The sequence below is a fragment of the Gymnoscopelus microlampas genome, assembly GCF_963454915.1.
Source record: "Gymnoscopelus microlampas genome assembly, chromosome: 15".
Lineage (NCBI taxonomy): Eukaryota > Metazoa > Chordata > Actinopteri > Myctophiformes > Myctophidae > Gymnoscopelus > Gymnoscopelus microlampas.
The window spans coordinates 14563571-14635425 of record NC_139952.1 but is presented as its reverse complement, the minus strand read 5'-3'; the positions used below and the strand labels follow the sequence as shown (position 1 = coordinate 14635425).

The 71855-nt window shown below is 40.8% G+C and overlaps 5 protein-coding genes across 8 annotated transcripts; 3 read left to right on the top strand and 2 right to left on the bottom strand.

Annotated features, from left to right (window-relative positions):
- Positions 1–27218: 27218 nt before the first annotated feature.
- Positions 27219–35082, top strand: LOC311062176 (serine/threonine-protein kinase Sgk1). The gene is made up of 13 exons (XM_084081023.1): positions 27219–27427; positions 28028–28103; positions 29565–29640; positions 29752–29792; positions 29997–30054; positions 30166–30249; positions 30878–31009; positions 31113–31225; positions 31401–31524; positions 31636–31731; positions 32101–32256; positions 32458–32547; positions 32652–35082. The coding sequence occupies exons 1-13, from the start codon at positions 27358–27360 to the stop codon at positions 32817–32819; spliced, it is 1284 nt and encodes a 427-aa protein (XP_083937149.1). The 5' UTR covers positions 27219–27357; the 3' UTR covers positions 32820–35082.
- Positions 35083–36017: 935 nt separating this feature from the next.
- Positions 36018–49309, top strand: eya3 (EYA transcriptional coactivator and phosphatase 3). Of its 4 annotated transcripts, XM_084081019.1 has the most exons (20): positions 36018–36152; positions 40050–40154; positions 40501–40550; positions 41947–42038; positions 42132–42212; positions 42306–42375; positions 42553–42662; positions 43033–43170; positions 43406–43491; positions 43610–43790; positions 43994–44163; positions 45390–45410; positions 45618–45701; positions 45818–45907; positions 46306–46364; positions 46638–46798; positions 47069–47183; positions 47573–47694; positions 47894–47994; positions 48594–49309. In XM_084081019.1, the coding sequence occupies exons 2-20, from the start codon at positions 40122–40124 to the stop codon at positions 48672–48674; spliced, it is 1845 nt and encodes a 614-aa protein (XP_083937145.1). In that variant the 5' UTR covers positions 36018–36152; positions 40050–40121; the 3' UTR covers positions 48675–49309. The 4 variants fall into 4 exon arrangements, with proteins under 4 accessions (XP_083937145.1, XP_083937147.1, XP_083937146.1 ...); XM_084081021.1 differs by lacking the exon at positions 43033–43170; XM_084081020.1 differs by lacking the exon at positions 45390–45410.
- Positions 49310–49435: 126 nt separating this feature from the next.
- Positions 49436–56263, bottom strand: LOC311062177 (XK-related protein 8-like). Its single transcript, XM_084081024.1, has 3 exons — positions 55261–56263; positions 54523–54719; positions 49436–53609 (listed from the first exon to the last, which is right to left on the bottom strand). Exons 1-3 carry the CDS (start codon positions 55563–55565, stop codon positions 52831–52833), a joined length of 1281 nt encoding a protein of 426 aa, XP_083937150.1. The 5' UTR covers positions 55566–56263; the 3' UTR covers positions 49436–52830.
- A 909-nt stretch (positions 56264–57172) lies between these two features.
- xkr8.3 (XK related 8, tandem duplicate 3) lies at positions 57173–60814 on the bottom strand. Its single transcript, XM_084080809.1, has 3 exons — positions 60131–60814; positions 58962–59149; positions 57173–58116 (listed from the first exon to the last, which is right to left on the bottom strand). Exons 1-3 carry the CDS (start codon positions 60514–60516, stop codon positions 57353–57355), a joined length of 1338 nt encoding a protein of 445 aa, XP_083936935.1. The 5' UTR covers positions 60517–60814; the 3' UTR covers positions 57173–57352.
- Positions 60815–62009: 1195 nt separating this feature from the next.
- On the top strand, positions 62010–68002 carry srsf4 (serine and arginine rich splicing factor 4). The gene is made up of 6 exons (XM_084079910.1): positions 62010–62196; positions 63682–63887; positions 65764–65870; positions 66118–66335; positions 66623–66700; positions 67023–68002. Exons 1-6 carry the CDS (start codon positions 62090–62092, stop codon positions 67528–67530), a joined length of 1224 nt encoding a protein of 407 aa, XP_083936036.1. The 5' UTR covers positions 62010–62089; the 3' UTR covers positions 67531–68002.
- The last annotated feature ends 3853 nt before the right edge of the window (positions 68003–71855 follow it).

Genomic DNA, 71855 nt, shown 5'->3' with positions numbered 1-71855 from the left:
AGGCCACACTGTTGATATCACCACTCAAGTACATCTTGTCCATTGCGGCCCTCATAATGTAAAAAGTACTGTATGGTCAAGTAAAGGCTAATAGTATACTTTGTCCTCTAATAGTGACGTTTTATAATTGAAAATCATCTGTTGTTTTTGGTGAGTATAAATTTGTCATTAATCAGAGAGGATAAATAATACAGTATGTATGCATATTAGAGAGAACAGACATGGTGAAAGAGAAGAGCGTTTACCTTTTGGATCTAGTCAGTCAAGAATCGACACATGTTCCAGCCGCACATTGGAACACAGACTGCAGTACAGGAGGCTTAACCAGCTCTCATGTCTGATTTGACTGTTGTGGTCTTTAACACTCCACCAGACATGCGCTAATTGTGACATAGATGTGATGAGGCAAGCTGAGGCGGGGGGGGGGGGGGGGGGGGGTATGCGAGGTGGGCAAGCACAGAACGTACTGCTCTCATGCTCTGGAAGATGATTGCAGTACCTGTGGGTGATGTTCAAACTGAAGGCAGGGCATGAAGGTCTTGGAGGAAACAAGCCATTCAGACACCCATATGAGTGAACATGAAACTTCTTTTTTTTTTTTTTAATCTACAGTACATAGGGGAGCAAACACAAAATAAATTAAGCATGGCTAATGGAAACAGGGATTTCTTTCCTGTGGTGGGTTTTAATCCTTTTAGATGCAATTTAAGGACATGGCGTGGAATGATGGAGGGAGGCTTATGGATTAGGGTTTTCATTACCACCTATATTTCCATTAAATATAACTGAATCCTACAGGTTCCTTTTGTTTTGTTTGTTTTTTCAGTCTTTACTGTATGGACATCTTTCTCCTTTTTTTATCTCAATCTTTTAATAATCTTTCATTAATCGTAATCAAGGCAAAAGTTTGAAGTAATCTTGATATTGATTTGAAGTCATAGCCCTACCAGGTTATATTGTTCTTGACCTGCTGTGCCATCAAAGAGTGAAGGAGATTCAGGTTAAGTGGGCATCTGATTGCTTAGCGCTCTGTCCTCAACCAGTAAGTCACAGCTAAGGCCAGGTGAGTGGGCCGTAACCATGGGAACTTTGAATTTCCATTCTGTGACCACCAGAGCTCCTTCCCAACACACACACACACACACACACACACACACACACACACACACACACACACACACACACACACACGTTGCAACACACACACACACACACACACACACACACACACACACACACACACACACACACACACACACACACACACACACACACACACACACACACACACACACCTTCCAGTAAGAGACAATTTGATTATAGTAGGCCTTTAGACACAGCTGGGCATCAGTTTGTGAGAAACTGTGATTTTATTATGATAATCACAATGATGTTTATTTCTCATTATGATTCAAAGCCTTCAAATGAAATTTAGTCAAGAACATTGGGTGGGAGGCTAGACATAGACAAGACAGTACTGTACAGATCTGGTTGTGCTCCAATTGGGAACATTAGGTTATTTTGCATGCTGGCCAAAGGATATGATTCATGTCATTGCTGAGTTTAACTTTAAGGTACTATTGCTGTATAGCCATGAAGATATGGTTGAGTCTATCAAAAGTTCCCTCTTTTTTATATATTTTTTAAGCTTGGAATTTTCCAACCTGAACTAAACAGCTAATCAGTGAATCAATACTACATTCCTCTTTAGTTAATCTGACACAGTGATCCTTGGGCAAGTTTCCACATTAGTGATCCCACTCTCATTGAGAAAAAGTGGTTCTGTTGTGCAGGGTCAGTTGGATCTGTATTCTATTATCTCTATCCTAAATCATGTGGTAAGGTAGTATAATACTGTAAAACACATTATTCCCTAGCCCCCTCCACTCATGGCTGGCATATCAGCTTTCACTCCTGGTGAAAGCTGAAGGTAGCAACACATTGTTGTAGTTTGAAAACGCCATAATTTGAGGTTTAATTATTTCTGTATATAAAGGTTTTTGGGTGAATTTTATGACCCCGGAGCCCTTTTTTCACCCCAATTTAGAAAAGAATGCAGATTCAAAAACAAGTGTTGTTTCAGAGTGAACTTTGATCAGTGTGGGCTTGTCAGGGGGGAGGCCAAACAAAAGCACATAACACCAGACATCTGGAGACATGTCAGTTGGTGAGCTGCTATTATTAGCCAGACACAGTTGAGCCTGAGCCTAGGAAGTATATCAGCAGGAGGTAAAGTCCAAGTCGATCACACACGACACTGCTGGGAACTGTGCGGCAGACGTTTGAAGTGCCTGATGGGGCCACTCTTACCGTAACACAAAAACATCCAGTAAAACCCACCGTGTTAATTTAACTCAGAGATTGTACAAATGTAACCGAAAAAGGATCCATTTGGTAACATTTGTACAATCTCAGAGTTACTAATATACATTAGTATATGAACACTAATGAACTAATGAATAAATGAACACTGAGGATTTACTGTCGTCTTCCCAGGAAAGCCACACGCACGCACGCACGCACGCACGCACGCACGCACGCACGCACGCACGCACGCACGCATGCACGCACGCACACACACACACACACACACACACACACACACTAAAAGGCAATTTAGAAGGCCTGTACTCAGTAGTACAGGCAGTGCTAAAAGTGGTTAGATCTATCAAACTGTGAGTTTTGTGTATCTGTCCAACCCTGCTTCTACAGCTGTTGCTGCAGGGGGCAGGCAGGCTGGTGACAAGCTGTACTTTTTGGGAGTCTCTAAGTATAGATTTTATGGTTGTGTGTGTTTTATTTATGTATTAATTTGTTGTGCTTTCAAGGTTCAAGGGTTCTTGGGTGTTTATTGTCACATACACAGACAATACTACAGCTGGTAGCTGCATGGCAGGCAGTGAAATTCTTTGTCTGTGTGTGCGCGTGCGTGTGCGATTTTTTTTTTAATGTTACATACGTTTAGAGATCTTTACTCAGCCTTTAACCATAGCTTGTTGAAATGTATATTGTAATTTGATACATGAAGTTCACTATTCATACATGGAAACGGAGATCCGATTATGGGTGTGTGAACTGGCCTGGTTACAATTCTTTTTATATAGGAGGATGTTGATGTTGTGTGATGATTGTGAGTGTGCATGTGTGCATGTGTGTGTGTGTGTGTGTGTGTGTGTGTGTGTGTGTGTGTGTGTGTGTGTGTGTGTGTGTGTGTGTGTGTGTGTGTGTGTGTGTGTGTGTGTGTGTGTGTGTGTGTGTGTGTGTGTGTGTGTGTGTGTGTGTGTGTGTGTGTGTGTGTGTGTGTGTGTGTGTGTGTGTGTGTGTGTGTGTGTGTGTGTGTGTGTGTGTGTGTGTGTGTGTGTGTGTGTGTGTGTGTGTGTGTGTGTGTGTGTGTGTGAGAGAGATTGTGAAGTCAATGTTGCTGTAATTCCATACGTGTGCTACTGAACTATATTATCAGACTCCAGGAGATAATGTGACCTATTTAATGCACACAATGGAGATTGTTGGCTCACGTTGATGTTGCATATAGCGGCTGATAATGACGTGGCTGTTTCATCATGTCGAGCGGAAGTGTCCCATCCAGTAAACGTGTCGTGCAGCAGTCGTCCAGCTCACAACGTGTCACACTGCAACGTGTGGTGAGCTTCTAGATCTTCTATTTTCGGTGCACGACACCTAAATACCTAATTCGAACCCGAAACTGATCCTATATCTTTTCCTAATTGTAAGGCTAACTCCCCAAATGAAAAATTTTGCTTGTGAGGACCAGGAAAATTGTTCTCACAATATCTTTCTCAAATTCTAACCCTAACCCTGTACTGGTGGGGAAATGTGGCCCTCACAAGTATAGTAACTATCCTGCTGGCTCATCTTCTCGACATTCATTCATCTACCTCCCCACTCATTCACAATCTCAGATTAAGCACACGTCACCTCTCAATACATTCCATAATCCATTCACCTTGTAAGCCTTGTTGTCAAGTGTTTTCGTGAATGATGTCCCCCCCCCCCCTTCAGATTATGCTATGGGACCATGCATAGAGGTTACGCTGATGTAATATACCCAGAAGAATTCAAATCCAACAAAAGCCCACTCCCAGCTGTTGAAAGATATTCACAGCTGCAATGTTGAAGAATATACAGTAAGCCTTTACACGTATATCATCATATATTTGTATTTACATTTCAGGATAATTAGATCATTTAACCACTTTCAACTTGGCGTCCCTATTTTGGACATGTCATTATAGGCAAACATTTTCAAATATTTTCAAAAATTGTGAAAAGAGATGTTATTGAATAAAAATATAAAATAAAATAATGAAATAAATAAAAATACATTAGCATGTCCGATTTGCGATGAGGGAGATTAAGAGGGATGGAGCAGTGATGTAATATGTCCTGTTAACCCATGGTTCAACCAACAGATTATGCTGGTCACTGTCTACCACACACACGACAGGGGCCAAGCTATCTATAGGGCTAGTGGAAAGTCTCTGCGTGCCAGTGTCACCTACGAATATAGCCAATCTAGCGTTGTGGTCTTGTAGATCTGCTATTTTCGCACACGACACTGAAGTGCAATAAAGTACAAATCAGGCATTTACGCACATACAGTACGTTGTTTACCTATTTAATAATACAGCTTCAGTTTCACTATGTCACACATTTTATTTAAAGCGGCACTTTTTTTTTAATGAATACAATTACATTTTGTCCAATCTGTATGGTAGAGTATGTTAACAATATAACTTATACAATTGGGGTGGTTGTATTTTGTCTCCCTGCTCTTCTATTGAGACATTTAGATTGTGTCAAAGGTCATGTCTCACCTAGACACAGGATCTGACACGAATTTTGACCTGATGGTCAAGATAAAATGTATCCCCTGAGCAAGCAGGCAGGCTCTATTAGCTCAATGGTAAAAATGTCAGGACTTGCGCAGGAAACCGGGTCCAAATCCAGGGTAGAAGAGGAAAGTTGCATAGTGCAGCTTTAACAGACGTGGGTACAGTACATTGCTCAATGTTGGCAGAAAAAGGCTCATTACATAACCCTTGAATGGCATGTTAGCGTAATCCCGTTCATGTGGTTCTACAGTATATGGCTAAGAATATAAAGAATTTACTCACTAAGTAGTTCTCATTAGCAGAGTGTGTGTGTGTGTGTGTGTGAGAGAGAGAGAGAGAGAGAGAGAGAGAGAGAGAGAGAGAGAGAGAGAGAGAGAGAGAGAGAGAGAGAGAGAGAGAGAGAGAGAGAGAGGTTTGTGACCTGTGTCTGTGGTCTGCACCATTGATCAGTCTCTTGTTCTCATGGTACAGCTCAGTGGTTCCTCGTCTCATGACCAACTTTGAATGCCTTGTTACATCATTCGCCCCACACCGCAGACCACACCACACTGCATTGCACAGACAGGCAGACAGACAGACAGACAGACAGACAGAATCAATAATGATAGAGGAGGCATTCATCCTGCAAAAGAGAAGAAGCAGTACACTTAATAGCACTACAAGATTCATGAATGTGTCGATGATAATCAATATCTTGTGATTTGTTTGTGGAGAATCCTAATAGGCACATTACACGATGTCACAGGCCTTGCAGTAAATCAATATGTTCACACTTGGCAGATGAGTATGTCTGTATCATTGTACAGTATGGCTGGTTGTGACATTCTAGCACTGGGACCAGCCATCACAAAGGGTTGGGATATGTTATCGTCTCTGTAAGCCGAGCTATGTTTGGAGTCTCCCTGGATCTAGGGCAGTTACATGAGCCTGTCAGTGCATCCTCGCCACTCACACATGACTCTATCCCTTCCAAGGTGTCAGGTTGAAGCCAGTTTGAGGAGACTACACTTATTGGCAGAGGAACATCCATCCACAGGCACTGCTTTGGGCTTCTAAACTTTGTACTGTAGGTAGAAGGCGCTGGTTAGGAAGAAGACATGTTCAATGACCCTGGTGAAGATAGCAGCTTCTCCAGCCTTTTTATTCCTCACTGTGGCTGTATAAAACAAACTTCAAAGAGTCCAGAACACCAGCCAGGCAAAAGCAGAAGCCTGTGCTGTACTGTACCTTTTGATCTGTAATCTGTGATCTGGTTAAATGAGCCAGCTGCTGTCCATGGAACCACAAGAAAAACATCCACTTAGAGCCACTTCCTACTCTAGCTGAAGTGCTGCTTTTATCAGGGGTGGACATGGGAGGAAAGTAGGGAGGATGGTGTATATGTTTAGATGGTAATTCTAAAATATATCAAAGTAAATGAAAGCCACAGAGGGAGAGTGCATGTGCCGGTTCGGTTGTGATAAGCCGAGAGGCTGGATTGTCATTTTATATTAATTAAAGAGATGTGCAGTAAGTTTAGTGCACAGGCTGTTCTGTTATCAGAACAACCTGTTCTGCTCATGTATACTTATATTTTGTTCTTTATGTGGATGACTATGAAAGAACACATCCACAGTCACTGGTTTGTTTTTTCATCTCTGAGTGAGTAAAGGTGCAGAATCTGCAGACAGGATGAACATTTGTATCTCCACCAGGCTGGAACGGCCGGAAAATGGAGATTATGTTTTCGCCCATGTCTGTCTGTCTGTCTGTGTGTCTGTTTGTGTGAAGAGCTCATCTTGGGCACTGCTGGGTTGATCGGTGTGAATTGTCACACACACTCCCAGTAAGCCAAGGAAGAACCTCCACCCCTATAATAATTGGGGTTTTGTACTATATACAGTATATATCCTGTTTTTTGTAGCATGAAACAATCATCAATTATTAATCTGTTTTGACAGTTTCTTTTACCATTGTTCCATTGGCAAACTTTAAAACAAACCTATACATGGAATCACAGTAACATTTACTCAGCCTGTGATGAATGCACACAGTGACGCACAGGCGCGCGTGCATGCGTGCGTGCGTGTGTGAGAATTGAGCTCCCATTGAAGCCCACGGGCACACAGGGCTTGTCACGGTTTGAACCGGAAGTCGTTAAAAGGTTATTTTTCTTCTTATTTTGTGGTATATTGGAGTTTATAAACTGATTTTTATATGGTTTTACTGTTCTAAATCTTGGCCTCCATTTTAGTTCAATTCATAAAGTGTTTTCTTATTTTTTGGATTCTTCATTCAGCGTAAAAGAATGTTAAAAAAGATTATTTATTTTTATTTTGGGGTGAACTAATTATTTAAGAACGTCTGTTTATACATTATGTGCCTTTTTGTGACAGGCCACATGCACTGCCATTCCTGCCGCCCTTTTGGCTAATCAGTGTGAAAAGTTCATCAGTTCTTCCTCAGACCAGGATCAACCTTTCCACCAGGTTTTGGGCAAATCGTTCATAAGATAGGGGCAAGCAACAGGCAAACAAATTATCCACTTGAATGCAATCTGGTTCCCTGCCCTGTGTGTGCAGTTTAATGGAAAGTGAAACATTTGTAAGAAGTGAAAATAACCTCAGTACTTCCCCCTGTACACAGGCCAGGTGGGGTGAGGCAGATGATCAACTTAGATGCTGTCCATTACATCAAAACCATGACGGTGTTATTTTTAACTGGGGTGTTGTTGCTGAGAGTGTTGTTAAATTAAGCATGACATTTGAATCCCAGCATGGAATTTCTAACCTACAGTACAGAGTACAATATGGAACCTCTGCTTTGTGTTAGAACCGGTCTGCTCATAGCACACCTCTTGAACAATACCATTGCAATTATGTCAATGCCAGAAGCTGTTGACACACATTAGCTGTGTCTGTAAACCGGTGTATCATCTCATTGTCCTGTGGCCATCTTTTCTAGGTCAAGCATTATTGAAACTATTATAATATAATGAATCGACAATGCATTATGATGAAAAGAAAATTATTCCAAGCAATTGTATCAATGTTTGTCATTCAAAACACTGTCACATGCACTGCAGTGACCCACTTCCACCTGTGTCTATAAAACAAGATAAGGAGCAAAGCTGTTCTCACCAGGGAAGGCACGAAGTGGAAAATTCCTTCTGCAGTGGTCAAACAAACAGCGTGGGGCCAAGAAGATGCCTGGACAAACTCAGCATTGTTCTGAAGAATAACTGCTTTATCTGTGGAGTCCCTGGACCATGGAGAAATGGTGGGAGTTGCAAAGCATTTCTCTGCATCAAAAAACATTGACATTCCACAGAGCAGAAGCAGAACAGCTGACAAATAGGCAAGGTGTATACTATTGATCATCATGTGGCTGTAAACATTACCTAGAGCAGTGAGTCCGGGGACCCTAAGGGTCCTTGATTGTATTTTCAGAGGTCCCCGGCCAGTTTCAATCAACTATAATCCAGTGTCCTTAAAATAATGACAATACAAAGAATATCAGACTTTCCTAACAATGTTTAAATATTACCACCACTATGAATCTATTTCACATATAGAAACTAGGACACTTAGACATTTCATTATATACTTAAATTATATAATTTAAACCCACATTTATTTTCATATCAGGGTCCCTAGGGCAGAATAATTTGACATGAGGGTCTATGGCTTAATGAAAGTCAATGCAGGCGTTTGTGACATTAAACATTTTGAAAATGCCTGACCTAGAGCACTCTCTAAACAATAAACAAAGGTGATGGATAAAGTTCATATAGTTTGATTATATTGTTTGTTGAGTTTTGATTATGACAACAAAACTTTAGGGAAAACATTTGTTGAACACTCAAGTGACACACCACAAGCACTAATCAGCACTACATCAATAAGTGTCTTCAGGAGAATATCAGAGAAAGCAGACCTGACGCGTATCCGGCTGTTAGCGCCAGAGTCACATCAGTTCATTTGTCCCAAGATGTCTCACAGTCCACTGATGATTTCATTACACTGATGGAACTGTTACATAAGGGGGTGTATGCAACAAGGGCGAATGTGATAGGATGCCAAAGAAGCCCCCCCCCCCAAGTGAATTTCCAACATTAGGTTATGATGAATTACAGCCAAATTGGTCAAGTGCGTGTTTACTTTTTTTGCAGCACATGCACCTCGCGTGGCTTTGCAGAGTGTACAATCCAGACATCATGCATAATATTACACAAAGGAGTGTTTGTAAAAGCATGGTAACTAAGTGATTACAAGAAGAACCATATGAATAAATAAAAGTGATCCTGACAATGTAGATATGGGGGGGGATTCCCTTTTGGCTGATCAGTAGATGTTGGGTTCCCCATGTGGAAATGTTGAGGTCTCATCCACATGACATGCGTTTGCGTACTCCTCATTGTTTCTCCGTGACAGTGAGGAGATTAAAAGCTTTAGAGAACTCAGCCAGGGTGCGGCGTTTCTTGGGCTGGCATGTGGTTGGCAGGATGAGAGGACAGGTCACAAAGGTATAGAGATGGCATGGTGCCCAGGCACATAAGGGTGTGAGGTGGCATGGTGCCGAGCCACAGAATGCCAGGGCATAATGTAGCTGCCTTTGCAGCAGATGTTCGCTCTTTCATAACAGGTCGCTGTGTTCTTAATCCCGCATCAAGCTTTGCCTTTCATTTCTGACCCATGCTAGGCTTTAACCCCCCACCCCCAAGCCCCCCCCCAAGGCACATGCGCACATACACTCATCTATCTGTCTGTGTCTGTGACCTCTGTGTCCCCTATGCCCTCTATTGGTCTTCGTCATTGTCTTTGCATTATCACATAGCAGAATGATTAAGCCTTTATTTGCTACGGAAGCATGTCTTGCCTTTTGTGCAGTGCTGGTGCTTTGGTGTTAAATCTCTTCCTGTTTTGGCCTCATCGTGGGCTCTAGTCAACGTGGCATCATTCTCAACCGGCATCGACCTAGTATCTATACATCCACAAATCTATCTATCTGTCTGTGTGTCCCTTTAATGCCCATAGGACACCCCTGATGTCATCAATATGACGTCATAGTACAGATGTCATAGACTGGCCTCCAAATACTATAATCTGTACTGCAGTAAAGGATATTGTATAACTGGAGGGCACGCGAGGGCACGCGTTCCCAACAGGCATTGCCCTCTGACGACAGGTAATCTCCAGAGGTGCATATGTTCCCAACAGACATGGCCCTAATTTGACAAGATATAAGCATAATGACCTACTGGCAGCGTACACAAGACAATTGCCACTGCTCGGTCCAGCCGTTTGCGAGATTAGCCTTGTACAGACTCACAGACTTTTTACACAGGATTTTGCTGTGCACCTGTGTGTCTGTTTTGTGTCTGCATTATTTGAATGACCTTGGATTCACCCAGTGAGAAAGATAATCCGAGCCCTTTCAAATCCACTGGTAAACGGAGCCGTTATGTCACTTTTTTCACCAAATCTCACTGTAATCATGTTTATATCCAGTTAATACCCACTTATTCAAATAAAGCTGTTCTTGCCTCTTTTACCATACAGTTGGAGTGAGGGCTTTTCCTCTCTAAAATATATCCAGTTACCCAATCAGGGAGTTTAAATACTCAGAGTTTAATTACTCAGATCATAATTCAATGATTATGTTATATAACTATTATTCCAAAAATAATTATGTAATTTGTAATGTCAGTCTTCACCCCCCCTTCTGGAGCACATGCACACATGTACTGTATTGCCAGTTAGTTTCTTTTTGGATGATTTTGTTCAATTCAATTCTATTATAGTGTTGAATCACAACAAGTTGCCTCAAGACACTTTATAGATAGATGATGATATAAGTAAGGTTCGGTTCGGTTCAAATGAAAGAACGTTTTCTCTCTCCCCGTCAGCGACCCAGCTGTGCCTACTCTGATGAGATATTGTACTCGCGGGCTGCAGCAGCATTAACCCAGATACAGGACAGTCATTTGGTAAGAAAAGAAGCTAGCTATTTATGCAACGTATCCTGAATAGGCCAGCATCACCAGCAGTCTGATCCTAGGAGCCCAGAGTGAGAGCGAGAGAAAGGAATGAAAAACTAGAGCATCATAAAGAGGTAAAGTAAAGAAGGAGTGGATGGAATGTCGATCGAAAGTAAATACATTCATTGGCTCTACCAACAGACACACATCTGTATGTGAGGCTCTGAGATGTCAGCCATGCATCAACACAATTCAAAGAGCCTAAAGGGCTGTCCATGTTTTGTGTTTCACTGTCCTGGACTGAGGGTTTATGCAAGAGCAAGAACTGGAATAAGGCTACATGACGTCAGTAGTCTCCAAAGGATCAGGAGAGATTTAAACAAGAGAGAAAGAGACAGGCTAATTAAGACTATTCATCAGAAGAATCCAGAGAAAATGATCTGATCATTGTAGTTTAGCATTTATGGTCAATTGCACTATGGAAAATTTCCCCCAACAGCAGCAGCATCAGGAGGACACCTATAAGTGGCTAAGCAATTGAAGAACAACATTGATTAGCCCTTCTCTAACATAATTAACATAATTAATCATAAGTTATAATTAAATGATGAACACATACAGTACATCAACCAGTTGTCAATTGCATTATTGGCATGTTATTACAGGAGCAGATTTTTTTATATAAGGAGAGTGTAGAGAGAACATGGGAGCTAGAAATGATGAGTGTCAGATTCAAACTCATGACTCACAAGGAGCATGGGGTCTGTGCACTGGCTGGCTCCTCCACTAGGCACTAATTCATAAATGGAATAGATTAACTAGGTCCAGGAATTAGCAAAAGCTCCTCCATTATTGCAGCTTTACCAAGTTCAGCCTCTCTTCCGACTGCTCCCTTCCATCTCACATCAGTACAGTAGGGACACATGTGGACCAGAAATATGCTCAGTGGATGCTAATACATTACACACGCTGCTGTTGTGAGCATGTGGAACAGATATGGTACTAATGCCAATTTTCCGGTTCTAGATGGATTTTCTGACTTTCAGGCCATTCCAAGATGGAGAGACAGAAGTGATAACAGTTTAGCCATGTTCACCTCTCCTCATTTAGCTGTGGTCTGGATGCCAGCTACTGGTGCTGCACTATTAATCTCTAGGCTACATATTTCGGTGTTACATTTCTGTCTGCTTATGCTACAGAGTACAGACTCCCTTGGCAGAATCCCCCCTCCCCCCTTCCGCCGGTTACATAATCACGGTCCCACTCTGGGACTGACATTGGCAAAATGACAGCGAAGAATGTTGTGGTCTGCGTTCTGTTCTGTTCTGCAGGAAATGCAGTAAATGAACTGATTCTGATCCATCATGCAATTTTAAGTTTAAGTGTTGCTTTTTCCAGTTGACAGATATTGCATTTTGGAACAGAAGCCGTCACAACTTTATTCAAATTACTCTTACCTGTCAATTTACCATGACTAGTTCCATGCTTATTTTCCTTCGCATGCAGTGACATGCTCTATTTGTTTCTGACCAAAGGTTTTGCATTCTGTGACTGGTTAATGTGGGCTGTTGACACAAAAGAAGGAAGGGAAGTCTGCACACTGCACAGCTCCCAGCAGAAAGAATTATTTAGAGCATGACAACGTTTTGACCCATGTGGGACTTCATCAGGTCTGAAGACACAAAGCCACGTCCAACACCCTGTTGTCAAGACTCACAAGCCTCGAGTGAACTGAGCCTCAGGTTATCTTATCCAGTTATATAACTTATATCACTACTGTGAACTGAAATTTCCCAAATGACCAGAAATCCTAATACCATCTTCCAAGTATTTCTTGAAAATCTCTTGGTTTTCCCTTTGGGCAACACGCACTTACTTTACATCTAGTCTTTTAACCAAAGACATTTGTGTCTGACAACAAGGCTCCAGCCAGGTTGACTTCAGCCTGTGGCTTCCAACGTCCTGTCATGGGACTGTATTATAATATAAAGGAAACAAAAGGCCTATTCTCTAGTCTCTCTCCCGGAGGGCACATAGTGAGCATGTGCTCGTAGGAATTGAGCTTGTGCGTTACAACTAAATTCTCAATACAGGTTTCAACACTTCAGTAGTAGCCACGTGAAAGTGCAACGGAGACATCACGGGCACTCTGAGGGAAATTGACATCTAAGATAAACAGAGGGTGTTTGTTAATGTGAAAGGGAGCAAGGAATTCAGGGGAGGTTAGACGTGGTGATACGATCACTAGCAGTTTCTCGTGTCACCGTACAGTTTTCCCTCGTTAATAATGAATTGCCACCTTTATTTATCTCTTCTTGCGGGCTTGTTGTCACACTGGTAGCTTTCATTCAAAAGCTTAAGGTCCAATATGTTTTGTCAGGCCTATAAAATAAGAAAACATAATGCAGGTGCATCCACAGTGATCAGAGGCCCATAATGTTTTTAATTGTTTAACCTGGCAGATTGTGAAATATCAAGTGACCCCGTTGATCATATACCCTTTATGGGAAGTAGGCCAATTCCTCTATCTTGTGTAGAGTAATAGACATGCCCAGGCCAAAGCATGTCCAGTTTCAGTGCAGCTGAACCACATTCAGGGATTCAAGTAAACAGAAATATATTCTAGATCTAGTTTAGTAGTTTCCTGTTTGCTCCTTTTCCTTATACCACAGCAAAGTGTTGATGTTTTCAGTGGCAAAAGGTTAAAGTGGTGTCCAGACTGGCACTCAAAAACAGCCTTGTCATTCTCTGACAAGGGAGGCTCCTTCATTCTCTGACAAGGGAAGCTCCTTCATTCTTTGGAGCCTCTTGCCCTAGTACTACAGTAGATGAGAGAATTGAAGGGCAAGTCACAACACAGGGGGGTGTCCAGACAGCCGCCTGTGGTTGCTTCACATGGGTAATCATTGAATGATAACATCAGGACTCATTACACAGCCAGCACACGAAATAGAATGCCAGAATAAGAATGCCCTTGAAAATCTTTAAAATATATTTTGTAGGCACATCAGCAAACTGATTTTTAGAGTCTCTTTCATGCAAGGCTCTCTTATGATGTAACATTCTTCTCTTTTCATCCCAATACCACCTTTAATTATTTCTTGCCTTATCCAGCACTGTACAAAGCATTAGGGGGCTGGGATTTAGAATTATCCTTTTTATTCTGAGTCAGACCATTCTGTGCCAACGGCTTTGAAGCGGGCTGGGTTGGAGCAGCAGGACAAAGATGAAATGTGAAAAGGGAAGTAGATGAAAGAGGATGTCCCTATAACCACATTTACTCAAAGAACTACTGCAGATATAGAGGAGAGTAGGTACCCCCCTCACAACACAAGTAATTAGCTGGACTAATTTTAATAGCAAAGGAGACTCCATTATTGTTGTCCTTATTCTGTTTCTGGGCAGGCACACGCACGCACGCACGCACGCACGCACGCACGCACGCACGCACGCACGCACGCACGCACGCACGCACGCACGCACGCACGCACACACACACACACACACACACACACACACACACACACGCACTCATATTATGTAAATGTTCCACTCACATGCACGTACATGGGGATCTGTGAAGTGATTTGTCATCATCAGTGGGCATACACCTGCTTCTTCTATCCATTCTCCCCCACATAGATAGCAATGCTTTTTCACTCAAATACTGATATTTGAACACATAGACTCATCAACAGGATAGAGAGACATACTCTTCTTTTCTATCCCCCAAGAACTTGCATATAGGCATTCTGGGTATTCTGGCATAGACGATGTCATGTAATCTAATTCCTGCCTGGTGGAAATGTACAGCATATCAGGATTAGAACACTGTGATGCTTCACCTTTTTAGTTTTCTTATTTCTTCTTTTCCCTGTGGGGGATGGGTGCGGGGGTCCTTCAGGTGGTCCAGGATCCTATAGCAAGGACACTGGTGCATGGCAGTGTCACAGCACAGTGCCTACTTCCTCCAGGCTATCAAGTGCAGGGGAACAAGCATCCATTCAGTGCTGTTACATAAAAACCTTGTCTGCCTGCAGTGGACCATCACGCTCTATCTGGACCAATGACCAAGTTCAATTTAATGTAAAGACATTATATGTACGGTACTATGTGTGTGTGTGTGTGTGTGTGTGTGTGTGTGTGTGTGTGTGTGTGTGTGTGTGTGTGTACACTATATATATATATTTTATATACACACACGCACGCACGCACGTGCGCGCACACACACACACACACACACACACACACACACACACACACACACACACACACACACACACACACACACACACACACACACACTATATTTTGTGTGCGTGTGTACACTGTGTATATGTATATGACTATATATATATATATATATATATATATATATATATATATATATATATATATATATATATATATATATATATATATATATATATATATATATATATATATATATATATGACATTCCCTAGGAGAAATGACTGACTGGCCAACGATCTGTGCCACAACTACCCCTTAAGAAAAAGCATTTAAGATATATATATTTGACATATGTATGTCTATTGAAGACAATAGATTTGTATGCGCCATTCGTGAGCTCATTCATCCCTGTATAGAAATATTCATAATTTTTTCAAATAGCCTTCTGTGGAGATTACTTTGACAGGCTACTTTAATTCTATTGCCACTATTCAACTATTGATTGTTCATGGCAGTTTGGAGCAGGTGCCCATTCCGAACGGGCCAATTGCTTGGCTCCCTGTATTGCAGCTTGCAGGTTTGTCAGGATAGGCAAGAACTACTGGCAAAGGTATCTGTCTAACTGGAAGTACAGGAAGTACCCAATTCCTAGCAGTTTTAAACAGCATGGCTCCCATGAGAACTATCAGGATTAAAGCCCGCTCGGAGCCATGGATGAATTTGGACATACTGACTGCTATGAAAGTCAGACAAAAAAAATACTCTGAAGTTCAAAAATGTAACAATGATCTCAAAACCCACCATGTGAAACTCCAAAAACAGAGCATTAAGCTAAAAAGTAAGGTAACCTGCCATGACCAGATCTGCCAAAAAAAACTACCTCAATGATAAAGTTGATGAAAACATAAACAAACCATGTGAGCTTTGGAAGTTACTTAACAACCAACTAGCCTGCAGTCAGAAACTGAAAAACAGGTTTACAAACATCAACATTATTTCGGACGACACTCTCATTACAGACAAGCTGGATGTGGCTAATCACTTAAACATCTTCTTTACAACCATAGCCACAACAAACTGCCCTCTCACTCTGGGCTTTATGGTGCAAAGCACATCCAAGCATTCTACCAAATTCTAGGTGTATGCAAACGTTTATGAACAGGTTGAAAAGTATCTTGCTGAAAAAAAACGAATGTACGAATTACAATCTGGCTTCAGACTATCCCATTCCACTGACACATGCCTTCTCTATTTGAACAACCACATCAACCATGAGGTGGACATGGGCAAATACTGCGGCATGGTCATGCTGGACCTCCAAAAGGCACTCTATATTAATTGATAAGCTAAAAGCAATCGGTGAACTGGATGAAATCCTATCTGGAGGGGAGAGAACAGGTGGTGGAGATGAACGTAACCCTACCCCCCCTCTCCCAGTGAGCTGTGGCGTTCCACAAGGAAGCATACTAGGGCCTTTACTGTTCCTATTATATAAACATCAGCGACATCAGCTTGTGACTGCAATTTGTTCTTGTTCGCGGATGACTCAGCTCTCCTCTCGGACAAAGACAAATTGCAGGTTGAAAAAGCCCTTAGCTCTGAACTCGGTAAACTCTGCACCTGGCTCGCTGATAACAAACTATCATTACACCTGGGTAAAACTGAATCCATTCTCTTTAGGCCCAAAATAAACCTCTGCAAGGCCTACGGCTTCACAGTAAAAGTGTCTGACAATGTGATCACAAGAAAAGAGGAAATTACCTACCTAGGTTGCATTTTAGAGGCAAACCCTTTCAGTGAAAACATTGCAACAAAAGTAATCAAAAAAGTCAACCAAAGAACAACATTTTAGCGCCACAAAGGCCTTAAAAACAAGGCTCCAGACATCCCAAAATAAACTGGTCAGGCTACTGCTTGGTCTTACATCTACAACTCATTTAACCCCTGCTCACTTTGCTAGGGTGGGATGGCTCGGGGTAAAGGACAGAGTACAGCAACTTGCCTGTTCTACAAGACACCACAAAGACACCCATGTGCCTGTCAAACTACTTAAAAACGTCAATGACGTCCACAATCACAACACCAGAGGGAGCTCCACAAATCACGTTCAAGACAGATTTGGCTCTAACAAGTAACTAAATTCGTTCTACTGGTATGCCACAAAAATGTGGAATGCCCTACCAACAGTTATAAAATCATGTGAATCCTTACTCTTCTTCAAAACCGCATAGTAGTGTGTATTTGTCTGTCATTAAATGTTTGCGGTGAATTGAGTACAAAGGACCCCAAAGGAAACAAGCCATAGTGTTTTCTTGGGTTTAAAATCTTCTTAACAGACCTTGTATTGAACTACACTTCCCTGTGCTTGTCTTTGCAAAATGTTAATAAAGTATTCAATAAATCAAAAATCACAGGACGATACAGTAGACTGGACAACATGCAGACCTTAGATACTTTCAGCACTGTTTTCCAGGCTTTACCTACTCATGACATGGGGATAAACCTGGGAACTAAGTTAATTATCGGGGGGCCTGCCTGATTAGCCATTGAGAATGTGTGGCCATTCAGGACGGGCCAATTGCTTGGCCCCCGGGAGTGCTGCTCGCAATGTTCCCCAGAACCGCGATATGGCTGATGCAGTATTGTCAAGAACCGCGGTATGGCTACTTGCAGCATTCTAAATCAGCTTCACATTTGGCACGGCACTGGTCCTAAGCAATAGGCTACATCCCACCAAGTGTGAAGATGATCAGATGAACGGTTCTCGATATAGCCTATACAAAGGACAGACAGACATAGATACCTCTTCCCTCCGAACATACACCATTCAAATAAATTACATACCCACACACCCACAAGTTCACCGGACACACACACACACAAGCCACCCACTCATCAAAACACCCTCATGTCATATCCAACACTTCTCACTTCTATACAACCTTTATCTCTATAATCTTCTCAGAGTTAAACTCACACTCAGGCGTTTGCTGTGTATGGGAGGTGTTGTGTAACCTTGCCTTCACACAGTCACTGCAATAGACATTTCTACTCATGCTGCTCACTGGTGTGGATCAGTGGACATAGTGGACGTACACGCGCACACACGCACGCACGCACGCACGCACGCACGCACGCACGCACTCACGCACGCACGCACGCACGCACACACACACACACACACTTTGTGAGCCAAACATTTTGGCTCACATTGATATACACACTAAAAAATGGTGGTTCTTCAGTGTTTCTTTGGGGTGGTCGAAGTGCTATTAAAGCCATACAAAGAACCCTGTATGGTCATTTGGCTTAGTTTATGTAGCTGTTCTATATAGCTATAGTTTGCTAGCACCATTAACTCTGGCGTCCCTGTTTTGGGCATGGCATTATAGGCAAAAATGATGCCTGAATGCTTAATTTATACTCCGGTGTCGCCATCTCCCCATCACATGACAAAATATGATGTCATACAGTATGATGGTATCCATCGTGAGTTTACTCAAGGGGTTTAGAGATTTGTGTCTAAGCCTCAAGTCAAACCACTAAGGCAACTACTGAACCAACAGAAAAGAACGGTGGCAAAAAAGAAAGGGTACAATTCTAAATAGGTGGTTTATTTACATATTTTAATTTACTTATTTAGTTTTACTTATTTATTTAGTTTATTTACATATTGTATTTACATATTGTGTTGCATTGGGTCATAATCATTAGCAAATGTCTAATGTATCTGTTTTCATAGTAAATAGAATAAAGCAACAAATGGGTGCTATGATTCACAATTCACCTTCAGGATCACACGGTTCTTAAGGCAGCTAAGAATAAACAGGCAGTGATAAGCTCTTATGTTTAGGGTGCATCTCTTTAAATACATTCTAAATATGTGACCTGTGGGCCACCGGCCACCCAGCATAAGACCTACTGTTACCTTGTTCAGGTTATGCTTTGAACTCCTTGAAATGCTAGAAGATATTGAATTGATTTCAGATTAAACAAATACACTGTCCAATAAAGTATAAACTCCTCTCATATTATAGCTGTCCAGACAGGTTCATTCAAAACATGTGTTATGGTAGTCTAGACAGGCTCATCATTCAAAAGTTTGTTCCGTTTTAGTTGACTGTACACATGCAGATATAATCTTGGTTTAGTCTGAGACCTTGCAGGTCTCTCCACAGTCAACCCTGTTCCCAGATCCTAACAGATAGATCGATGACAACACTGGTGTCTGATGACTTACATGGCTCTTGTGGTGGTGGCTATCACATTGCGTCATATGTACTGTACAGTATGCCATGCAAAGTCAACATCTGAATCTTTTTCAAATGAAGAAGATGAGACGACCCATAGATTTTCTGGAACCAAGCTAGTTTGTTCGCGTGAGATAAATTACGCATATGATGTTATGCTATTTATGCTTAATTTATACTCCATCGTCGTAGGTTGTTGTGAGATTGTAGATCTGCTATTTTCAGCGAGTGTCACTGTTGTACAACAGTACAAGATTTATACTGATTTTACACTATAAATCAGGCAGTATGGTGTCTTGTGCAATAGACAGCAGATCCTGCTCCTGATCATATGACCAGCTAATCAGGCTAAAGATAGCAACAGGTGAGTGCATGGGTTCAGGTTATCTTCAGACGGAGAGAGCTCAATCGGTCATCTCATCTGACCTCCTAAGAACTGATTACTTCTTATCTGATTAAAATGAACCACTGTGTGGCCAAGTGAAATTTCAATAGAAAATAAAGAGCAAGTCAAATCTCAATCTTGGAAGACTCTCGTCATTTGTCATCCTTTTTTGTTAGTGAGAATATACATCTGCATGAGCAATATCCTCATAACAGTAATCACATCTGATTGAATATCTGGGTCCCCATTTCTTCAGCATTACATCACAACTCACTCATGTCCCCCAGCAAGAGCCTTCAATTAGCTGGCTCGCACTCGACTTATTATGTACACAGAGTCAGAGTGGCTTGACACAGATATTCCTTGTGCCTTATAGTCACATCATTCCTACTAATAGTAGTATTCCTACTTCCCACAAAAAAAAGGATAGACTTTCATTGACTTCTCAAGGTTCTAATGAATATGAATTTTAACAACTTGTAGTTGCTTGAGGCTTTGGTGCAACACTTTCAATATCAATAGAGGCAGACCCAATGAGCCGTTGAATGCGTCAAGGCATATACATGCAAGTAGCCTTGGTCAGAAGCTTTTGATAATGATTGTATAACAACAAAGTCAGTTCATTGTAATAGCCACTGGGTCACTAAGCACGCACAAGCAGCAATGATTTTACTGCACACACAGACCCATCACACTCCATTTCCTGACTGCGAGATGATGGTAGTGTGTTCATCTATACATTTGCACACAGTATTAAAAATAAAGGCTTTGCCTGAGGCAGCATTTCAACAGTCATCATTGGCAGGCATTATTCTCATTTGCAAAATGCAGAGTGAGATGAAATTAGGACACCACATAAGGAATACTGAGTGAGACCACAGCAAGAAACCAGTCATTATTTTGTTGTTTTCAATGCCTGTCAATATATATACTCTAGTCTAGCGTCAACACAGACATAACTCCAATTACATTAGTGCATGACCAATCTCAGAACCCATTCATTAAAAAGAAAAAAGACCCCCCCCCCCTTGTTTTTGCAGAATCTGTCTTGAGAAATTACAGCATGACAAATCCATTAGTTAGGGAACTGCATATTGATGAAAGTTTTTCTTATCCAGCATCTAAAGACATGCACCATAATTTATCACATTGTGTGATTCACCAAATAGTGACTTGACTTATCAATGATGCTCTTGTCTATGGTTGATTTGCACACTGAGCGAGCCTATCTTTATTAATGACTAGCCTTACAGACCAAGTTCTTCTGTCAGATAATGCTGAGTGTAACCTGGCCTAGAGCCCAAGGCTGTCAGCTAACAAAGCAATCAGGCCTGTCAGTATGGCTTACCAGATCATACAGTATACTCCAGCCTCTTCAGAGCATAGTTATTATAGTACCGTAATTTTCTGTTCAATTCAGTTTAGTTTCAGTATTGTTTTTATCATTTAAATATATATATATATATATATATATATATATATATATATATATATATATATATATATATATATATATATATATATATATATATATATATATATATATATATATATATATGGATATTTTGAATTAGTTTTAGTTAACTACAATAACCTTACTTCAGATATGGAAAATAAAGAAGCTATGGGGGTTGACAACCAGCACGCACATCATTAGAGCAACATCAGCCGAGTCACCTGAGGAATACAGGGAACAGGCAGCACGTTTTTAAAAGATCTACCTTTAAGCTCGATCTTTTAAAAACGTGCTGCCTGTTCCCTGTATTCCTCAGGTGACTTCTGTATCATAGGAACCGGCTTTCCCCGGGTGGGACACCCGTACTCACGGGAGCTTGAAACAAGACACCTGCTTTTGTTGTGTCCGTGGCTCCCAGGTAGATGAAAGAACAGATGGGGGGAGGGAGGGGGGAGCAGGTGCGTCACAGCTCTTTGGTTTCAGTTATTTGGTGTCATTGTTTCAGCACTGCCTGTGGAAGGGGAGAGAAATAACCTGAGAGGCAGAGGAAAAAGGGAGCAGGAGGAACTGCGATGAGGAAAGTCGTTTGATGGTGAATAGACTTTAATTCAGCCAGTGCTGCAGTGTGTGAGAGAGAGAGAAACAGAGAGAGAGAGAGAGAAAGAGAGGGAGAGGAGAGCTAAGGGAAAGGTAGACTCACAGCAGAAGGACTATAGTCAGAGGCGTCTTTCTTGTGCACTCAGCCACCTGGGAATTCTGCATCTGACACACATACCTACATTCATCGGAAACGCCGTCTCAGATCATAACACGTTGCATGTAATCACGGAAATACGCAGGCTGCACAGCACGAGAGGACATGAAGACCGGCAAGAAATCTTTCATAGGTGGGAGCTCCTTTCATTATCTTTGTGATGTGTACAGTAGCAAGCTGATGTTGACAGCCATGGATCTCAGTGGTACAGCAGCAGTAAAAGAATAACATGCAATTTAACCCTGCTTCATTGCAGGTTTAAGTTTTCTGATACAAGGTCATCATTTTTATTTAATTTACACTTATCTCTTATCTCACTGTGCCCATTATAACGTATTCCCATTGTGTGACTTTGAATACTTATTTACATGCATGTCTTCCAATCTGTCTGTCTATTTGCCCGGTTCTCTCTGTGTGCCTCTCTCTCTCTCTCTCTCTCTCTCTCTCTCTCTCTCTCTCTCTCTGTGTGTGACTGTTTTATTGATTGTATTATTAAATTCCCTCCACCATTTTAATCTTCTCACCTCTCTTCTCTCACTGGTCTGTTAAGAGGTGCAACAAATATTTGGATCACAGATCATATTTGGATTATCTATCACACTTCCATCTGTCCCTGCTGACATAGTCTAAATGCATTCATTCATAATTTCAAGGACCCCGGTTTTGGTTTGGGTCCAGTCATGCATTAGGTCACGGACCCCCATTTTATATGACCCCAATCTACTCTGTAAAATCCTCAGTTATTTTACAGACCTGTAAGGTTTCGTTCCTAGTGGCCTTGTGGTTATAGAGTGTGAGCCCTGAGACTGGGAGGTCGATGTTCGATTCCCCGGCCGGGTCATACCATAGACTGTAAAAATGGGACCCAATGCCTACCTGCTTGGCACTGAGCATCAAGCACAATTGGATTGGGGTAAGTCCCTGCGACACACTAGCGTCATGTCCAGGGGGTGAACTTGTACATCAAGCTGCCTCACGCTACATAAACAGGAGATAGGCTCCTGCCCTGTGGGTCACATGGCTCGGCAAGCCTGGGCCTGGATAGCCCACTCTCCTATTTATTTCATTTCTCGTCTGTGCTGAAAGTCCTGACAACCGGGGCGAAGGAGATCCATCAAATCCATCCACAGCAACACTTCAAACCTGTGGTTTCTAGCATGAAAGTGCACGAGTAGGTCCCATGCACATAGGTTCCTAATCTAAACAATATTATAAAGATGTTGTAAAGCTTCTATTTTATATACAGTATGTTTTCAGTCAGTTATGACGTTAACTGAACTCTGCTGTCATTTGATTGCAAAATGGTAAGAATTAATAGCAAGGAAATTAAGTTAAACTCATAGCACTGCAAGATAGTTTGTGTGCTGCAAGTATCCATAGAAGGCTATGGTAATGTTCAACGAGCATTCCCTCAAAAATTGGTATATTTAAGCAGTCCAGTCGATCGTCGGCTCATACACATTTCACGTTCTTATAACTCCATGTTTGGAGTCACAGGGAAGAGATCTCTAGGCATCGCATGAAATAACTGGAGTCACAACAGGCCGCTCGTTGATCCAGTGACGCTTGTTGGCGGTCAGTCAGCGTAGTATTCTGAATGAATGAGAGAGCTTGTTCTGTCTGCAGCCACTTTGCTGTGCACCATTCACTGAGCTGTGGCGTTTCTGTAATGGTAGGGAACCTGCTGAGGCATGAATGTCCTTTTACAGTCTTATCTGCAGTGCTGAGGCTGCACCTAGAAAAGCAGACCCTCCAGATGTTATATTTCAGCTATTAAAAAGGGCGTGTCATTAACATCATATTGTAGCAATTGTGGTAATGATTGCTGTTTTTTTTTGTGTATATATAGCATTTCTGGATTAATTTCACTCATGGCTTTCCTGAATATAATGCCACTGATTTGACAGCAGTGTGTGAGTCATCACATAAGAATTGTTTATGTCTGACAGTGCCGATTCATGAACAGCAGCTAATGCCCTGTGGCGATGTGAAAGGCAGTCATCTCCTGACAGGGAAAGAATCCAAAACGACTTCTACTGTGCCTGTTTGAGACAAATCTACAACCACTCACTGGGGCCAGGGAGCAATAGGACCACAAACCTCCAGCCGTGTGCGTTTATGGCTCTGTGCCGAGGGTGTGAACAAGGCTGGCTCAGAAAAAGGCACTGGTACATGCATATATAGACATCAGTAAAGGCAGCTTGGATGATGGACAGATTAATTTATTAGGTCAAACAAGTGAAAGACTCTTGGGACTTTACTGCAGAGCTATTACCTAACACCACAGACATAGCTGAATAAAGCTACCATGACTGTGTCGGAGGGAAATTAAGGCTAACCCAGTCAATATAAGAAAAACATGCACACTTTAGATAGTTCCAATTTAAAAAATCTAGCCAGACTCATTCCATATATAGCACCTCCCAAAGGTACAGTAGGTGGTCACCCAAAACCTGTTGGGCTGTGTGACTCATCTATTGACCCTCTGGCACCGGGATCTAGGCACAGCCTCTGAGCCTCACCTTTTATGCAAATATCAACCTCCATCTCCCAGTCCCTACACCAGCCAGACGACAGCCCTACTTGTAGCCAAGGCAACACACTGTAGTAACCGTGATAGTAGATGGCTCACTGTCAAATTCAGAGGCTTTTATTGGCTTTGCTGACATGGTTCCCGGTGACACACATGGGCAGTCTTTACAAACGGAAGGGCCGCCTGTACCACCTGCCCACTTGGCATCACTAACACAATTTCACAGAGTGACAGAAAGTGGGGAATCTTTTGAGGAGGCGTTAAATAAAACCTGCCACATCTGTTACATGCCATTGAAGTGTCTTTTAGATGGGGGGGGGGGGGGGGCATCTGTCACTGTGTTAGTTTCAGTTTGTTTCCAAAGTGGGTTCGCTCATTTCAGTTTTGTTTTTATCATTTAAAATTTCAGGATATATTCAGAAATGAGCTGGTACTGACTTACAATAACACAGAAGATACAGACTATGATTGGCAAAAAGAAAAGCATAGCAGAGAATGCATACATATTAACCAGACAGGAGGATGCTGGTCGTATTTGTATGACTGATGTCAAAAACACACATACAGTCAATCCCATTGCAGACTGCAAGCACAAAGCTTCTGTCATTCATTACTGCTGGGCAGAGTATGTTATTGATGATACTTACTGAGAAGAAAATCATCATAACATATTACTAATACATTATTAATAATATTAGAATAATAGTTCAAATTATTAATATGATAGCATATAATAATATTAATATTTTAGGGAAGTACCACTGAAGCATGGCAGTAACTGACTTTCTGTTTCACACTCAAACATACAAGGCATACAAACAAATTGCAACCTAGGTGGAAGTGAAACAGAAATTATACTGTTCCATGGAAGGTCCCTAATCATGTCCAGTATTGTTAAAGGGTATACGATACATGACTCATGAGACACATGAGACGTAAGGCTTTTAATGCAACTGGGGTTGGAGAATAAGCCACGCCAGAGTCTATGAGGAGTCAGTGTCGTTGAACTGGATGTGGTATCTGTGTAAATAATTCTGGACTAGGATTGTATGTCCAGGTATCACACCAATTTTCGACATTGTGAGCCACTGGCTCCATATCAGTGAGCTCACTCTGTTTACAATAGAATACTTCAGTTCCTCTTTGCCAAAACAAGAACTACCGGTCAAAATAAGTCTTGAGTTGCTTCCTTTAAAATATGCATGACTGTCATGCATATTGACACATGCCACATGACATGAGAGCAGGATTTCCCTTTACAGTAAGTCGCTTTTCAGGTGTTGCTGGTCAAACACAGCAAAAGTGACACTTCAGAATGCAGTATAAGAATGTACAGTAGGAAAGGTTCCTTAGTGTCTCTCTTGTACAACACTGAACACAGTAAAATCCCCAGTGTTTTTTTTATAAATCTGAGAGTTTACAAATGGAGGATCCATTTGGTTACATTTGTACACCCTCAGAGTTAAATTAACACTGAGGATGCTTTACTGTGAATGCTGTATAGGCTGTGTTACTATAGCACAGTTATATAACTTATCGGTGTCAGTGGGACACATCTGCGGCAACTGGTCAGATAATTCCATGGGCTTAAAGGAACATGATGTCATATATAGGCTATGATTTCATTGCATTTATATAATTTACCATGCTACTTCTATGACCTTGACTTCTTATGGCCCTCTCTTAAGCCATGCGAGCAGATAGAACTCTTTGTGAGTTACATCATGCAATGCAGAGGACAAAGAGGGATTTTCTTTATTATTATTTAATTGCATGGGAAAATGCACAAATCGCATGGAGTTGAAGTGCTTGTACATGTTTTATTTGAACTATAATCATAGTTTGGACTTTTTCGAACAGGTATGCCTATAAAATAACATGCCCAAAAGGTGGGACACTGCGTTAGTCATAAAACATATTTGTCCTTCTTCATCAAATAGGCAGGTAGGAATGGGTAAAGATTAAAGATGCAGTCTATTTGCACATTGATCATCTAGGGCAGTGGTTCTCAACCAGTGGTGCGGGGACCACCAGTGGTCCTTGAGGGTTCCAGGGGGTCCCCAGCCAAATAAAAGTTAGGAACCAAATTGATCCTTATGTGTCTGTAACTCTGAGAGTGTACAAATGGAACCACTAACAGGTGCATTTGGTTCCATTTGTACACTCTCAGAGTTAAATGAGCACTAAATGCTGATGATACAGTGTAGATTGGGACCCCCAAGAAATCATAATGGTTGAGTCCCTGGCATATCTTTTCAAATGGGGGTCCGTGGGCTAATATGTGTCAATTTGGGGGTCCTTGACACGAAAAGGGTTGAAAACCACTGATCCATGGCAGTGGTTCTCAAAGTGGGGTCTAGGAACTATCTGGGTTCCTTGAGGGGGTTCCAAATGGACCCTTACAGGTCTGTGAATCTGAGAGTGTACAAATGGAACCAAATGGACCCGCAAGGGTACACTCTTAGAGTTATGGGGGTCTTTGAAATTAAAAGGTTTGAGAACCACGGGGTACCTGCCATTTTGTCCCTTTTCATAATTAATAAATGTAAACAGTAGTGATTCTGAGAAGATTATTACAGCAGGTTATTGTAAGTTTCCATGGACGGCATGGAGAGAAAGGGGAGGAGGCGGAGGGGCAACCTATGCGGTGAGCGCCTCCTCGTCATCCCCGCCTCCTGCAGTCAGAGTCAAACCAGAGAGCTGTGGAATCCCGTGACATCACTTCCAAGGCAGTTGCCTTGGTTACGCGAGTGATGTCAGTAATGTTTCGCCTCCGATACCACGTGTTCCGTATAATAACCGAGTGCCTGTCGCGCACTGGGCAGCATTTAGAACTGTAGTGTCCCACAAGAGCGAGGTGGGCCAATTAGACTGAACATCTTAGTAGCAGGAGATCGCTTTTTTTTGTGTGTATATATATATATAGCAACAGAAATTTGTTTTCTTTGTGGTGGATTACATTTTTCGCTCATCATGGCAGTTACTGAGGCTGGATGTGACTTGACTTACTGCAAAATGAGAGGAATTGTAGGAGTTCTCGCTGGTGAGCCTACATTTAGCCTTATTGTATCTTCGACTTGAGAGATCTATTATTGCTGATGGTGGAGTATGCGTTTGTTGCGTATACTATATTCTGTGGTCCGTTATGAAACTGTACTGTAGGGTTAAAAATGTAGATTATTGTATGTGCAACTGACAATAATCTATCAGATGCGCTTTCTTGAATGTTCTACCAACGTCTTTAAACTCTAAATGTATTGACTTTATTAACAAAATGTTGATTTGCATTCTGGTAGAAGGCTGAATATCCTTTTCTCCCCATCGCGGCTATGCAGTCGCCAAAATCGTGTATCGTTTGTGGTTACATAATGCAAGCCTTGACGCCTGCAGCATGCGCATCCCGACAATATATAATATAGGCTAGCCTACAAAACGGCAAAAAATAGCAGATTAAAAACCCAACACAGATAAAAATCGTATTGTAGCCTACTTTCTTAGTGACAATTTTTGCATCAGTCCGATCCGAAGTAGGTTATTATTATATCTTCACACTTGACTTGAATGGGCTGCAGTGTGTGACGTTTTGGCCGTTATATTGTTCTCCATTGACGGGTACCCTGTGTCTGCTTTTCTCCATTCGCAGCTTTCATCAAGGAGAGAAAAATGGGACTGAACGACTTCATTCAGAAGCTGGTATCAACGCCACACATCTGCCAACAGTGAGTCTACAGATGAGCTCTTAAAACGACATTGTTATTCATCACGTTGAAGCAGAAAAATTGAATAATAATAACAAATATATAATGTTAATAACTGAGTGGAAGTTAAAAAAATATATATATTATTTCAATTGTCCCACTGGCAAATCCAATCAGCCATTTGGTTTTGGCAGCACATTCCATGACAAGTAGACTAATCTGTCCAAGAACGCAAGGCAGGTGTAAGAATAGTTCTTTCATGTGAAGCGCGCTCCCGCCATGACCTTTTGCAGCGCCTAATCATCTCAGTAAATCCGTTCTGTTCCCTGGACGGGGATAAACCGGTAATTAAATTATTACATGATATGGGTTGACCCATCATAGTGAAAATCCCTGCATTCAGGTTGATGTCCGGTAGTGGAAAATTCCCCTACACAGCATAATTTATGTCCAATCTAGAATCTAGATGTTTAGAAAATACTACAGCGAGAAGTCCTATTCTACTGTTCTTGTTTAGGGTCTGCAGCTTAGCAGTCTCACTCAGACAGGTTAGGTAAGGTATTATGCCATCAAGTCTGTGACCTGTCCTGTCCTGGATCTGTCCATATGTAGGCCTACAGCTTAGGTCTGTAGGCCATTGAACATCATGTTGCCATTACACAAGAGCAAAACCATAGCAGTGGCGACCATTTTCTGGTTCCACTCAAAAAGCCAATGCATTTTTCCCATAGAGATTTCCAAAAATATTTATATCAGTTATTTTAAGCCTAGAATCAAGGCATCCAGGGTCCTGGTGAATCATGACCATATTTGATTCTGTGAAAAAAGATATTTGAAAACCACAAAACAAAGGGTATTTATTAAATATAGTATCATATCATCATATAATTAAATATTCATTTTTTTAAATTCACAGAATAAAATGTTTTATGGTCATGATTCACCAGAATCCTGGATGGCTTGATTCAGGCTTAAAATAATTGATATAAATATTTTTGGAAATCTCTATAGGGAAAATGCATGGACTATTTTTGAGTGGAACCAGAAAATGGCCGCCACTGCTATGCCCTAAGTCCACTATCTAGATGCTTAGATACCACAGTAGTTGTGTAGACAAGTCCTATTCTGCTGTTCTTGTTTAGGGTCAGCAGCTTTAGCAGTCTTAGACAGTTTAGGTAAGGTATTCATTATACCATCTGCCCTGTCCTGTCCTGAACTGGACCGGTCCATGTAGGCCTACAGCATAAGTCTGTAGGCTATTGAACATCATGTTGCCATCACACAAGAGCAAAACTTGTGATTTCACTGTGACCTATTGCAAACCAAATAAACACATCCAATGTTGGATCATTTAGTGCTAAAAACATAATTTCCGATATAGTGCTAAAAGGCATCTTTATTAAGCCACTTGCCACATAATAACAATAATAGAAAAGGTAAATAACCTAACCTTTAGATTTATCTCCTTTTTTCCCCATGCAGTGGTGAAGTCACAAACTTTATGAAAATTGACGAGAATCAAAATGAAGACCTGGATGATGAAGGTCCTAACAACCCGGTGAGCATAATATATATGCACAGTAACTGAACTTGATACGATAATTGCTATATATTTCGTTTTAGAGCACTGGAATTTTGTATTAATCTTTCTTCCTGTCATGTTTTTCAGATGTGTCTGGAATCAAGAACCTCACTGGCTGAGGAGACTCAGTAAGTGGTCAAATCGTTTTTACAGTGTATGTGTGAACGGTGTGTGTGTGTGTGTGTGTGTGTGTGTGTGTGTGTGTGTGTGTGTGTGTGTGTGTGTGTGTGTGTGTGTGTGTGTGTGTGTGTGTGTGTGTGTGTAAACATCTTTCAAATACAACTCTTGTCTACCAATGTGATCCTAATGTTTGGTCTTTTCCTGTCCATTAGGATCAAACCCTGTGATTTTGACTACCTCAAAATCATTGGCAAAGGCAGCTTTGGAAAGGTGAGCATCTGTCTGATTGTGTAACTCCTCATCTGCTCACCAGCTGTTCATGAAATCTCCATCACAGTTTATTTGGTGCACAAGGTGATGTCATTGTCTGCATGGTTACAGGTTCTGTTGGCTAGACACAAGGAAACAGGCGAGTACTACGCCGTCAAAGTCCTCCAGAAGAAAATCATCATGAAAAAGAAAGAGGTCAGTCGTATATTACATTAGCCTACAGCTGCCACAAACCCATATTCTTCACACCCTGAACCAATCTTAACCACTTAAAGGGGAAATCCACCCATTTTCAATATTTAACTATGTCATTAATATAGCATAAAGGAGTTGTGTGGAAATAAGAAAAAAGTTCCCCCCTTTCTGTGTTGCCTTGAACTGGAGGATTGATTGTGGGTTTAACATTGCAAATTACAACGTGATGACTCATCATGTTGTAATTTGTGTTGTTTAAAACCCACCCATGTTAAACCCACAATCAATCCTCCAGTTCAAGGCAACACAGAAAGGGGGGAACTTTTTTCTTATTTCCACACAACTCCTTTATGCTATATTAATGACATAGTTAAATATTGAAAATGGGTGGATTTCCCCTTTAAGCCCTATATACTTTGTCATATGACAAACAGCGAAAATAACCCATCTAACGTGATATGTTGAGCTTGAAATGTTTTGAACATTTTTGAACATTTCTGCCTACAAAGATGTGCCCAGAATAGGGGTGCCAGGTTGAAAGTGGTTAAAGAGAGTCACAGAGACACTGTTGATTTCATTCCGAAGGATATATTCTCATCTCTGTACCCGCCTCGACTTCTCCTTTTAGCAAAAGCATATCATGGCAGAGCGAAGCGTGCTAATGAAGAATATCAAACATCCATTCCTGGTGGGGCTACACTACTCCTTCCAGACAACAGAGAAGCTCTACTTTGTTCTTGACTATGTCAATGGCGGAGAAGTAAGCCAAAATGCTTAACCTTTCATTGTTACTCACAGAATTGTGTCTGGTCAGAAGAACACAATTTCATAGATTTTAAAACACACTTTCCACTTTCCCTCAGCTCTTCTACCATCTTCAGAGGGAGAGGGTCTTCCTTGAGTGTCGAGCAAGGTTCTATGCTGGTGAAATTGCCAGTGCACTTGGCTACCTCCACTCCCTGCATATTGTTTACAGGTATGCATATGAATCAGTCTACAGCACCCCCTAGTGGGCATTTACACACAGAGCTAAATAGAGGAGTTGAAGGGAGCAGAAACGATTTAGATGATTTGGGAGTAAGAATTGTGATGATTTGTTCAGATACGTTGCGGTGATCGTTGTGGTGATCATTATTCCTTTTACTTTACAGGGATCTCAAGCCTGAGAACATCCTGCTGGACTCACAGGGTCATATCGTTCTGACAGACTTTGGTCTCTGTAAAGAGGGCCTGGAACCCAACGACACCACATCAACCTTCTGTGGAACCCCTGAGGTACAGAACATATACTTGTATTTACACCTTTGAAACGTAACATTTCTGGGAATACAAGTGATGATAAGGTTTGGACCATGGTTGATTTTCTTTCTTTCTCGTTGTTCACAGTACTTGGCTCCTGAGGTGCTCCAGAAGCAGGCATATGACCGCACTGTTGACTGGTGGTGCCTGGGATGTGTGCTCTATGAGATGCTCTATGGACTGGTGAGTGAAATCACTTATAGCAATGCCTTATGAATTTGTTTAGCCATATTGTCGGGGAGAAACCCATTTAATTTCTTTCTATTTCTGACAAATGTTGAATATTTTTTGCCTATAATGACATGCCCAAAATAGGGAAGTCAGGTTTAAAGGGGTTAAGTCTGCCCTGTGGGTTTTATAAATATTTAACCAATGAAAATTATTAACAAGAAATTGTAAGTAAATTAAACTACAATGGATCCACGGGAACACAGGTTATTTTTTTCATTTCCTGAAGTGGACAAGGTTTCTGCCCGACAGCCATGATATGTTTTGTAATGCGTTTTCATTCATTTGGCGATTCTAAACTCAATTTTGTTTGTCCCCAAACAGCCCCCATTCTACAGTCGCAATACATCTGAGATGTACAATAATATCCTGCACAAGGCTCCAGTGCTCAAGCCTAATGTGTCCAACGCAGGCAGGGAAATCTTGGAGGGGCTCTTGCAGAAGGACCGTACCAAGAGGCTGGGAGCACGTGATGATTTTGTAAGTCTACTCAGCTGCACCTTGCTACCACTTGCTTGTGACGATAGAGATCTAGGAAGATTTACTTTACGTCTGCACAAATTGTTAGTAATCAGATGATCTAAACGTGATCTTATAAAAAGATTAACATGATGACCTTTAAAAGTTCAAGCAAGCCGTTTTATACTGGTCTTATGATATTGTTCTTTTGTCATTTGACAGCTGGAGCTCAAGTTCCATTCCTTCTTCTCTCCCATTAACTGGGACGACCTGATGGCGAGGAAGATCACACCTCCATTTGCCCCCTCAGTGGTAAGTTTACATATCGAAATGAAATACAACATGAAAGCACTTGATGGTGGATTGTTTTCACTTCAATGTATGTCTCTAATGTGTCATCCTCGTTGGCTTCACAGTCCGGCCCTACCGACCTCAAACACTTTGACCCCGAGTTCACCCTCCTCCCTGTGACCTCATCTCTGTGCAACACAGATGCCCTGTTTATTACAAACAGCGTCAAGGAGGCTGCTGGAGCTTTCCCAGGCTTTTCATATGGACCTCCTGCTGAGCTCTACTTCATGTGAACTTTTTTAGTTTGTCTGACACGGTAGTCTGACACGTTCTCTATTTCTGACTGTAGCTGCAGGGGAATTCCCTCAACACAGGACTAAACAGACCTGGGGATCTACATGCATTGATAATATCGGCCAGCAGATGGCAGAAGAGGACAGAATACGCACAAGTAAATGGAAAAGGCTCTTGAGCTCAGGACAAACACTGCCTTGGTTTGTTTATACAGTATGGGGATCGTGATGGAGGGGAAAACATAGGGGTGACATACATGGCCTGTTAACAGGATCTCAATGACTTGACAGACATGAGTTTTTGTGTGGAGTTCTTGTAAGATTGTGAGTGGGGAGTGTGGAGATCGCACAGGAATGTCATCTCTCAACATCTTACTTTTCCACCTCCAACCCCACGACTGATAAAGGGTGTGCCAAGTTTGGAAATGCACTTTTGTACTCAAGGGACATTGCTCTGTGATGGCTATGGACCTCAGAAATTATTGATGAAGTGACATTAAGAGAAGTGCCTGAGGTACTAAAGGCAGTGTGGACTGTAGCTTGGCAAGAACCAGCTTTATCAAAGTATAAGATGAGATTTCAGAACATGGGATTTGCCACAGAGGGCAATATCTTCACAATATCTTACTGCATATGAAAGATAATTATTTGTGTCGAGATTCACTTTGCATTTATTGTTATTTCCATGTAAACTTTTCATGTCCTATTGCACTTGAGGGAATAAGGGTAATGATAATGAAATGGTAATGAAAGACAATGAAACTATTTGCTTAAAAACTAAAAACTATTTTTCTGACCAGTTTGCCCTCATACACCGAAAAACAAAGCTGTACTGAATAGAAAACGTATTTAGATTCAACTAAATCGTTTTCCTTGCTCTAGTAACCACAGCCATTCACAGTTCACTTTGACCTTGTATCAAATCTTATATCTTTACAAATTCTTAACTCCCATTCAGTGTATACACCTGTTCAGAAATATAGCCTGTGCATGGGTATGTCTTATTTTTGTATGTTTAAACTTCCAATTTTCTCATATTTCATACCAGATACAGTCAAATACTGTCAACATATCTGCTGTTTACAGACTTGCTGAAATATGTTCATAAATCCAGAGAATGCGATATACAGTCTAACCAGCAATAATAGGCCTGCAGTAATGATAGCACATTCATCAATACTATTTTTTTGAGTGAAAGTGATTGCTGTTTTATGGCAAACGAGAGAATCTGCTATACTAGTTTTATATTATATACGTATGTACAGATATAGAAATTCTGTTCATGTGTGTCTAAGTGTACACATTTCAAAGATGGAAAGTGGTATTAATGAAATATTATTTTTCTTTATTGTATCTTGTGTTGTAACTTTGCTTTATTTATATGTCATGAACATCCAGTCCAAATCTGTTGACATTCTGATCATTATTTCCAGAGAAACATGTGACACTGTCCCTATTGGAGAAGCCTCGATTCGGTTTTGGGATCCAAACAGCAACCAAATAAACAAAATTTGCCGTAAAAAACATATTAAAGTTATGAACAAAAACATGGTTGTGCTTTGTCTCATCTTGGGTAGGGGACTAGGGGTATCTAAAAAACAAAAGCCTTTTAACCCTAAGCCTAACCCAATGGTATGAAATGGTATACACCAGTGGTTCTCACAGTGGGGTCCTTGAGGGGGATTGTCCACAGCAAAATGAGGAAAAGTTTCTACATTTTTAATTTGGCCAATACGTAGTGATGCGACACATTGTGAGCTTATATTGTAGATAATTTGTAGGGCATTCGAAATCTTGAACAATTCTGTTCAAAATAGCATTTGTCTGCTGTCAAATGCATATCAATTTGGGGGTCCTTGACGTGAAAATGTTTTGGGAGTTTGAAATCGATGGGTCGGACGAGTTGCTAAGGACGGATATGCAGATATTCTTCTCCTGTATAATTAGACTTGGCCGATGCCGTTGGGAACAATGCCTGTTGGGAACAATGTCCGTTGGAAACGCATGCCCCTTCAGTTATGCATTACCTGTTGTACCCATTGTGCGTTGTCAGAGTACTTAGTGCAGTACCAGGCGGCAAGGTTTCGGTCTTGAAAATGAAGCCAATGCAGAAGTAATGAAAACGCTGAAGTTCTCATTGATGGCCCAGCAGCTGACGTTGATTCCCCTCCTCCGGCTGAAAAAGACATGTCATTCCATTGAAGTCATGACCTGACTTTACACTTGGTTTTATGACTTTAGTAAATAAAGACTTTGTTTTCAATCTCTAGTTTCAAGTCTTCTTTCAAACAGATGTGTTTTGTTCATTATGGTCCCATTCATTAAAAAAAATGTATGAAAGCGCAGGGTATGCTTTCGGGGCTTGTGATTGGGTTATGCTGAGTGAAGACCCACTCCTCGCTCCCCTACACACCAGTAGCACACATTTTTCGCTGCCATTTTTGACTGAACTAGAGGCTTCAAACCAGGTCTGTAGAAACCAATGGGTGACATCACGCTCCTTTCATCCATATTTTTGGGCCGGTGTAGCCGCCCCCTATAAGTGAGTTTTGGACACAGCCCAAAAGATTTGTATATACCCCCTAACCCTTCCATTGTTAATGCAAATCGATACTTTTGCAAAGTCAGCCAATCCCATTACAGCTAGTGTCATCACCACTAACTGTAATGTGATTGGCTGACTTTGCAAATTCAGGACTGTGATTGGCTAGCGAAACACATGACACATGTGCAGCCCTATAAATAGCAGTATGGACTTTAAAAAAAGTCATTTATCCTTTTTTTAAAGTGAGTCATGTTGTGATGACCACACACCGCCCACTTCACACTGGGTGTGATTTTTTACAGTCTATGTGCAGTGCCCCATTGTGACTTCATACTGATGACATCAGGGATCTCCATACATATGCCCATATATGGCATGAAACATTCGGGTTAAGAAATGGTAAATAAATTCATTCCATTAAAATGTCATGCAATAGTCAAACTTGTATTTAAATTCGTAATAATATTAAAAGTTAAAACATATAGCTTACATGATCATACTTTTTTGTTAAAATCTTGACCTGACTTAATAATAATAATGTAATAAAATAATCCTGGTCAACACCCATGTCTTAATTAATTATAACTTAATTTATTTGCTTTATATGCAACTGACTCAGCCGCCCGCCTAACGAAAGGAGGGATTCACATGAATGGCCGTTTTGCGTTTGCGCAGTTGTGTGTGAACCAAAACTTCCTGCAAAATAGTGGTCCCTAACAACAGACAAAGCTTAACAGTGTGGATTCAAGACATTTATTTTCAAACATAGCACATTTACCTCCTCAATGGTAAGGTCAATATGTCGTTTTTACAATTCATAAATGCATGATTTACGATAGATTGTAGGCTATATTAGTTAGTGCTGTGACAGTGAATGTGGGGCCATTTCACTCGATCCCTGCTTAAAACTGTCCCCGACTATTATCTGGAGCCTAAAAAATTACTTTAGTGTATTATGGGTCAATTGTTCGTTCATTATTTACCGTGATGCGTTGGCTGCAGAGTATGTGGAACACGTGTGGCTACGTTTGCCGTGTAAACCCCACATGCCAAAAGAATCAATATAATGGCTTTGATACATCTGAAACGCGAGCTATAGATAACGTTACCGTCCCTGGCTAACCAGTGTTGCCATGTCCGCTTGTTTTAAGCGACCTCTGGCTTATAAATATTGATACTTGCGGGTCGCGGTTTATGGGGGCTTGTTTCTAAAGTGTAGTTGCTTATTTGGGCTTGTTTCCGAATGTTGTTTAAACCAGTGGTTCTGAAACATTTTCATATCAAGTACCCCCAAATTAATATGTATTTGTCTGCGGACTGAATTTTGTGCCAGGGACCTGTGTACCAGGTTTGTGTTTAAAATACTGTACATTTGTGATCCCCCCCCCCCCCAAAACATCTTTTGAAAATAGCATATCTGCAAGCTCTTGTAGATAGGTTATTTTCAAATAGTCAATGTTAGAAGTGCTCGTGTGGCTGTGTGGTTACTACTTTTGGGCTTGTTTTCATAGACCTGGTTGCTTATTTCTCTCACAAAATCTGGCAACACTGCTGGCTAACGTTGGGTTCTTGTTTAGTCTTTATCGGCTAGCTAGCGCGCTGCTACTGGTACACATTCATTCCCCATTTCCCCGAGACTATCTTATAATACTCAGTATGTTGACTTGTCTTATGCTAGCTAATGTGGTTGCACATCAGAACAATAACACAATATTATATAATAATACATAATACCGATCGTGGCTAGCTGCACATTAGCAATCCAGGAAATAGTCTAGACCAGTGTTTCTCAAAGTGGATTCGAGAGACTCTTGAGTTCTTTTTAGGGGTATCTAAATTGACCCTTACATGTGTTTTTAACTCTTAACAGTGTACAAATGGAACAAAATGAACCAGTTAGGGTCCATTTTGTTGAGGGGAGACCTTGGAAATTGTAAAAGTTTGAGAACCATTGGAAGACAACAGTATAAAGCTCACCTTCAGACGATAAGGTTTTACCGTCCTTGGCCGCGTTCAGCTTCAGCGTGATTTGCAAACCAGGTGTGTTAGTTATAGAAGCATTGGTTTACTAACAACGTAGCTCAAATGAACAAGTGTTAATTATTAGTGTTCAAATGAAGCCCCGCACGTGCGCTGGTATTTATACGCTGTCAGCAGAAATTGTATGAATACAGGCACGGACTGTGACTGTCATGCTCTTCAGTCATGGAAGTATGATTAACAGAATCATAAGCGAGGCCTTATAGTGTGAGGTTTAAGTTTAATAGTGTAAGTCAGTCTGTTAACAATATTAACAACACAACCAACACAAGACTAGGATGGACATACAGGTCTGTGCAGCAACATTGCCTAGCATTCTCGACGAGCTATAGAGTAGACCAAACAACATACAAGCTAACCACTTAATGAGGAGTTATTGTAAAATGTCATTTATGCAATATGGTGCATACAGTAATTGTACTAAATCTACAGCAGGCAAAGTTGTGTAACAACAGTAGTCAAATATGATGACATGCCTGCCCTGTACCCATGATAACAATACCAATGATAGCAGAAGTTAATTAACAGACATTTGCCTGTGGTTAAATGAAGACCTCGATTAAATGTAATTAATGCTTGAGGCTCCTGCTTTAGTGCTTAGCCTATTTCATTTTAGGCCTGTACACCACTATCTCCCTCCCTTATCAGTTTGGACCAGTTGGGATCCTGCCTTCTGTCTTTTCTGGAGTTTCCAAGAAGACACAAAGATTGAGAAGCTCCAGGGTCATCTTAGAACTGGTCCCACTAGGAATAATCAGGACAGAGTCTGATAGTCTTGTACTCTAAATTCAGCCTTTAAAATGTTGTAATCAGGTGCTAAACTATCAGGATTCATGAGGACAAATTCCATGTAAAAAATAATAGAGTGACTCTAAAAGTTAAGTGGAATTCAACCAGCCATGGCACCAAGCATTATAACAATTATTGAATACACACAGATTTAATGAAGTGGTGCAATATAGAGTCAGGTTATCTTTTATTTGCAGAAAAGGCTACTATTTTCTGTCTGACCACCAACATACTCGCCAAAACCAGAGTGTAGAAGAGAGAGTAACGTCACGCTTTGATCTCGCCGCAAAGCAGGCTGCTATGGGCTATGGTTCCAAACATTGGAACTATCTCATTGAGATAGACAGAGCACTTCCACATTCCATTCTTATAATGGGAGTCAACGCTAGTGTCATAACTCTCTTATACGGCTCTGCCCAAAACCATGTTAATCAGTTATCATTGGTTCTGCAATGTGCATTCTATAGGATCTACTATCTCTCCCGCTTTTTGTTTTTGGTCTCTCCCTATTGTCTTCCATCCTTTCTTGTTTCTACAGCCTCTAGCTCTGCAGTTGATCTCAAGTGTCTCAAATGTCATTAAAATGTGAACGTATTCTTCGCAAGTTAATTTCAAATAGTAGGATTATTATATTTATTGTCTAGAAGTTCTTACTGTTTTGGAGAATAATAGTTAAGATCTAACTATAGTAAGTATAGAGGCTAATTGTAAGGGTGGCCTTATTTTCCTCTGAATGTCAGGGTGCTTTTGGGATCATTAATAGAGATCTTGCATAAGCTGACATCTGCTTTGAAATTGTGGGATCCTGTTGATGGTACATGTGAACCATTAACAAGTGCTTGACATATTAGGATGCTTTTGAATGTCGCGTCTGACCTATTTACCGGGGTTTCTCGCATTATGGCAGTTATATAAATGTTCTACCCAGTGGTGTAAAGTAACTAAGTACATTTACTCAAGTACTGTACTTAATTACAATGTTGAGGTATTTTTACTTTACTGGAGTATTTCTTTTTTTTCCTTTTTTTATTTGTACTCCACTACATCTCAGAGGCAAATATTGTACTTTTTAGTCCACTTAAATTATTATTATATTATTACAAAACTACTTCAGACCTATATATATACTTTGGCAATTTGAAAGTAGTCGCTCTACAAGCTCACAATGGGTCACTTTGCGATGCGGTGTGAGCTGGTAGATCTGCTATTTTCAAAGAATTTGTAGTTGTGAAATGGGGCCTCCTGCATAATGAGTACTTTTACTTTTACATTTTGATGCCAATACTTTTGTACTTTTACTCAAGTAAATTTTGAATACCAAACTTGTCATCTTTCTACACTAGGGTATTGAAACATGTGAGTACTTCTTCCATGATGGGTTCTACCTATATTTCCGTTGTCAGTAAAAGGCCAGCAGTGGCATAAATGAGGTTAGATCTTATCCCTTTAGAGTACCTATTGATACAACAGCTTGTACTTGAACACCTAATGCACCAGGAGAATATAATTCCCTGAATTTAGGTTAGGTCGTGTAAGGAGGCACGCTGCCTTAATCCAACAGTAAACACAATAGTGGTGGTTGGTACTGGTAGGGATGCAATGTCAGTGACACACGTGCCTCGTCTGCCGATCTTGTGCGGGACATTATAGTGAGTTCCCCACTTGCTGTGTTGTGGGGTAGTAACCATGCCTTGCTGCTGATCACCCACGTGATAACAGGCAGGGGATCCACTCATTGATGTTAGTGTCGGGGATGAAGGGGAGGGGTGTAGCAGGCCACAAAGACTTCATAAAGCAGTGAGCCACTGTCCAACTCATTATCTGCCCATGTGTTTTTGACTGTTTGTGTGGATCAGGGTCCAGAAAACCTTCCCAGATACAAAGAGTAGGCTAAACGTGCAGACGTGTCGGGTCGCTCTGCTGCAGAGATGGAGGACTCGCAGGAGCTGCCTGAGATGCCGGTGAGTTCACACAGTTCAAACCCTGTCTTGTCAACTCAAATTAATTGGATTGTAATCGGAGCCTGCCCGATGCCAGGGTCTGATCCCAATTTTGGAGAGTCCTAGACCACCGATTGCTGATGTTTTGACCAATATTTTGTAAAATGCAAAATCTTGAAATAAATTTGAAAAACCTAGATTTTATTGAAGTTTTCACTTGAGAACATTTAACATTTAGCACAATAAGTGACTGGTCATGCCAATATTATCTACACAATATATACTGTACAGTATATATTTTTAATTCTCTCTTGGTCCTCACACACGTAACACAAAATGTATATGTGAATGCGTTTATTTTTTGCAGGTAAAGAAGGCCAGGCTTGAGTTGGATGTTTCACAAAAGAAAGAGCCAAGGTCAGTCTTCCATAATTTCTAGGCTATTCCTTCATACGTAAAGATGAAAAACCTCTATGTATGAAATAAGCCTGAGCTCTAAAGCTCAAGCTCTAATTTTGTATTATGTGTATCAGTTCTATCCCTTTTTTCTTGCCTTTATCCTTGCCTTTTCATCCAAATGCTCTCATGTTGCTAGGAGACAAGCCAAAACTCTTGGACACATCCGGTCGTCTCTTAGTTGGTTAATATTATCTTGTAATTAGCATAGACTAACTAGGTTAGCTATAATCAATCAATTTAGTATGCTAGTCAACAATGGAAAGGTTCATGGAAAGAGAAGCCCACAAGATCATTTCTCCCAGTATACTGTAGTTGGATCTCACCACAATTATTATGGTAACTACTGGACTTTATAGCTAGCTAGCAAGGCTAACAGCTGACCAACAAACAAGGCTTTCTCATTTTGCGTTCAGGAAACAGACCCAAAGTACATTGTAGTAGTTGAGTGTTCACTTTTATTGTTGTCAGTTTGAAACCGTCATATTGTTTTAGCATCTTTCTGGTTTATCTGAGCTAGGTAGTAGATATGGATATTCATATCTAGATTGTTTTTTTTTTACATCTTAGTCACATCAAAAGTAGACCAATTACAGCTCATGTATTACGTGCATGGCATCCCAAAACAGAACCACCTCCGGTCATCATGAACATTATGCATGAGGAAATTCCTGTTGAAGTGAAAAAATTGGGTCAAAACTTTGTTTCATCAGCAAATCTCGTACTTACACCAACATTGTTCTTGTGGTGTACTTTTGTAGGTTAAGTATTTATAAAGATCACTATTTCCTTTTCGTTAAGCAGACAGTTTGTCCATGTAGGGGAGGTCTGTGCGACAAAAAGTGGCTGTATTGATTATCCAGCCCCATGTATGGATAATTACTGTATCCAGGGCTTAAGTTATCTTGCACTATACCATGGACATTTATCTTTTTTTATTTTACACATAGTTTTGTTTTTGACTGGGATACCACTCCGATATTCAGATGTCACTGGATTCCTGCGACCTGTTGATGATTGGGACGAATGACAGCCAATGATATGCTTGCAAATGTTCCCATGCTCTGGGCGGGTGTGTAAGCGAGCCACAGCGCTCCTCAGAGTGGACACAGACGGCTTTCGCTGGCCGGTGCTGGGAACAGAGCTGGGAACAGACAGTACTGCCGCAGCTTGTTTATAAACAAACTGTTCATTGTATCCGATAAATAGATCACGTAGTTGTTCAGTATTGATTTAATATTGCATATACAGCCTCTTTGTTTTCGCTGTGCCCACTCTGCCTGCCCGGCGAGAACGAAAATTACAGCCCGGTATCCCTGTCACACTCATGACATATGTCATTTGTTCTTGTTTGAAGTGCCGGTGATGATGGGAGCCCACCTGTGCTCCTTGGCTCAGCAGAGCAGGACAGGTCTTACTCTGCCCTGTCTTCTGGCCCACTGGATGGAGGTAAGTGGACAACGTGGGAAGACTCCGTTAACAAAGCTCACACCTTCCCTTCGGGATGACATAAGAGGTTGACAGTTTGCTCCTGCTTTACAGAGCAGCAACAGCCATCCGGTCCAGAGAGAGAGGCAGCGCCTCAAGCATGTGGTGACACCATGAACTCCTACACACATTCTGGTATGAAGAGAACTTGAACAATTCTGGGCTTAAAAAACAAAGTTGTGAAAAAAAGGAATCTTGTATGAACTATGTGTTGTTATTTCATTGAAGTTGTGACCTGCAAAGAGACAGATACAACCGCTGCCTCTGAATATACCTCACAGATGTACCAAGGAAGCAAGTGAGTATTTTGCATAAATGTGCTATAAATATCCCAATATTTCACAGCTATAAGAACTGTGTGCACTGCTGAACAAAAAAAAACACTCCTGTATTGGTGACATACAGTCCGTATATAATTTGCGGCAGTTAATCTGACAGGTCCTTTATTCGCTCTGTCTCTCTCTCGTTATTCCAGCCCAGCTGTGACAGCCTATACCAGCCAGGTGGCTTTCCCTCCTCTGGTCCAATCCACCGTGTACTCTGCCTTCCCTCAAACGGGCCAGACCTATGGCCTTCCACCGTTTGGTTTGTTCCCCCCTTTCTTCCCTCACGGTCCCGCTTAACATCGTATGCTCACTAAAACCAGCACTGCGCCTCTGCCTTTGCTCTATTAGGCTTCAACATGCTTTGGCGCTGTTAATTCAAAGGCTTTAATTTTTTCCTGACACACACACACGCACACGCACACACACACACACACACACACACACACACACACACACACACACACACACACACACACACACACACACACACACACACACACACACACACACACACACAGACAGGACTGTACAACCTATTGCCTCTATCTAACTTACTTTCACTCTCTGCTCTTTCCCTTTGTTCCCCTTTTCTTTTCTTTTTCTGCTTCTGTTGCTCTGTTCATCTTCAGGTGCTATGTGGCCTGGCATAAAGACAGAGACAGGGTTGCCTGAGGCTCCCTCTGTTGGCCAGCCTGGGTTTCTCAGCTTCAGCTCCGCATATACCTCAACCCAGACAGGCCAGCTCCACTACTCATACCCCAGCCAAGGCAAGCGGCATCCTCCACCCTGTCTCACAACATCTAGCTGTCGTATGCTTTCCACATATTTTAACCGGACAATGACCCAAATGGACTGCTGGTTCTGCAGGGGCACAGCTCTCTTCCTCTTTCATTTAGCCACTTACAATATTGTCCTGGTGTCAAGCGGCATGCGTTTGATCCGGAAATATAATAGTTTTTTTCGGAAGCATCTGTCGCTTTAATGTTTGTTTTCTGTCTCCAGGTTCTAGTTTCACAACGTCCAGTGTGTACACTAACATCCCGTCAGCTACAGCTGCCACCACTGGCTCAGCCACTGTGGCACACCAGGCAAGTGTCCTCAAAAGTAGAGACACCTAGATTTTATTCAGTGGAATAAATAAATCATTCTTTGTCCCTCTTCTCATTTTTGTATCCCCCCCATATGTTTTTCCCTTTCCATTTGTAGGAATTTAACAACTATAACTCTCTAGGACAGAATCAGTTTCCTCAGTACTATGCACCACCTCCCAGCTATGCACCAGCTGGCCTGCCCAATAGTGATGGCCATGGTGCCAGTGTGGGAGTGGCTGGGTATCCAGCAGTCAAATCAGAGAACACAGCCTCAGCCGGGCTCCCTAACACTACAGGTACTTGGCATTTTTCTAGAAACTTTCCTCATTTATGATGGCTTTATGATGGCTTTCATGTTTTACGTCCAACATATGACATGTTGTTGTATTGTTTGTCAACATATTCTATGTATTGACTTTATTTAGTATCAGGTTTGTTTTTCAAATGTATTTAAAAATATTTTTTTTATTAATGGCAAACATGTTAATTTCAACCTCAGATGTGTCCCCACATGAGAACCTCCCAACAGGCGTTGCCCTTCCGACGGGTGTAGCCCTTCCCACGGGGGCCAGAGACCAGGATGAGGCAGCAGGCAGGAACTCTGTTGGAAAAGCCAAGGGCAAGGCAAAGAAGTCAGATAGTTCCCCAGCTACAGACAGTGACCTGGAGGTAACTGTGTTATTTGTAATGGCAAAGACATCACTCCTACACAGTGTCTTTCATTAAAGTGCAGTTTTAGATGCACCATATGAGTGTCAACACATGTACACGTCATTATCTATTTACTTAGACCCTCCAGAAAAACAAGATTATGCGATCGCATAATTCACTGCATAATCAGCCAAATGGCGCAGATTTGTTTTCCAAAAGGGTGCATATTCACCGCAATAATCGCATATTTACGCGCAAAATATGCAGTGCTCGCTTGATTTCACAATCCCCGCATTTTTCTGCATAAAGTTTATAAAGTCATCTCCTCACCCATTCGTTCATGTTCACACACAGAAACAAAACAAACCGCTGTGCCGTGAAAAATACAGTGCTCCGGTGTGTGTGTGTGTGTGTGTGTGTGTGTGTGTATACACGTGCGTGCGTGTGCTGGCTGCACCGGCTCTGTGCAGGGCAGAGTACAGTATCTTCTGCAGCAGAAGATACACTCTCCTCCCTTGCTCAATAATTATGATTTAACCTGCTCTGTCAAAATTCAAGAAACCTTCGTAATGACAATTAAAAGTTTATCCTACTTGATGCGACGTCTATTGTAATTTCGTTTGAATGTTCTTTTTAATTTAGGGTCATGTCATGTGGTCTACCTGCACAGCCTTTGTGATCTACTGGTAGATTACGATCTGCCTTCTGGGAACCCCTGCCATAGAGTGTAGGAAAATCACATTTTTTAAGTTTGCAACTTCCGCAAGTTCCCACAATTTTTGCAAATTCCTGCAATTTCACTGCATAAATTCACATAATACCCCCGCATATTCCATCGCATAATCAAGTATTTTTGCCTGCAAGATCAAGGATTTTTGCCTGTATAATCAATGGTTTTTGCCCACGTTTTTCTGGAGAGTCTAATTTACTGCTTTGGTTACATAATGTACATTAGAATATAAAATGTTCTCATTAATAGCTTTATTTTTTAGCTTTATTATTGTTGTTGTTATTATTTAATTTTGTCCAAAGTTATTACGTTCCCAAACGTACCTGAATAATTGGGTCAATGTTGGCCAAATGCAATTGTGTGCAATAGTCATAGATTTGGCTCATAAAGCTATCTTTTCTCCAGGCATTATTTACAGCTAGACTTTTCAAATCAATCCACATTTTACAATGTACCATTGCAACAAAAGCACAATTACATTTTGTGTGTTTTGCCTATCTCATCTAATCAATAGGCTAAACATGCCAGACCACAGGTATGATCCTTTCAAGACTGCAGTGATATTGGTACAAAATCAGCAGCTTAATATGATTTTTAGCTGTGTTTTACTTTTGGCTATAATAATAGATGGAATAGAATAATAGATTCTGGAAGGAAAATGCAAAGCATTTATTTTTGCACATTAAATTCTTTTAAAACCAAGCTTTAAGCAGTTACGTTTCTTTTTACTTCCATCTTGTAGCGGATATTTCTATGGGATCTGGATGAGACCATCATTATTTTCCACTCACTGCTTACTGGCTCCTTTGCTCAAAAGTTTGGCAAGGTTTGTACCTCTGAATAACTCACAATCATATAAAACCTCCATCATAACACCATAAAATGACAAACTTGGGTTCCATTTATGTGAAGAATGTATGTTGTTTGTTTTTATTTGCCCAGGATCCAGCCACTGTGCTGAATTTGGGCTTGCAAATGGAAGAATTGATCTTTGAGCTGGCAGACACCCACTTGTTCTTCAATGACTTAGAGGTACAGTGAGTCGTACCCTGCTTCGGAATGCTGCAAATAACTCCTTGTTTTAGTAGGCCTGAAACCACAGGCAGATAGGATCAGGGATGTGCTGGCCACTGAGAAATTCGGGACAATTCCAGAATGGCCGCGCCATTCCAGGCCGCCAAGACAGGGCAAACGGCCGATGGGCCACCCGAAAAAACATTTTTTTAAATTTTATTTATTTTTTAAAATATTTTTGCTCGTTTTCGGATTATTACGGTCATTTCCGGGTCGCACGGCCCAATTATTTGTTACGTTACTGTTTGGGCTGGGATGCTTTTCAGCAGTGGCGTAATTTACATAGGGTTGCTGGGTTAAAACAGTGAAACTCAAAAAATGATTGCTTCCCTCTGTTAATATTTTTTCCTCCCAAGGAGTGTGACCAAGTTCATGTGGAGGACGTGGCCTCTGATGACAATGGACAGGACCTGAGGTGCGCTTCTTTTGTCATTACTCTGCCAGGTTAATCACTTAAGTGATCTCTATTTGGCGAACATTCTGTGAAAATAGCAGATCTACAAGTGCAGTGCTTGTAGATCTGCTATTTTTGCATTGTGAGCTTGTAGATCTGCTATTTTTGGCTAAGACATTTGGTGTTGAGGGAAAAACTGTCAACTAGGGTTTAAGTGGTTAAACAAACAGTCAATACAGTAAATATTATAAAAATTGTACACAAACCTGTTTCCACACTGTTTACCCTCCTTAGTAATTATAACTTCTTGGCGGATGGCTTCAATGGCCCCAGCGGTGGAGGGCAAACTGGTGCCACCACAGGAGTACAGGGAGGTGTGGAGTGGATGCGCAAATTGGCCTTTCGCTACCGGCGGCTAAAAGAGATCTACAATGGATACAAAGGGAATGTCGGAGGTGAGATTGCTTCATTATTTGGATCACTTGAGTGATGTTTGCTGGAAACACTTTAGGCTGAACTCTGAAATGTTGACTCATGTATTGTGTTTACCAAACAGTGGTATAATCCCTAAATGTTGTGTTTGTTATGGAAACAACATTTATTCTTAATTACCCACCATCTCTGATAGTTGTATCAAAAGGTCAATTACTTCAGCTGTTGATGTATTGAGGCTGTCCTCTTGTGCCATCTGCTGGCTGATATTATAAATGCATGCTGATCCCCAGGTCTGTTGAGTCCTATGAAGAGGGAACTTCTCCTGCGGCTACAGTCAGAAATCGAGAACGTGACAGACACCTGGCTCAGCACAGCACTCAAATCCTTGCTGCTCATCCAGTCCAGGTCAGCACAGGGGAAGGTTATTGGCATATGTGTCATTATTGACTTGGAAGATATTAATTACAATAGTTAAAAATACCCATGGGTGCCGTTGGGGTGTATTTTCTGGATAAACTCCAAATGTGTGTAGAGTGTAGATAATAAAACCATGGACATGCTGGTGAACTTTCTGATGCCTCCGTCTGGTCACGCCCACCATTAATGTCCCCCCCCATGTTGTTTATCAATCCAGCGCCACTAAATAATACCCATTACTGTGTAGTATGTATATGTCTATTGATATACCTAGAGAGTTTTTTTGTGTGTGAGGGGTTGTCAGTCACAGCACCAGATACCAACTAAATTCCTTGACTGAGACTTTTTGCTCTAAAGTATTTTCTGACTACTGACAGGGGCAAGTGTATGAATGTCCTGGTGACTACCACTCAGCTGGTTCCAGCTCTGGCCAAGGTGCTACTCTATGGCCTCGGAGAAGTCTTCCCCATCGAGAACATATACAGCGCCACCAAGATAGGTAGATTTAGCGCACACACACACACACACACACACACACACACACACACACACACACACACCACAAAACACAGAGTATTAATCTTTTTCATGTCTTACATGACTGTAAGACATGACAACGATAGTTTTTAAATTTACACATCAGTTTGGAAGGCGGTTTATGTATGTCTAATTTCTGCCTGTTGCTCTCATTCACATAGGGAAAGAAAGCTGCTTTGAGCGGATCGTCTCTCGCTTTGGGAAGAAAGTAACCTATGTGGTGATAGGAGATGGGCGAGATGAGGAATTTGCAGCAAAACAGGTACATAAAACAACAAAAAAACAAGAGAGTCTAATAATGGCTCCCATGTGGATGTCGGACTTCCTGGGGCAAGTCTATAATGTCAGTTGTCTATGATGTATGACTCTGATATTTGGGAAAGGTTTCAGCCCGAGCCAACCACTATTCACTTCCATTAAAAATTAAACAAGACTGACATGAAATGTCATTACAACTTGGCTAATGGCTACCAATAGAAAGAAAACAAGTGCATCTGTGTCTGTTTTTTTGTGTGCGTCTGTCTGTCTGTGTGTGTGTGTGTGTGTGTGTGTGTGTGTGTGTGTGTGTGTGTGTGTGTGTGTGTGTGTGTGTGTGTGTGTGTGTGTGTGTGTGTGTGTGTGTGTGTGTGTGTGTGTGTAACATTTCTGGGGATACCTTATTTATCCTCTCCAAACTCCGTAATCACTATCAGATCGTTGTCACATTCCCTGTCATTGTGAAAGAACAGAATGTAAGGTGTGATAAATCTATATTTTAGTTAGTTTTGTTAGCTCACAATATTGTGTCTGTTTTGGGAAAGTTCTAATTGCTATGCTGAATAATATATCTGAGGCTGATTTGGATTGGGTTTTTCTTTGCAGCACAACATGCCTTTCTGGCGGATCTCCACCCATGGGGATCTTGTGTCCCTACACCAAGCCCTGGAACTGGATTTCTTGTAAAGGAGTGGGAGTAGGAAATTGGGAAAGGGAGGGTGGCCTGGATGTCAACACACTAAAAGGGAACATAACATTTTAGTTATCTCTCTACTGGCTTGTGGAGTAACAGTAGGTCTTCAGAATCCCTCATAAAGCCCTGCAATTACAGTTACACGCGCATCACAAGCGTATCCCTGCTCTCTCTGGTGACCTCTTATAATTCCCAGCGGGATGGTAATGTACTGAGGTGGACATTTGGGTCGGTAGTGATTGTGGGAAGCAGACTGGATGTACAGTTTATATAGCTTTTCGTGCCCAGAAATCTCCCACCTCTACGGCAGCTAACCTCTTTAAGGCTGAAAACTGGCACTGACTGGGGCATGGAAGGGAAGGCGCCCACCTATTTGTCTGCATTCTCCCTGATTCTCTTTCTGTGTGTGTGTCCTTTTTTATTTTTAATATGTATACGTGTGTAGCTCAAGGTCCCAGAGGATGCCATTGTCCATCTGGTTTCTCCCTGTTGATGTCAGAATAGAATCAACCAAAGGAACTGACTGGTGATCATTCTGCACTGTCATGCTCTTTGGTTTTTATTATTTAACTTTTCTCTTTTCACAGTCCTTTTGTGAAGGAAATATCACAACTCGAAAATCTTTTTTTTTCCTAGTTTGTTTTGCACTCATTCCCAAGCTTGAAAGCAGTGGTGTACAATGTTGCAGTTGAGTTACTGAGTTGAGATCAGTGATTCTCCTTGTTTTTTTTATAGTATAGTCACATAATCAGATTTTTGTTGGTTTAGTTTAACTCCTTGACTAAAGGTACTGATAGTGTTCTCCTTATTAACCATGATACTCCCAACCCCATGATCTGACCAAACCAGACCATCAGTCAGTCAGCTGTCCTGACCTCTCCACTGTGTTGCAACAACAGTCTGCTGTGGCCTTTTTAGGGGCTTTAGACCAGTGGTTCTCAAAGTTGGGTCATTGAGGGGGGTTCCAGGGGGCCACCAGCAAAATGAGTTTATGTAGCCTCATAATCACTTTGATTCTATTTTATAATTTGGCTGTTCAAAAATACCTGATCTACACACTCTCATTGTGAGCTGTAGATCTGCCATCTTTGAAGAATTAGGAAAAATCTTCAATAGTTTTAACAACACAAATCTTTGCTTATGGGGGTCCCTGACACGAAATATTTCCAGATGGGGGTCCACGGCTAAATACATATCAATTTTGGGGATCCTTGAAAATGTTTGAGAACCACTGCTTTAGATCTCTGCACTCTGGGGTCAGAGATCTGAGGACTGGAAGGAACCAGCTGTGAAGTTTGTGCATGTTGAGGATCAGTGGCTGTCAAATATGTCTACTACTAGACAAGCCAAGGTATTGGACATTCTCTAGATCTTCTGGTGTTACTTTGAAAGCTGGTACTGTACAATTTCTTGAAAATAATCTTGGAGTATTATGTATGTATGATGGAGAAAGCCTGTCCTTCTATTGTGTCCATTGTTCCTAAGTGCAAAGCCCTAAGTGTCCTTCATTTCGTAAGAGGAGACTTCTATTGAATAAGCAAAGGGTTTGGATGTAAATTAATCGCACAATTGCACACAAATTGTATTAAATAAAAATGGATTTGTTGGGTGACAGTTGTTGGATAATAGAGCATTAGAATAGGGAAGATATGAATAGACCATGCTATCAAACACCTTGATAAACTATTTTTTGGACTGCCTCTTAACTCTTAAAAAAAAATAGACAGAGGTTATTCCCTGGGAAATGTTATGTAAATCTCTCGCATCACAAATAATCACAGTATTCACAAGCGCATTAGTTTTAAATATTCAGGGTGGAGAGTTAATTAGATTGGGTGGAGCCCATTCAACTATTTGGGTGTGTTAACCAACAGAAATACATGTAGTCCACTTGCAGAAAAAACATTTCTTTGTAGGTAAATTTAGATTTGCACAAAATTCCAAATACTTTGTTAAATGTATTATTTTTTCAGCATGATGTTCTTTTTAACCCCCCACCCCCTCCAATGTTCTTATATCCAAAGAAATCATTTTAAAACAGTCAGTTACTTTTTAATGACAGGGTACATTTTAAGTGTGGACCATTATGCCTTATTTATACTTTGTGTGATGGTGTCACACACTGAAAACCGCTGATCTACAATCTCAACATGTTGCATTGTGAGCTTGTAGATCTGCCATTTTCGGTGTGTGAACTGTTGCACAATCAATTATGGATCAGGCAGTAGTTGTTAATTGTTATAATTTGCAATAAGGTGGCACTTGGGGGATATTCTCTTCATTGTTCTTGACAGCTACTACCCCAAAAGTAAGCTAAAACTCGTACAGCAGTGGATTTTACACAGATTCTGGCATCATCGGTCACTTTGATAACCCCATACCCTTGTCATTAAATGTCATTGGTAAACACAAGGGATGACTGTGCAATACATTTCTAGCTAGTGCTAATGGTCAGTGACTGTATTTCAAGAGGTTAGATTCACCTGAGAAAGCTGGAGGGGGTCAACTATCCCTGGTTTGTGTGAGACTGACTGAACAATACTGAGCCTGAGGAAGATTTTGCATTTACAGTACAAACATGCAGCTTGACCATTAAGAATGTGTATTTTTTTTTATTTCCTTGAGTATTTGTTGTCCTTTCTCTTGTGTGACTGTACATATTTATATTGTGCCTTTAATCTTCATCTGTACACGTAATGTGTTTAATACATTAAGGTTATCATCACCGTTATGTCAGTATCATGTTATTATCTGAAGTGTTATTTTACTTTTTTTTTTACTTCATACTTTGTGCTACCAAGGCTTATTGTCAGCTATATTAGGTTAATTCATTTTGATTTGACTGTGTTTATACTATAATTATTTTCCTGTGAAATTATCATTGCTCAGCAATAGTTGTCTGCTTTGAAATGGAACCCCCTCTTGCCTTTTGAAAAGGAAATGGCATTGTTTTGTTGCTGTGAAATGCTTGTTTCGCTTAGACAATCAATCTGTTGAATATGGTATGTTGAATAAAGTCCACAATATCCTCATATGATGGCGTGTATATCACAGGTAATCTCGTGCTAAGTATGATTTTTGTTTAGTTCAATGTTGTACTACCTAAATGAGTCAAAGGGAAATAGGCCTATTCTGAATGAATCATTTGTGTCCTTTGGCGAAGTCAATGCTGTCCTACGTTTTATAAAGTTCAGAGACTATATGCAATCTTTACATTGTTTTCAAATAATCATGGGGCTTTGCCTAACTTTTTCTCTACTTGCATTTGTTTCCTAGTTGGTTAGTTATAATTTTGTGTCTGCATGTCAGTCTTTCGTGTAAACTATGCCATGGCAATGGACATTTGACCATGCAATATTTATGGGTTTTATGCTTTAGATTTTAAAATTCTGTTCTTTTCGATGCCAAAAACTGTATTTTTTAAATGTCATGTCTGTTTTATTTGTTCCCGTTTATATTATTTTAATTGTCTTTCACCTCATTTTTCACCGAGCTGTGAGAGCACATAGTATTGTAATATTTGGCTCAACATGACCCTCTCAATGCTGTTCAAATACTTAGTGATTATGGAATAGACATCATGTCCCCACACTTGCTGTTTGGGACCAGAACACTTTATGGTCCAACATGATTTTCCTGTGTAGTGAGGACACAAGACGATGTAAATAAATAATTTGAAAAAGGTTTGACAAATGCATAATTTACTTATTCATTAAAATATAAATATTTCATATATTACAGAAAACAATAAATTAAAAACAGTCCAACGTGCCATAACACTAGCTTTAAGTTTATAGAAAATACATTTATAAGCAGGTGTTGCGATGACCATGGCCACCTCCACCGGTTCTCTTATGGATGTAATTGTATTTAAAGGAAAACTTCACAGACTGGATGAACCCTAGGTCCGTAATGATCTAGGGTTCATACAATTTAAATACGTTCTGACACGTAATAAGAAAGGCAATGTCAGTTACTGTCTGTCACATTTAAGCCCATATTCAAAACTAATTGCCTCCTTGTATATTACATCTGTCTCTTCTAAAGCTGACTGACAAGGTCATGATGCATGACTTCCCATGTGATATACATGTGTCTGTGCCAGTGTGACTAAACCGATCTGTCAACAGGGTTGTTAGATGGTGCAGATCAGTTGTAGAAATTCTCGGCCAATTTCCTCATTCTTTTATTTTCACGTTTTTGAGTCATTGTCTGTGGCCTCATGCCATCCGTGAGATGTGGTTCTCTGTCTTCAAAGTCTGTCATCCTCCGAAAATCCACTGTATCTTCTCCATCTGAGCATAGATTTTGAGAGTGCTCCACAGTTTCTGACCCTCCGCTCAAACTCTCTTCGTGCTCACGCTTACCAAGCCTGGGATGAAAGAACTTATAATATATTCCTTTTAGAGAGAGACCAAAGACGTATACTGCAATTATGATCAAACTTATTATGATAGCATAATAAGCTGGCAGTTCAAAATACAATTGTTCCCTGTAAATCTGCAAGCACCACAGACCACAAAGCAGCCCAAGATCAATTATTATGTAGATGTGGTAGAGAATAGACGTGTACCTCGTTTGCCCATCCAGCAAATTGAACCAACTGAAATACCAAATTAGGCTTACTGTACCCCGGTAGAGCCACTCTCCACCAGGACTTTCCATGAAGCTTGTCTTTGATCGCCAGGTGAAAAAGAAAAAAATCATCCAAGAACATAGAAAGTGGGCGAAGATGTAACAGGGCAGCACAGAGGCAAAAAGGGCAATAGCAACAAGACGGGCAATGATGAGTAGCAGGTTCCAGACAAAGTTGATAAAAAAGGAGCAAAGGTTTTGCTTTTTCGTTTCAGGCAAGATGGAGCGCATTGAACGATGGTACATTGTTAAACCACAGGCGATGGCTGATGCTGAACCGGCTGCCTTTAACACTGAGGAAGAGAGAGGTCATTATAGAAAAGCCAACAATTTGCCATAATACATTATGACAAATAATACTTGTCATGTCATGGTACCTTGTGTCATACCCTGTCACTCACTGAAAATAACTTGTGATTAAAATCAAATCATACGAGGGGTGCGGTGCATTGCTCAACGACACATTGGCAATGCCCAGGAGGCACCTCTCCTGGGACTGAGCTGCTGACTACGACTCACTGTATAATTGACATGACTGCAGACCATTTTCCAAAACATAGTGTGGTTCGTTTGGTCTTGGAAGAAGCTAATATTTGCCATTCATTTGAATATGTATGAAAATCAACTTACAGGGGACTAGAAACTTGCTTAAGGTGTTTTACTGCCCTGTAATTCTTTTGTCAAAGTCACATTATGGTTGCAGCCAAATATATTCCCTGGGGAAAGACTGATTTATGAAATCAATTTAAATACGTATCTGTGACTTATTAACCATGCCGTTTTGTTTACTTGATTATTAGGTAGGTTACATTTTAATGAATTTTGAGAAAATGGAAACAAACACATGACAATTGCAACCTCTAAAAATTAAGTGATAAATGACAAAGTGATCTGTTTTTATTAACGAACTGGCCGAAGCAGTGAGTATACAGTAACATGTAGACTTGTGGGACCCTAATTAATTTTCACGTGACATGTCTTCTGGCATTACAAACTTTGAAGAAAACTGAACTGAAACTGAAACAAATCTGTTGGTTCAGCAGATTTATCATAGCAGATTTATCATTGAATACAATCTGACCACTATAATAAAACTATCTTTCAGTGACATCTCTTGGATAATATTATGTAAGTTTGTATGTGTTTGTAGGCTATCATTGAGTTTTTGGATTCCTAACATAGTCTCACTTTAAAGCATGTACCTACTTGTTAAAGGGTCCAAATGACCTCTCTGCACAATGATAGTGAGCATGAGGGCGAGCTGTGGAGCACTCTCAGAAAATGTCTCTATGAGTCGCAGCATGCTGAGATCATGGGTCAGAAACTGCAAGTCTGCAATACCCTCAGGGTCACGCTTCTTTGTCATAAAGCTGTGTATGGAGACCTCCATTACACAAGCATACCTAAAGAAGAACATTTGTATGAATTAATCTGATGTTTCACTTTGCTTCAGCACCACCAGAATAGCAAGGATAAAGAAAACTGATGGCACATGGCATATGAGAGTATATCGTAATAAGATATGGTCTGTGAATATTAAGAAACATAATGTCGCAGGCAACATAAATGTTTTTGTATGGGTAGTTCCAATTAGATTTTACCAACTGTAAATACAGAATATGCTAAATGTGTTTAATCTTAATATAGAATGTTTGTTTATGGAACTCTGCCATGCCATTTGTATTCATAACAGACTACATTAAAAATACATCTGACCCAGCCCTATTTCCTGTAAATGGACTGAGGAATGTCAGGAACCCATGGGAAAAGACTTGGTTGTACATTTTAATCACTTTTTGTCCACTACATCAGCAGTATATCCATTATACCTGTAGCATACCCAATTTCCCCACATACATTGTGAAAACAAAGTACCATAAATGGAAATACAGCTCATGGCAATTTCAACATACTAAATTCTTTAGTAAACAAAGTTTGCACAACCTGAGGTAGACTCCCATCTGAAACACGTGTAGAGCCACGAGAGATGAACGGTTGAGGCAGCGCTCTACTACACAAGAGTTTGTTTTGTAGTTGTCATAATGATACCACAGCCAGCTGAACATCTGTGTAAGGGCTGAGGAGCCGAGCAAAAACAGTAGCAAGAGCCCCAGGAAAATATAGTCTGCTTCTTGGTAGAAAGACACAACTGCCCATATATCTAGTCCTATATCCAGCAAAAAAAACAGCAGACCTCCAAACATAAAGACAAAATCCACCGAAGAGTACTTAAAGGTGTCATCCTTCATGGTGTCCACAGATCAAACTTTCAACTACTGTATCTGCTGCTAGCAGCTGTGTGCGTGGGCCTTCTATTTCTCTCTCACTCATATCCTAGGAAGTGCAAACTGAAAGTAAGCAAATAGCCAAAGTTCAGATTGTCTAAACACACCCCTCCATTCCCATGGACCCGCCCACTGTAACATGAATTCTTAAAGGCACTTTGCTGTAGTTCAAGTTGAACACCTGAGTTGATGTCAGGTGTGAAATGTACTTGTGTAATGCTCCACCTTTATACTATTATACGCAAGTCAAACAAAGGGCTATATTTTGTATGTTGATCGAAAGATAGCCTGTGTTATGAACGTGCCGTTTTAGAACAGTCTAAAATGGAATATGATAGTTGAAGTTCCTGCATAGCAAATGAGGAAAGGCAAAACATATCTCTACTGACCTTGACCCTGGGTTCAGGAGAGTATAGGGCAACTAACCAGGTTTATTTACAGTATACTACTAGTATTAGTATAATGTGATATAAATAAAAAAATATATATACAAATTCCTAGAATACCGCTGTGCAGTTTTATTCTACACACATTCTATGAGTGAACCTTCAACTGATACTCAAGTAAATAAACTGTGAACCTTTAACTTCCAACCGATACTCAAGTAAATAAACTGTTTTGCAATCAGTGGCATTTGAACAAGTTATACAAACAGACAGAGTAAAAAATGTATTTGGCATACAGTATAACTTTTGGAATCCACCAGACACTGTCATACACTATAACGTTCACCAGACACAAATTAATAAAGCAGATATCAGGACAGGAAAGTAGTGCCTTTCCTTACTTGATATCCGCTTCCGTTTCAACCACTTTATGGCATAGTTTTAAAATGGCTGCTTGAAAGACATGGAAAGATCATTTGAACTGAATATAATACATCCAAGTGTCATAAAGATAAATACCAAACATATTTGTGTACCCAAACAACTGAGTGGCACAGCAAGCTAATAGGACAAAATTAAATAGTCAAGTCTATCAGGTAGACTGTACATTCATTGTTCTCTGAAAAGGTAAACAAAGTTTAACACAATCATCCAAAAATACACAAATGCATAGTTTTTATGCAATAGGATCTAAGTAAAGCCATGTGCACTACAAAAGAGGAACATTTAAATAATGTAAAAATAAAAAAAAACATTCATGTACAAACAAATTATTAATTGTGTACAAAATATCTATCTCTGCTGTCCGGCAGAAACCAGCTAACTCCAAAATGTTCATTTTTCAGGAAATGAAAAAAGTGGAGTTAGGAGGTTTTGTTCATCATTGATAAGAACAGCTGAATGGACCACCAAGCTCACAATGAAGTTGGAGGTCAAAGGGGGGTGGAGCCTGGAGTCAGAAAAAACAGCTAACTCCGGTGGAGTTAGCTGTTTTAGCAGAAAGTTTGAGGATCCAATGGAGTTAGCTGGTTTTGTCAGAAGCGCTTTTTAATGATTTTCATTGGTTCAATATATTTTTTTTACCAACACACAGACGTAAAGGGTAAATGGCCCTGATTTATGGGGGAAAAATGCAAAAGCGTCAAAATGGAGTTAGCTAGTTTCTGCCGGACAGCAACAACATATTTTAGAATAAGCTTATCAAATAACCACAGCTTCTGTGTCTGTAAATTGGTTTAGAACACATTTAACCTCTAAATATCATGAAAATACAGCATAAAAGACAAGGCAGGTTACACAAGACAGTTTGGAAGACTGTCTGCAGCCTTGAAGTAGTAGTGCATGGTTTGGTCTGACACATTAAGTTTATACAACACTGCTGGCCTCGTGTCTCTTTGTCTTATTAAGAGTCCTTGTAACATCATCATCCGATTCCTCAGAGTAAAAATGAGTGGCATGATGGGCCATCCTCTTGTTGAACAGCTGGGAAGCCAGGGAACCATCCTGGAGTGGAAAGTCTCTGAAGACAATGTTTCCATCAGGTGTCTCTTTGCCCTGTCCAGGTTCTCTCACCGGAGGCCTCCACAGCTTAGGGTGGAAGCAGCAGTAGTAGACGGCTTTGAAGACCAGTCCGAGGAGGTAGGTGACTGGCAGAGCGGTGAGTAGGACGGTGGCATAGGATTGTGTCAGGACTGGGTCCCTGTAGCACCACCAAGTGGCAAGCAGGATCCCTCCATCCGTAGTCATAAATGAATGGTAAATGATGCTCCTGCCCCTGGTACTCCCCTCCGCCACGTTGAACCAGCTGAAGTACCAGATGAGACCGATGGTAGCTCGGTAGAGCCACTCCCCTGTAGCGCTGTCCATGAAGTATGTGTTCTGACGCCAGGCCCAGAACACAAAAACAGGCCACAGAAGGAGGAAGTGGGCAGCAATGTAGCTGGGCAGGACAGAGGTGAAGAGGGCAATTGTTGCCACGCGTGGGGCAATCAGCAGCAGGTTCCACAGGAAATAGACCATGGAGGAGCCCCAGCCTTGCTTAGCCTTGTCTGGGAGGAAGGAACGCAGGGAGCGGTGATAGTCCACTACCATCCAGGCTATGGAAGTGGTTGATGCAGCAACACTCACACCTACAAAATGACAGTTGAGCCATAAGATTCACACCAGAGGTGGGCAACCATGTTTTTAAGATCAGCCGTTTGATCCCAAGGCACATTTTGATTGATCAAAGAGCAATTTGAAAACCAAAACTTTTATCGTCATGTTGAATGGAAAATTCATTTGTCTCATCTGCAACAAGCTGACAGTACAAAAAGAGAGCAGGAACTAAAATGTCAACCATGTACACTGTATACATGAAACTGGATCAAGTGCTGTCATCAATATTTTAAAGGTTTTTGCATTTTTGCATTATTTCAATATTTATAATATGTATCTTTTTTTTTTACAAAATTAAGTTTGCCTTTAATATTCATGTTAAACTTTATTCATGTGTTTAGAACACATGCCTATTCAGAGTGGGTTGATTACTTGGCCCCTGGAAGTAGTGCTTGAAGCGTTAAGAACCACAGTCTGCTTGCAGCGTTCTCCAGAACTAGTCATATGATCAATTTCATACTCTTCAAGTGTGAAATCAATCAGATGAGCGGTTCTCGTGATATGCAAAGGACAGACTGACAGACAGAGGTTCCTGGAATTTAGCAGCCTACATACAATAGTACTCACACTACACACTGTAGTATGAGATGTAAAATCAGTGGTGTTTTTCACTGATTGGTGATGGTAGATCTCACCAGCCTTGGAACACGGCTAAGTAGATTTTATGCCCACATGAGGAAGTGGATACAACTATGTCTTTGTTGTGTTTGTTAGCTCATCAGGAACCAAGCTGTGGTTTTCACAGCAAATACTTCTATATTGTTTTGTTCCACTACACTTCTGCTTTTGGGGGGGAAAAGAGGAAGATTATGCTTACACTGTACAGTCCAGGCCTTGTTGGTGTGAAGCATGATATAGATCATGAGAGTAAGTTGCGGAGCGCTCTCACAGAAGGTCTCGATGAGCCGGAGCATGCTCAGGTCATGTATGAGATACACAGCATACTCTGACCCCTGCTCCTTCCGCCACCAAACCCGGAAGCCTTGCCATATGGCAGAGATGTGCCTGCATGGATAGTGCAAGAAATTAATTCCATTTATCGACTCAGGCAGTAATAACGGGTATACATGATCTTAAGCAGTACGCATTCCCCATGCAAATTGCTTCAATCTAATCAAACCTGTCAGCTTTCTTTTCATCATATTACAATTTTCTTTACACCGAAAAAGTATTAGCTGCACCTGTCAAATACCATAGACGCATGTTTGAGCTTATACGTGTGTCAAGTGCAAGTTTCACACGACTACGATTAGACAGACCAAACAAGCTGTAGGGTAAATATAGTCATTCAAAGTTAGACATCTTAGACATGGAACTGCTATTTGCACGTCAGACAGTAACCTAACCAGTTCCAGCTCCAATGATTTTCCATAGCCTATCATAAGAAATCACTGTCAGTTGATCACAGGGAGGTTACAACTACAATCACATCCATAGCTTAAGAATATGACATTACATTAATTTGCGTAGAGGTCCATATAAGTCAATGATGAAAATCTGAACCTTTAGGCATAAGTGATTAATTTAGTAGTTAAATTTCGAGGACCCTCCTTAACTCTGACAGAATACAAATGGAACCAAATGGACCCGTTCCATTTGTATACTGTCAGAGTTACAGACTTGTACGGGTCAATTTAGAACCCCCCTCATGGAACCAATTGAGAGTCCCTGGACCTCACTTTGAGAACCACTGGTACAGTGAACTTTTAGCATAATCCAATTAGATCATTGGTTCTCAAAGTGGGGTTCTGGGACTCTCAGGGTTCCTTATGGGGGTTCTAAATGGACCCCTACAAGTCTGTAACTCTGACAGTATACAAATGGAACCAAATTGTTCCATTTGTATACTGTCAGAGTTAAGATGGGTCCCTGAAATATAAAAGTTTGAGAACCACTGAATTAGATCATTGGTTCTCAAAAGTGGGGTTCAAGGACCTTCAGGATTCCTTTGGATACGAAAAATGCAATATATCCCTAACGATATACCTGCAAAAGAAGCCGAGCTGGAACACATGTAGGAAGCAGGAGAGCTTCAGTCGGTTTCCGAACAGAAGCACGGTCCCCGGCGTCTGTGCATTGAAGCCCTCCAGCTCCTGGTCGTACTTGAGCCAGAACCAGCTGAACATCTGGACCACGACGGAGGAGAGCACCATGAGGCCGACCAGCACCCCGAACCACAGCACGTCCCCGCGGCAGTAGAACTCCGTGGCCACCCACACGTCTGCGCCCCAGTCGAAGAGGAAGGTGCACACCCCGATCACGGAGAAGGCGAAATCGAGCCACGAGTACCTAGAAAAAGTTGGATACTCCATTGTTGTCGTTTCATAAAAGTTTATTATAGCCGACTGTGATGACGAGCTACCTGTTAACATGAGCTAACATGACGATGCTAATCCCCCCGCGGCTCGCTCGTGTGTAACCGCTATCTTCTCCATGCGACTTTCTTCAGTCCGTTAGGGGGGGAATAACTTACATTTCCTCATGTTTGACACAGACAATGTGTAACTACGCGTTGAAATGCATTGCTATCGTGTCGAGTATTCTGCTTATTCACTTGCGATAAATGTATTAGAGTGTTACTAAGAATACTACACACGAGACGTGAACAGGCATAATGCTATGTTTGTATTCCGGCGGTCGGTTGATCAACAATGAGCGACAACTGACTGACCCCCTGACCAGTGACACGACACTGAATCTGCATCAAAGTCAGTAGTCCCTCCCACCACTATTAAAAGCTAAATGTGTGTGTGTATGTATGTATATATACATATATATATATATATATATATATATATATATATATATATATATATATATATATATATATATATATATATATATATATATATATATATATATATATATATATATATATATATATATATAAAGGGAAATAAATAGGCTTTCCAGAGCGAGGTATAAAAGTTATTGCCAAGAAATGATTTTTACAATGGAGAAATACTCTACTAAACTTGTTGTGCTATGTTTATATCGATCAGACAGTCTGTGGATGTTTTTTTTTAATAAGAAATGTTTGTTTGTGACGTTAGGGTTAAGGTTAGGTCTAGTTTAGGCATAGTTTGGGTGAGGTTAGGGATAAGGTTAGGCTTATGCATAGTGTTTGTGAGGTTAGGGTTAAGGTTAGGTTTAGGGGCATAGTAGTTGTGAGGTTAGGGATAAGGTTAGGCTTATGCATAGTGTTTGTGACGTTAGGGTTAAGGTTAGGTTTAGTTTAGGCATAGTTTTTGTGAGGTTAGGTTAAGGTTAGCCATGGTTCACATGACGCTTACAGTCATGTTTCAGGACTAGGTTAAGGTTTATGCATAGTGTTTGTGAGGTTAGGGTTAAGGTTAGGTTTAGGGGCATAGTTGTTGTGAACTTGAAGTTAAAGGTTAAGGTTTAGGCGCCACCTTGGCGACACCAAAGGAAGACTCACGTTACACAAAGCCACCAGTGTTGCCATGTCTGCTTATTACAAGCGACTTTGGGCTTGTTTTTCTTTAAAGTTGCTTGTACATATTGGTAGTTGCAGGTTGCGTTTTTTTGGGGCTTGTTTCTAAAGTGTAGTTTTAGCTTTGAAAAAAAAAAAGAGACCAGTGGTTCTCAAACATTTGCATGATCAATGACCCCCAAAATATGCATCTGAAAATATTTTGTGTCAGGAACCCCCCCATATAAGATCTTTTTAAATAGCAGATCTACAAGCTCACAACGCGTAGCATCGCGTTGTCATTTGGGCCTTATTTTCATAGACCTGGTTGCTTATTTCTCTCGCACAATCTGGCAACACTGAAAGCCACGCCCATTAATATAAGTCACGTGTCTTCTCGATGTGCCTCACGCTGAGCTTCTCACTCACAACTACCTCCTGTCCTTTACTGTGTGTGTTAACGTGAGACGCACCGGGCTGCACACACACCCACACACAAAGCAGGGACAGACATGTCGAGAGTATACATTGGAAGACTGAGCTACCGAGCCAGAGAGAAGGACGTTGAGAAGTTCTTCAAAGGCTATGGGAAGATACTGGAAGTCGATCTGAAAAACGGGTAACGTTGAAATAACCGTGTTATTGGAGGCTAAAAACAACAACGTGTAGTCTTGGTTAGGCCGCGGCATGTTGGGCCTGGTTTCACTGCAGGCCCCAGTGTTGCCATGTCCGCTTATTATAAGCCACACTGGGCTCCTTTGACTGTAAAGTCGCTTGTAAATATTGTTTAACTGCGGTTTTCGGTTTTTGGGGGGTCTCGTTTCTGAAGTGTAGTTGCTTGTTTCTTAACTGCTGTTTAAGCAGCCAGTGGTTCTCGAACATCTTCATGTTAAACACCCAAAATTAATGTAATTGAATTGTCCACACCCCCCCCCCCCCATCTAAAAATATTTTGTTTTCATAGACCTGATTGCTTATTTCTCTCTCAAAATCTGGCAACTATGCAGGCCCCCCGCACCACACAGGCTCATGTATACCGTATCGCACCGTACGAGCCTTTGCCTCGACAAAAGCTACGCATTTAAAACCAAAATGTTTACTTTTTTTTAACTATTTGTGGTTGAAAGTAAGGCTATATTTACCCTCAAATAGTTTCTGTTGGTGCGCGACAGGCTCGCGCGACAATGCATACATGAACCATACAAGGCTGGCTTGCTAACTCTTGTTAGTGTGGGAGGGGGAAAATAAAGTTACTGCCTCGAAGTGATTTGACGCAAATACCATTACTTTTACTGTAAAGTGTAGAAAAATACCACACACTCCGTGTATAACATGTGTGCTACTACTACAGATCTTAAACATTTGACCGGTGGTAACACATGCTAATGCTATTGAAGCTATAGCGGCATGCTAGCGATGTAGCTACTTGCTAGCCTGCTGCTGCTGTGTTTCCAGATGCTACGTGGCCATGTTGTTGTACAACCAGCAACACTGTCAGGTTTACTAAGACAAGCGTGCGGTGCGTGGCTACATTCAACATGCAGAACACTGGCGTTGACTGTAATTAAATTAAACCCCCTTTTGGCCATTATTCTGGTATCGATGATAGTGGCTTATTCACTGAATCCCTATTTATTATTTCCCCAAATAACCGATCCTATCATTTAATTTGCCAAAAATAAGGGGCGTGAGGGTGAAATCAAATGGTTAACAAACAACGCCAAAAAAAAATCTAACACTAGAGGAGGTTGTTTACTTGTGAGCATATTTACCCTTTGTTCTTTGTATTTGCGGTATGTTGGTGGACTATGCAGTCTTCTGCAGTTTTGCCTGATGAAAATGCACTCTGTATTATTAACGCGCCTAGTTGAGACGGATGTTTTAAAGTTAACATGTAATTATGATTTCTCATTTTCAGTGGTTTTACTCATAGTTAGTTGGGGGGGGGGGGTCTCTGGTGTGAATACTAACAAAAGAGAAATTTGGAAACTCTTATCTTTCATTTGTATTGCATGTGTTTGGCACTGGTGTGCATCTACACAATATTGTTATTATGCTGCATTCATTGACATGTAGCTTTTTGGCAAAATTCTCTATCTTGAAGGTATGGGTTTGTCGAATTCGATGACCCCCGTGATGCAGATGATGCTGTGGACGACCTCAATGGGAAAGACCTGTGTGGAGAGAGGGTTATAGTGGAGCACACCAAGGGACCACGTCGAGATGGAGGCTATGGTGGTGGCGGCGGAGGAGGAGGAGGAGGTGGTGGTGGTGGTGGTGGTGGTGGAGGAGGGGGAGGAGGAGGAAGGAGTAAGTTCTCATTAAAATGTTGCTTTTATAGATTTGGTACTAAATGTGTTTGTGGAGGGCTTTTCATCCACGTAAGAGAATCACTGTTAAATCACATTACTTGCATGAATTTTAAGCTCGTCCTTGGTGGCTGATGTGCATTCAATTAATATGTACTCTGTTTTGAAGGTGTATATGTGGGAATCAAGTTGTCAATCCATAACACATTTCTGCTATAGCTATCTTAACCTTAAAACATTTTTAGTAATAAAGAGGAATTAGTGGTCTTTCATGTGTAACATACTTTTTAATGTCCCCTAGCTAATACTATTTTGGACTAATTCAGCCTTTCACCCAGTTTCTGTTGATTGAATTAGCATACAGGTGTGGCAACACTTTCAGCTGTTAGGGCCCCAACAATTCAATTTATCTACCTACCCTTTCTTTCAAATGTATTGTGCACAACGCAGTATTTCATAGCACATAAAAGTAGGTATGCACTGATATAGACATAAATATGTAGAGTTTTTGTTTTGTTTTTATCCCCTATTTCCCAATTCATATAAACCAATATAGATTGTGTTAGCCTTTACCAATTTCATTACAAGGATTTAGCTTAAATGCAGTATAAATTTGGGATTAGCTTTTTAAACATGCCCATCTTGAGATGATCAAGTAATGGTTTCGGGGAGGGGGTTAGATGCACATAAGGGATGTGCTCTTTGGTTTAACAAATTATAATTTGGTCCGCGACGTCTCAAATATTGATGACTGTCGTCTTCAAGTAGTTTATCCGTCTCGCTTATCTGCCAAACAATGGTCTTTGACCTTGAGAGATAACCAAGTCCATCTTGGCTGATACTGATTGTAATCTGATATATCGGTGCATCCCTACTTGAAAGGGAATGGTGGGAGGTCAGGTTAGACTGTTTCAGTTGATAGTGACATTTTTGTATGCACCAGAGCCACCAATGACTTGAAATTATCCTGGGATTCCATATACTTGGTCTCTCAGTGAAATCACTAATATAGGACCATAGAATGTTTTGGATGTGGAAATTTACATGCTTGCTGATGGGTTGAAAAATGTCTTGATTTGACTATAAAACTGTACTTTTAATTGTGATGAAGTATCTTGTAATCTGTTGTTTTTTGTTCAGGATTTTTTTATTTTATTTAAAATGAATGTCAATATAAAGTTAAAGATTTAACAAAGAACCTCAATGTTTTAATTGAAAGAGTCCTTTGCTGACTGCCTGCCCCTATTGCTGGCCATGGTGTCCCCTTTCCAAGAGTGTGGTTTGACCATTCTGGGCCCCTGGGCAGACCAAAAAAGGGAGCCATTGTGAATGAAGACCGCTTTTCCCATTAGGCCCAGGCCGGGTGGTGAGGATACCATGGGGTTAGGAAAACAGATGTGGGTTCAGCTCTTATAGGTGCCTGAAAAAAGAACTTGTTCTTATGAAAAGTGAAATGTTTAGATGTGGTAGTTTAGAAAGTTGCTTTAGTTCACCGTAAGTACTTCTCCAGTCATTGTTTAAATAATTTGTCTTATTTCACTGTTTTAAAGTAGAGCAGGGTTATTTTGTCAATGCTACCAAATTTGTATCTATAAATTGTTGGCCATAGGCCTTAATGTTCTTCATAAATAAAAGGTTTCGTCGTCTAATAGGAAAGATGAGCTAGTCTTAAATTGTAATGAGTTTTGTTTTTATTTATTTTATTTCACATTTTTATGTAGCTCTTTATCATCTTTATTTCCCCCCTTTTGTTTGCTTTTTCCCAAATTTATATGGACATTGTTTTCTAGTGTGTAGCTTGGAGTGTAGTATTGTAGCCATGTCTTGGTTGGTCTCATGTCCTCATTTTTTCTGGACTTCCTTCTTTAACTTGAAAGGTGGATATGGGCGTGGAGGAAGGGACAGATACGGCCCACCTACACGGACAGATTATCGCCTCATTGTTGAGAACCTTTCTAGCCGCTGCAGCTGGCAAGATTTGAAGGTATGTGGGCAAGTCTCATGACTTACGACAAGTCATTTTCTAAAGCTTCTTAAAGAGAATTTAAGTTCTGTAGTTGTTTGGACAGTAAATATACAATATACCCACTGATGGATAATTGCATTAAGATGGACTCTATTCAAAATGCTTACCTTTTTTCATTTTTACCATAGTTCAAATTATAGAACCGATTTGACTATTGACAACAATAAATCGTACTCATCTAATGCTTGTTTTCATCACTCATTAGGACTATATGAGACAGGCAGGGGAGGTGACATATGCTGACACCAACAAGGGCCGTAGGAATGAGGGGGTCATAGAGTTCAGGCTGTATGCTGACATGAAGAGGGCCCTGGAGAAGCTGGATGGCACAGAGGTGAACGGCAGGAAGATCCGGCTTATTGAGGACCGCCCTGGTGCCAGGCGTTCTCGTCGCTCCTATTCCCGTAGTCGCAGCCGCTCCAGGTAAGGAAATCAAAAACCATGGTTGCTAATCCTCACAATCCTGTTGAGAATGAACATGTTTTGGGCACTATAGGAGAACAAGGCAAATGTATGTGTATATTGCATTTCATACAGTGGAAATTCAAAGTGCATTACAACAGGTGTGAAGGGAATTTAAAGAGAAAGGATGGAAGGAATAAAATGGAGAAATAATGAGTCATGGACATTCTTTATAAATATTTTGGTGGGACATTTAAAAGATCATAACAATATTGCTGACTACGAACTTATTCCCGGTTGGTTCCCAGGTCTCGCTCCAGAAGCCGCAGGTCCCGCAAGAGTCGTAGTCGCAGTGAGAGCAGCAGTCGTAGTCGCTCCCGATCCAGGTAAGAGAGACCACAGTAGCGAATTGTACAAAGGAACTGCCTCTTAGTATGTGAAATTCTACATCGAAAGGAGCAATATTTAACTTGACCAATCAGCATAATGGCAGTAACCAGGAAAACTGGTAAAAAAATAATAATAGGGGGGTTAATACTGCTCTGCCAAGCCAAGTGCAGTAACTACGGGAAAAAAAATCACTGAAAAATGGGGGATATACAAATTAGTCGGGGTGTCCAAAAACGTAGTTACTGCACTTTGGCTTGGCAGGGCAGAATAGCTAAAGGATTTAAGATGTTTTGATTTACCAAGTTGTCTTGTCCCCAGGGCGGCTTCTCACTCCCGCAGCCGCTCACGCAGCAAGAAGAACAAGGGAAAGGGCAAGAAGGAGGATGAAGAGCGCAGTAATGGTGCTCACAAAACCAAGGAGGGTCGCAGCCGTGATGAAGGGCGCAGTCGCAGTAGGAGCCGCAGCCCGAAGAACAAAAAGATCAAGAAAGAAGGGAAGAGGAACCGAAAAGATGAGTCAAGGTCCAGATCACGCTCTCGCTCCAGGTCTAGATCTAGGTCAGGAGTCAAGGATCGCTCTAAGAAATCCACCTCCAAAGGCGATCAGGCGAAAAGCGATGAGGAGGGAGGCGCTGCTGAGAGAGGCTCTCGTTCTCGCTCACGCTCCCCTGTTGAGTCCAAACCCAGAGCCAGATCAAAGTCCAAGTCTAAATCAAAGTCCCGTTCCCCCACACCTGCCAAAGCCCGGTCCCGATCCCCATCCGTTTCCCGCTCAGAGTCTCGCTCCAAATCCCGCTCCCATTCCCGCTCACGTTCTCGTTCCTAGTCTTGAGACGGGACTGTCCTGCCATGAGCCCCCATCCTGTCTCCCTGTTCTCCTTTTACATTCCCCCAAAATCCTTAACCATGTGTTGCTCTGTTTTTTGTTTTTAAATATGTGTAGAATACCATACACTCGGTTGCTTGATGTCTCTCATGCAAATGCTTCTCCATTTTATTTTATTTTTTATTCAACATATTTTTCCAGTAGTGTTCTCTCTTATGGAGGTCTTTGACATAATGGAATGAGAAATAAACAGTTAGTTTGTGACATAACAGGAGGAGAACTAAATTTTTGTACGTTTAAATGGATCAAAAAATATGCTGATGCTGTAGTATGTCTTTGTATGTTCATCGCACATACAAGCATACTATTCTGTTGATGTGCTCGTGGGATCTGTTTTCATACTGTGATATGGCATCACCTTTCGTGAAACCTTTTTATCATTTGCATTAAATAAAGATTAATGCCTGATCTAGATTTGTCTATTTCTTTCACTTATTTGAAGATGAAGACCTTTTACCTTGATGTCAATATTACTTGGAGTCAAGAGTACACTGAAGTCTCGATCTGATCAATAATATTTAAGGTGGTATAATGACAGCACAATGTAGTCAGTGTTACTCTGAAGAACATGATGCAGTGACTAAGAGTTGAGACCCAAGTTTAAATTCCGCGTTCAACACAGGGATGACATCTGCCCCACATTTATTGCCCTCAGTGTTGAGGTCTGAACTGTTCACACAAGCCAACACAGGAATATTGTTTTAACTTCAGGTAATACTCCTAATGAACCTACCCATAAGTGCAAATAAATGGACACAAATGCAGCCTAAAATCACTTCTACTTTACTATATAGGTTATACACTGTATGCCACTTAGGATAGGTATTGTTGCACTTGATTCATTATCCACTGTGGATTGACTAATTTATCCGTACTGCTGTAGATTGTTCAAACACTTGAACTAATTAGTATTTTTACTGTTAATGCCTCATACACTATGTAAATGCTGAGTGGTCGAAGTACAGAGGGACCCTAATCTTTGGTTTTTGGTACCTATTTCTTGATCCATGTACTGTATATTTAACCTGTTGACTAATTTGTTTTAATTCTTAAAGCTTTATTCCTTTACATCTCTGTATCCGTCCTGTGTTGCATAGTGTGGTACTGGTGCTATGACAATGGCAACTGAATTTACCTCTTGTTCACATATCACACATACCTGGAAAAGTGGCTGCAGATTTTTTCTTAAATAATATACAGTATATGTACATGTATGTACACTACACACCATGGAAATCAATCACCATGGAGCGCCAAATCGGGTAAACAAAAGGCAAAGCAAACGGCACACAGACAACGTTTTTGGTGTTGGGACAGTCGTTGGAACTGGAGGCCCAGTGTTTTCTTTTTGGGGACCCTATGGCTGTGTGTGTTTTTTTTTTACTTGACATGAGCAGTATTAAAGGCTATTCCTTCTTTTGCCACAAGAGGGTTCTTGTCTTTAGTTTTATGAAGGTCAAGAAGTCAAGTGAGATATCAAACTGAGTCTGACAGAGAAGAACAACATCTATCAACCATCTGTTGAAATACAGCATTGTCCCTTATTTAGAAACGAAGACGTGTCCTTTATTGAACTGAAAAGGGACACTTAGTTGGTTCCTTACTTTTCGGAATCAATGATTAACAAACATCTTACAAGTTCAAACAGCTCATACAAGTTATTAACCATTTAAATAAGACTAAGACTTACACCAAATCTCTCTCAAATCTCTTACACAATGTTAGTTCCGATTTAATCACTTCCAATTTCACTAGTTTATCCTGTAGGAGTCCCTCTCCTGATTGGATGAAATTGATATCCTGCCCTAAAAATGTATTTTCCGTTTGTGTTGGTGAGACAGGGATACCCTAATGAAGAAACGCTATATAGCAATTATTACTATTAGAATACTATTATACATTAAATTATATATTACAATTCAAAACTAGTTTTAACCTAATGTCTGGAAGGCAGGAATATTGTCCGACCCATGTAGAGTACTATTGTCTGTGTTGACAGAGTGAACGTGCAGCAATCTACACGTGTGGACCAGAAATTTTAAGTGAAATATTAAGAATACACGGGGAGGCATCAGCTGTTGCTTGAACTCAGTCAAGAACGTAACTGAGGCAGGTTTATTCACTCACTCATTGAATACAAAAGTCACATGCGATTGTAACGAGCACTTCAAAATAAGAGTCCATATCATATACACAATACAATAGAAATCATTATGTCAACAGTCTGCTTGTAATAATGTAACATGAATAATGATCAAATGCTCCTGGTATAACATCATCAATACAAGGCAAATAACTTCTTGGTTAATATAATAATATCATTGCTATAGTGTTTGTTCAGAAACAGGGGTCTGCCAGATTCTCCAGCGCTTTACTAAACAGAAATCCCATTATCAGGTTGGTTGCCAATTTCAGAGAGTTCCCATTTATCAGCTTCAGTTTTTCCAAATTCCCAAAAAATGTCTGTTTGCTCACTTCTTTGTGTGATCACTTCCACTTTCCCTTGTTTATTCTGCATAAGTGCTTCCTCCTGATTGGATAAAGACCAAACCAGGGCTATTTACGTCTCCCCAGTGGTGTAAAAAGTGCTCAAATTTAGTAAGTCCAGAATTAAAAATGTACTTGAGTAAAAGTACAAAAGTATTGGTATCAAAATGTACTTAAAGTATCAAAAGTAGATACTTTAATAGTCTTTATCATCCCATAGGGACAGCTTCACAGTCTGTTCCACACAAAACACATAACAATATAGAACAAAACAACATAACACCAGGACAATACATGAAGTCCCCAGGATACACAAACAAACATATCAGTGAGGCAGTTTGTTTAGTGCAGCAATGTCAGAATGGACAAAACTCCTATTAAAACCAACTTCTTTTTATCTTCGTCCGGATGGCATGAGTGTAAAGTGACGATTGAGGGGATGATCGGTGTCATTTGCTATTGGGAGTGCTAAACATGTGATGCGTTTATACAAAAGAAAAGTGTAGGCGTGGGAAGGCCAATAATCTTAGAGGCAATACAGATAATACTGGAAAAAAAGTTAGTTCTTTGTTAGACATGGTCAATATATATTCTATTCTAACACCTTCAACTTGGCCTCCCTATGTTGGGCATGTCATTGTAGGCAAACCTTTTCAAAATGTTCCAAAATAGCTACAATAGCTGATATACTGTACAGGGTCACAACGCATCACAACTCAACATGTTGTGACCCTGTGGAATGGATATGTTTTACTATCTGTCGTACAATGAATTATATGCGGTTTAAAGGTCACAACTAGGATTTAGGATTTCTTACTAACAAAAATGACACTCATACACCTGCTAAACAATATCCTGGAGCGAGGGTTTGAAGAGGATTCACTCGGGCTCAGTCAATGCCAGATTGCAGCTTGTTCAGTTCAAGGTCATGCACAGATTACATTACCCTAAGGTCAAAATTAATAGAATGTATCCAACTGTTTCCGATTCTTGTGACAGATGCAACATCTCCAAGGGCACCTTGGGTCACACTTTCTGGTCTTGCCCAAAGATTATTTAATTCTGGGAAAATATGTTTTCTTGGTATAGCAGTGTATATGCCTTTGGAATTCCAAAAGAAGTGTCAGCAAATGTTGAAACAGCAAAGAATACATGTTGAAATGACAAAATATCGATGAAAACAAGCAGCATTTCCTCAGTAACGGTGTCTCTGTGCTGTGGAGCAAATAAATAACTTTAGTATTGTTAAAACTATTTTCAACATTTTTTTTTAAGGGAAAAAAAGGAAATATAGGCCTATACTTTTTTTTTTAATCAGAAATGCCAAACATTTTTGGAAATGCCTACAAGCTCACAACATGTCCTTGTAGATCTGCTATTTTAAAACAAATGTTTGTAGGTTTGGGTCCCAGGAGACACCAAATTAATTCTGAGCTAAACATTTGCTCAGAGACACCCAACAGTAGAGGGCCCCAAAAGCTTGCGTGCTTTGTAACTTACATAAGGTACTTTTCCCCTTCATGACGTTTGGTGGATAAGTTCATAATAATGTATTGGAATGATCCTAGAATTACATTCAATAGTCAGCAATGCATAGTATTTATACATTATGTTAGAGATGATTATGTTTTCGGGTACGGTACGGTGTGGTCTGGGTAGTGGGAAGGAGGAGAGGGCTTTGTTTAAGGTATTGTAGTTAGCTGTTGCCTATCGATGTGTAATATGGAAAAAGAGTACCTTATGTGCACAGATCAGCCAGCAATCAGACTGGAGTAGCC

Coding starts and splice junctions, on each gene's coding strand:
- LOC311062176 (XM_084081023.1), top strand. CDS start 27,358: ATGGCAGTTACTGAGGCTGGATGTGACTTGACTTACTGCAAAATGAGA. Junction 31,010..31,112: donor ACTATGTCAATGGCGGAGAA/GTAAGCCAAAAT, acceptor ACTTTCCCTCAG/CTCTTCTACCATCTTCAGAG. Junction 32,257..32,457: donor TGGGAGCACGTGATGATTTT/GTAAGTCTACTC, acceptor GTCATTTGACAG/CTGGAGCTCAAGTTCCATTC.
- eya3 (XM_084081019.1), top strand. CDS start 40,122: ATGGAGGACTCGCAGGAGCTGCCTGAGATGCCG. Junction 42,039..42,131: donor TTCTGGCCCACTGGATGGAG/GTAAGTGGACAA, acceptor CCTGCTTTACAG/AGCAGCAACAGCCATCCGGT. Junction 42,213..42,305: donor GAACTCCTACACACATTCTG/GTATGAAGAGAA, acceptor ATTTCATTGAAG/TTGTGACCTGCAAAGAGACA.
- LOC311062177 (XM_084081024.1), bottom strand. CDS start 55,565: ATGAAGGATGACACCTTTAAGTACTCTTCGGTGGATTTTGTCTTTATG. Junction 54,720..55,260: donor CAGATGGGAGTCTACCTCAG/GTTGTGCAAACT, acceptor GTTCTTCTTTAG/GTATGCTTGTGTAATGGAGG. Junction 53,610..54,522: donor TCATTTGGACCCTTTAACAA/GTAGGTACATGC, acceptor TCTCTTCCTCAG/TGTTAAAGGCAGCCGGTTCA.
- xkr8.3 (XM_084080809.1), bottom strand. CDS start 60,516: ATGTTAACAGGTAGCTCGTCATCACAGTCGGCTATAATAAACTTTTAT. Junction 59,150..60,130: donor CAGCTCGGCTTCTTTTGCAG/GTATATCGTTAG, acceptor CTATCCATGCAG/GCACATCTCTGCCATATGGC. Junction 58,117..58,961: donor CAAGGCCTGGACTGTACAGT/GTAAGCATAATC, acceptor GTCATTTTGTAG/GTGTGAGTGTTGCTGCATCA.
- srsf4 (XM_084079910.1), top strand. CDS start 62,090: ATGTCGAGAGTATACATTGGAAGACTGAGCTACCGAGCCAGAGAGAAG. Junction 65,871..66,117: donor GCAGCTGGCAAGATTTGAAG/GTATGTGGGCAA, acceptor ATCACTCATTAG/GACTATATGAGACAGGCAGG. Junction 66,701..67,022: donor CGTAGTCGCTCCCGATCCAG/GTAAGAGAGACC, acceptor TCTTGTCCCCAG/GGCGGCTTCTCACTCCCGCA.